This window comes from Ipomoea triloba, chromosome 10, assembly GCF_003576645.1.
Source record: "Ipomoea triloba cultivar NCNSP0323 chromosome 10, ASM357664v1".
NCBI classification, from domain to species: Eukaryota; Viridiplantae; Streptophyta; class Magnoliopsida; order Solanales; family Convolvulaceae; genus Ipomoea; species Ipomoea triloba.
In genome coordinates, this window is record NC_044925.1 from 15,366,162 (window position 1) to 15,438,250 (window position 72,089).

The 72,089-nt window shown below is 38.5% G+C and overlaps 2 protein-coding genes across 6 annotated transcripts; both read left to right on the forward strand.

The window, feature by feature from the left end:
• Positions 1-20,546: 20,546 nt before the first annotated feature.
• Positions 20,547-40,043, forward strand: LOC116032851. 5 transcript variants are annotated; one of them, XM_031275585.1, is made up of 2 exons: positions 20,547-21,413; positions 39,849-40,043. In XM_031275585.1, exons 1-2 carry the CDS (start codon positions 21,076-21,078, stop codon positions 39,955-39,957), a joined length of 447 nt encoding a protein of 148 aa, XP_031131445.1. In that variant the 5' UTR covers positions 20,547-21,075; the 3' UTR covers positions 39,958-40,043. The 5 variants fall into 5 exon arrangements, with proteins under 5 accessions (XP_031131445.1, XP_031131449.1, XP_031131447.1 ...); XM_031275589.1 differs by lacking the exon at positions 39,849-40,043 and adding an exon at positions 38,265-38,319; XM_031275587.1 differs by lacking the exon at positions 39,849-40,043 and adding an exon at positions 28,403-28,929.
• Positions 40,044-51,339: 11,296 nt separating this feature from the next.
• LOC116033193 lies at positions 51,340-54,957 on the forward strand. Its single transcript, XM_031275950.1, has 3 exons — positions 51,340-52,384; positions 52,427-54,204; positions 54,256-54,957. The coding sequence occupies exons 1-3, from the start codon at positions 51,340-51,342 to the stop codon at positions 54,955-54,957; spliced, it is 3,525 nt and encodes a 1,174-aa protein (XP_031131810.1).
• Positions 54,958-72,089: the final 17,132 nt, after the last annotated feature.

Sequence of the window (72,089 nt, forward strand, 5' to 3'; positions counted from 1 at the left end):
TCTACATATTCTCTACAATTTGAAGGAGGTCCCTTACAGAGTTCTGAACCCTAGTTAGTTTTAGTTTATTTTTCCCTTTCTCTTTATATTTTCCCTAGCATAGTTTAGATTAGTTTCACATTAGATTATTTAATTTCAAGCTTGGAATCTCGGATTGAAGTTGGATTTGTTCTTTATCAATTAAGTTCTCTTATTCCTTTATTTACCTTCTTCTCAGATTTCTTGCAATGTTTATGGTTATTTATTATTGCTTTGCTTTGTTTACTTCCATCATGCATGAGCAGTTCGCTTATGGGTTTGGATTAAGGGTCCATTGTTAATCTTGATGTTCAATTTGTGATTATTGCATAAAGGGATTGAATCTTTTACCTAGGGTTTATGTTGATTTGGGGATTGCTTTCTACTTGTTATTGATTGATGGCCACAATTAATTGCTATAGTCTGGGAGAGGGATTCATTACAACGAAAGTTGGATGGAGACCTCGAGCCTTACCAATTTCAACCTAATTTTTCCACTATGAGAATAGGGGTAATCTTGGGGGCTTACAAAGCTTAGGTGCTTAAAGGTTATGATTGATGCATCACGACAGTGGGGCAATTGTAGCTTAATTCTGTTTATTGATTACGAAAGTAGCTAAATTGAATTCTTATGTGTTTTGCCCATAAATCCCTTGGTTAATTATTCTTTCCCTAATTCTGAGATTCTTGGAACATCAAGGTTACAATCCCCCTAATCTGACCCATTCCCTTATCATATAGTTTATTCCCCAGTCTTTTATTCATTTTACTTTCCCTCTTTCAGTTATTAGTTGCTTGGATTCTATCTGATTCACATATTCTAGTGCCTAGAATTATTAATTCATACAATTTTGTGTCATAGCCCCAATCCTCAGCGGAACGACATTCACATCCTCTATTTACACTCCCAATTATACAACATCAAAGAGTAATTTTGTCTAACAAAAATATAGTAAAGATAATTTTATCAAATAAAATGAAATGTACAGCATTTAAATTAAAATATATATACATTTATTAGCACAGAAAAATGAGGTACATTATTATGTTTTTAGAAATGGAGTGTGAGAAGTGATGAAGTAGTACATAGTATCAAGTAGAAAGCAACTTTGCCTCCGGAATCAAATACAAAGGTACAATGTTTGGTCCCAACATTGGAGGGTAAAGCTAAGGTCGACTTGAAAGAGAAATTTTGCAACTTTAATTTGGCCCTAAAGCAAAACTACCATACCCCACTTTATTGGCTCTGTTAATCATTCAGTTGGTTAGTTAAATTGATAGATAGATGATACCACACTTCATCTATCTACCATCCATCCCCACTTGGCTAAAATTATTGCCATTCTGCCTTTAATAATTATTAGGTTTGAGCAATTCGTAAATTTTCAAGGAAGAAAGGAGATTTTCAGGAGAGAGCGAAACAATTAGAAATTTTGAAAGTTTCAAATCCACTATCAAAATGTTTTGCAATTTGTAACTCTTAAAACTGGTAATGGCTCATTTTGATAGTTTTGATTCAAGCCAAATGGTTTAGAAATTTAATTCTTTTTAATTTGAATGTAAACGTACACTTTTACTAGGTTACACACCACGACTAATTCATTTCGTCTATAATAGTTTGTTTGTTTGTTTTAGTGGTAGTTCATGTCGGCAATTTCGTCATTCATCGCAATAATTTTGCCCTAATCTATGATTTTTTTTTAAATTACACAAGTAATTAATAAATAAACAAGTTTTCACATTCGCCCTAACATATATTTGGGAGTTAATTCCAGCAATGGTCCTCCGATTATGTTGATTTTTCAAAATTAGTCTTCGACTTTTAATTTGGACAATTTAGGTCCCTTGACTTTCTAATTCTTTCCAATGTTGGTCATTTCGTCAAATTTTGGTTAAATTGAGGTCAAATGAAGGGGTAAAATTGTCCGTTCACATGTTTAGTGTATTATTACTCGTATTTCTCCTGTCCTATACGCTGTATATATGAATATAATCTCAGCCGAAGTCTCAATCGAAGTCATATAATCTCAATCGATGTCTCTTCGACTGATATTATATTCATATATATAGCGTATAGGACAGAAGAAATACGAGTATACAAGTGAACAGACAATTTTACCTCTTCATTTGACCTCAATTTAACCAAAATTTGACGAAAGGACAAACATTGAAAAGAATTTGAAAGTCAAAAGACCTAAATTGTCCAAATTAAAAGTTGGAGGACTAATTTTGGAAAATCAACATAGTCGGATGATAATTACTGGAATTAACTATTATATTTGGATACCAACTCACTTAGTATATTACCATTTTTTTTTAATATATACGAATGATAATTACATTTTTTTTAATACATCTATTTTTTTCTTCACAAGTATAAACATTTTTATTTATGAAATTAGACGACCTGTCACACTAATTGAACCACCATAATCCACCTTCCCTATAACCACATCTATGTAGGGATGCAATTAATGAAGAAGTTGGGTTGTTAGGTCTATGGAAGCGTGCATTTAGGGTACTTTGTTCCCTCCTTGGATGTTGGAAGAGGAAAAGTATACGTAAGTATGTGCATAAAAACACAAGAGTCAGTATTGCCTCAACTGAGGTTCGAACTCACCATCTCACGTATAAAGGGAAGAATTTGATGCCACTAGACCATTGCTGGAATTAACAGGTACTAATCAAACTTATGCCACAATAAAGTCAAACGTTGTCTTACTAATCAAACCATTATTTTCTTTTCCTTTTTTGCATCAAACATCACAAACTTGTCTGAAGATCAAGACCACCCATGTGAGACAACTCCCTAAACTTTTTCTAACTCATTATTAAAAAGCAACAAACATACCAAGCTTCTACTTGCCCCCTTCTATATTGCCTTACAGAAGAGAAATTAAAAGCATCCCCCAAATAAATAAAAAAAATTAAACGAAAGATATATATGAAACACGTACAACTTCTTTTCACCCTAAAAGATATATTGTCACCCTTTCTATTTTAAATGTCATATACATTTTCTTTTATCCAATATAAATTACAAAAAAATTCTACAATCCTGAATTGTACTTGGTACAAATGTGTAAGTATATCTGATTGTACTAAGTACGGTAAATTTTGTTTATCCTACAATAGTTCCTCATTTTCAAAATTGAACTTACCATACCATCATATTTTTAGTTTATCACTACTATATTAATTTGCATCTGTACAATTTTAACTTACTTTCAAAATATAATATTATAATATATATATATATACACACACACACACATACATACACACACATTAAAAGAGATGTGCCGTTTTCTTACCAATCATAAGAAAATATTTCTATTTTAAATTTTGAAATTACAATCATTTTTTATAGAATCAAATAATAACATAATGTGATATATGTTAATTTAATTTATAGTAATGATTGCCTAAAATTAGAAGTGTCAAACGGGCGGGCTTGGGATGGTCCGTCACTAGCTCGTTTAATTTTTAGACCGTGCCAAGCCAGCTCAATTAAAGTTCGGATTGGACTTGGCCCAATCCAAAAATAAAAATTAAAGTCCAGCTCAATCCATGGCTCTAAAAATAAAAATAGATAAAAAAGACTATTGACTCTATTACATTGTAGTATATGTTCATACATACTTTCTCAACCTATTGAAGCACAAAGAGTCAATATCGCCTCTAATGAGGCTTGATCTCATGACCTCCCATATAAGAGAGTCATTACATGCCATTTGAGCACAACGTGCTTGGCTATATTGACTAATTTAAGTTATGCATTCCTTCTAAATTAGTTTTACAAGTTCACGCACACACAATATAATATTGGTTCATTTTCAAAATATTGTAGGTTGATTTTTTTACAATACTATTGCAAATTGCAATACACACCGAGAGAAGTATTTTCACGTCTAAGCTATAAAAAGACTTTTATCTAGAAATTTGAGATTGTACTCCTTTTTTGGAAGAATTAAATAATAATTATATATGCAATATATGTTAGTTTGATTTATAATAATGATTGCACAAAATACCGAATTATTTAGTTGTAATAAGTGTACACTAAATTAAATTATTATTTTTAACTTAACTTTAGTTGAATATTTTAACCGTAATTGGAATTAAAGTACACTTATTACAACCAAAATTAATATATAAAAAATATATCATTTAAAAATTTTATTTAAATTATTTTAATTGACATCTATATTGATATTTTTATTTTAATGTTTTAAATTAACATACAATTATTTTAAATAAATATATTATATTCATTTTCAATAAAATATTAATTTATTTTTAAAATGTTGTAGGTTCATTTTTACAATACTATAATAAAAATATTATGTATTGGTTGAAGATCCCTCTCTCTTTTCCAATGCAATTAGAGAATTTTATTATTTCTAGTCACAAAATATATATTCTTGTACCTAAAAATGTTTGGCAAAAACTTGTGTGAGACCGTCTCACCATGAGACGGGTCGGGTCGGGTTGGCACAATATGCAATTGTAACACTTATATGCACAAATGTCATATTTATATGCTCAAATGTAATACTAATCAAGAATAAAAATTTTGTTACTTATAAGGTTAAATATAATACTTTTAAGGGAAAATACAATACTTTAACATTTCGATTTGAAAGTATTACTTTTTTCCTCAAAAGTATTATATTTGCCCTTATAAGTAAGGGGCACTTGTCAACATTACTTATTATGAAAAATTTATTACTTTTTCTCTTATAAGTAACAAAAATTGTATTATTGATAAGTGTTATATTTGAGCATATAAGTATGATATTTGCACATATAAGTACGACATTTGCATGATGCTTTGACCTGACCTGACCCGTCTCACGAATAAGGATCCGTGAGACGGTCTCACACAAGTGTGACCCAAAATATTTTATCGTCAAAATAAAAACATTAGGAGTGTATTTATAAGTCTAAATAAGTTATTTAAGTGATTAAATTTATATTACTTTTTAAAATACTATATTTTTACGTAGGACGTGATAATATTTTTACAAATTATATTTATCATAAAAAATCATGCGTACGTAATGCACACCAAAGCAAGTCAACCCAATTGATGTAAATATTTATTGCTCCTCCCAAAAAAATTAAAAATTGTGTGGGGTCAGGAAAAATTAAAGTATCTACAATGGGAGTTTTTGGGTGTAAAAGTGTAAGCAAAGGGTAAGCGTAAAGTTTTTTGCTCAGTTTTTTTTTTTTTTTGTTAAGTACAACAAAGAGTGAGAAGGGAGGGGAAAAAAGGGGTAAAAAAAAAAGGAAGAATGGTTTGATAATGCATAGGAGATATATACAAAGGTATTTTCAATCACTAAATGTGATCGAAAATAGAGACCAATTAAAAAAATTTTAATGGTTAAAAAATTTTCGACCATTTTTCATAAGTGGTCGAAAATACTGATCACCTAATTAGGTGGTCGCAAACAAATGCCAATTTAAAAAAAATCAAAACACTGAAATATTTCTGATCACCATTACATACTATGCAAAAGGTGGTCGAAAATACTGATCATTAAGTAATAGTGGTAAAAAATTTTGATCTTTTCCATCCAACCGAACGCTTTGTCGAAAAATTGAAAAAATGTCACTTTTTTTGACCATTTTTGTGGATGATTGAAAAATTGGCCGCTATTTACAGATTATCGCCTCTACTAAAACTCAATCTCATAACCTCCCATATGGGAGAATCACGACATGCCATTTCACTACATGCCATTTTAGTAATGTTGATCATTTATAATGTAAAAAGTAAATTATTTTAGTGCAATAATAATTAGGAAAAGTGAAGATTTAAGCATATACTCAAGTGTGTATTTTATATTATATTTTATCAATCATAGATGATTTTATCTAAAGAAAAACATCTTAGATTGCTTCTTTTTTCTTTTTTTTTTTTTGGTAGAATATTCAAGTCATTATGAGTATTCTTAAAATATTTAATATAGTCAAATCCACTGTATTTTGTTAAGTAAATCCTATATGTTCACTAATAAGGCCAGTGTTATATATATAATTGTGAATAATAATGTCAATACATAATTTTTAAATCATTAATGAAATTTATAAGAATATAGAAAAATATTATCTAAAAAAGTAAGTCTCGTTTTCAATTACTCAATATAACTTTAATTTTATATAATAAAAAGATATAAATCATTCACTTACCACTATGCTATAGAGGCTGTTATTTTAATTTTTACAATACATAAAATGACCTTTCACTTACGAAGCGAACGCACTACCGCTATGCTATAGAGGCTGTTGTTCTCATTTTCACAATACATAAAATAATTATATTCGGTATTAAGTAAACATAAACAGAGAATTACTCAATTTAGCACATGCAAAACTCCAATTCGAGCTTCTAATCAGCAAAAAAACTAGGGTTAAAGCAAAATTACAGATTATTCGTTTTGATCGGTGGATATGGCATGGTGAAAATGTACCTCTTAGTGTGAGTACAGATGATGCCATTAGATGTAGAGAAAGATCAAAGTAAAGAAGATAATGTTGGAAATGATGGAGACAATGGCCAGCTAGATGAATTGATGCGTGATATGCAATGGTATTTGAATAAATGCCTCAAGAGTTTGAAAGTTTTTTTTTTTTTTTTTTTTGAGAATTCTGGAAAACCTTTGTTTCCTGGATGTAGTAAATTTACAAAGTTATCAGCAATGCTTAAAGTGTATAACTTAAAATCAAAGAATAGGTGGAGTGATAAGAGTTTCACAGGGTTATTAGCACTTTTAAAGGACATGCTTCTTGATGATAATGAACTTCCTTGTTCAACTTACGAGGCAAAGAAAATGTTATGTCCCTTTGGTATGGAGATTGAAAGGATCCATGCATGTCCAAACGATTGTTTTTAATTGGAAACAATAAGAAGACTTGCATGTGTGTCCGAAGTGTGGAGCATCGTGTAATAAACATAATGGCTTCGATGATGCATGTGAGAAGAAAGGTTCTCCTGCGAAGATGTTGTGGTATCTACCGGTGATTTCATGATTCAAACGTTTGTTTGCAAATGCAAATGATGCGAGCAATTTGCAATGACATGCTATTGGTAGAAAAGAAGATGGAAAGCTGACACATCCTGCCGATTCTCCTCAATGGAAGAACATTAATATGAAGTTTCCTGAATTCGATTATGAAAATTGAAATCTTAGGTTTGGACTATGCACGGATGAAATCAATTCTCATGGTAACATGAGCAGCCGACATAGCACTTGGCCAGTGTTCTTTTTTAACAGTTTACAATCTTCCTCCTTGGTTATGCATGAAGTGTAAGTACATCTTGTTATGTTTGTTAAAATTTGGGCCTAAATAACCAGGAAACGACATAGAAGTGTACTTTACACCGCTTATTGAAGATTTAAAGATGCTATGGAATGAAGGTGTGACGGTATTTGATGCTTAGAGTCAAATCAACTTCGCCTTACGAGCCATACTGTTCTGCACAATCAATGACTTCGCAGCATATGGTAACTTGTCGGGGTATACTAGTGAATCGCGGAAACTAATAAATGCAAATATAACGCCATATAGGAGAGAAAATAGAGAGGGAAGAAAAAAAGATGGAAGAAAAAAAATGTAACAAGAAGAAAGTAAAAAAAAAAAACAGACAAAAAAAAAAAAAACAGAAAGAGCTTATTCACTCACGGGGTTGCTCTAAGTATTATATTCTTGCTTTTCTTCAATGTTGCAAAAATCCCGACTAGGCACCGATTAATCTCCGCCTAGGCGCTAGGCGCTGGTCGACCGCCTAGCGTATCACATTAAATGGTGGTCTAGGCGGCTGGCCGGCTAGGCGACCGCCTGGGCCACCAAAGCACCGCCTAGGCCGCTTAGGCGCTGACCGCCTAGGCACCGACTAGGCCTTCTAGTCGGTCGATTAACTATTGTTCTTTTTTTTTTAATGGGTTATTTCACTCAAAACAACATCGTTTTGAGCGAAATAATCCTAAATTGTACAAACTTTAGATATTTTTTAGGTTAATATTTAATATTTTAGTATTAACTATTAAAGTATTATATAATTTATAATTATTAGTCTTTAAAAAATTAAAAATACTTAAACAAATTTTAAAAAAATAAAAAAATAAAATATAAAAATACACTGACGCCTAGGTGCCGATTAATCCCCGGCTAGACGTCCTAGGCGCTAGGCGCTCCCCGAGCGCCTAGCGATATTTTCAACCATGCTTTTCTTAGTTGCTTTGTGTTTTTGTTTCACATTTTCTTGAAAGATTTTCTCAAAAAATAAAAGTGTTATTTGCATTATGTGATAATGGTGACATGGGATGTGATATATGGTAGATTGAATGGCTAATTTGTGATCAAAACACTAAAAGGAGAAGAGAAATCAATGAAGAAAGAAGAAATAAGTTTCGAAGATATGCTAAGTTGGGACCATACAAATCCCTACAATTTTATTTATTTTTTATTTTTTGGCTAAAGTGCCATCTAGTACCATGAACTGTATTGGATTGTTTATGCTACACCCTGATCTTTCAGAACATACATTTGGATCCATTTACCTTTAATTTTTTTTTCGTCTAGCATTTTTAACAAGTTTTCCAGTTACCATGATTACATGGCACTAGTTTAAATTGACATGGACCTTTAGTATACTGTTGACCAGCGGCTAAGTTTGACCAGGTTTGCAGGAGCACTCAACTGCAAGGTCGACCATGTTGATCATTCACTCTGATCTATTCCCATTTAATTGATTCAATTTCGACCGGCACCAACAATATAATTACACCAGCTCTGATATGTTACATATATATGTACCTAGTCTTCCAGTTTCATTTTAGAATTAAATTGTAATTACTTCTATATGCATATGGATGTTGATATCAAGATGGAGTACACAAGTGACACAGTAAAGTCCCCGGAAAAAGAAGAAGACAACAAAAATATTCAAAGCCCCTGACATTGTCAACGCAGATGAGATTGAGTGTGGGATAAGGAAACTCATGGCGGACGGTAACACAGGCCATCACTGAAGAATCATTAAGAAGAAAATGAAAGATATGAAGGAGAAGAGGCTACTAGCCTTGTTCGAAGGTGGCTCTTCATACAATTTCTTGGGGCATTTTATCAATGATGCTGCCCACCAAGCTAAATACTCTTCCCTAATCCGTGTGTATTAATTACATTCTTAATTCCACAAGATATAGTAACTTACTTATAAGGTTATGAAAAGAGTATTGCTATATTTACGTCCTAAACTCATGTCATTTCTTTAGGTCTGCACTCCACATGGTCATAATACTCATCATCTTCTTCTTCCTCTTCCTCATCATCTTCATCTTTCTCGTCGTCCTCGTCCTCTTCATCATAATAGTATTCATCATCTTCATCATCACCGTCGTAATCTTTACTACCATTTCACAGCAGGAATCTTTGATGTTGCCCTATTAACCTTTCTTGAATGCGATCTCAAATAAAGTGACATTAGGTAGTTGCTAGGTTAATAGGATGTTTAATAATGCAAAATGTGTTGCGCCCGCGGAAGTGGGATAGATCAGATTGCAACAATAATTTGAGAAAGAAAAATAAATGAGGCACAGATTTTACGTGGAAAACCCCTAAACAAATTAGAGTAAAAACCACGGGCAAGGGTAGAAGAATTTCACTATGAGAAAATAGGAGTTACAACCACTCTCTAACTAACAAGGAGAAAACAAGGATAATTCTCTCTTGCTAGGAAGGAGAAATACACTCAACAAACTCTCTAATATCTCTAGTATATGAGGGAAGAATAGAATGATTTGGGATGACAAGAATGACAAATAACCTCCCTATTTATAGTTGAGGAATAGGGGTCATTTTGTAGTTAGTCCAAAGTTTAGGGACCAAATAATAAATATTTTGGTAGGTGCCTAACTTCATGCCTAACTCCTTTTGACTTGCCTAATCTTTGTCAATTGTTGCATGCTTGCCTAATTTGTGGCTGCTGCCAACTCCATTTGCCGACAATCTCCCACTTGAAGATTAGATTGTAACAATCATATCTTCACACCATTCTTTCTACCTTGCACTTTCCATGTCGCTTAGGTCTCTATCAGGCCACAGGAAGATCGACACCAAGTAAACTTATCAACATTGATTACCTTTGTTAGGAAATCTGCTACGTTGTCCGTGGTATGGATTTTCTACAAATCTACTGTCCCTTCTTCCACCTTCTCTCGGATGAAATGGTACTGCACTCGTATGTGTTTCGTCCTTGAATGAAATGCAGGATTCCTTGCTAGATGCAAGGCACTCTGACTGTCACAAAACAAAGAGACAAACTCTTGTTTGTGCCCGAGTTCCTCCAATAGCATTTTCAACCAAATTGCTTCCTTACTGGCTTGTGTAGCTGCTACGTATTCTGCTTTTGTTGTTGACGTAGCCACAACTGCTTGCAGTTTTGAAACCCAACTTACAGCTCCACCAGCAACTTTGAACACATATCCTGTCGTAGATTTACTTTTATCCAAATCCCCTGCATAGTCAGAATCCACATACCCGTTGATAAGAAAGTCTGATCCTCCATAACAGAATGCAACATCTGAGGTCCCCTTGATGTATCTTAGGATCCTCTTCACACAGTTCCAATGCTCTCTGTCTGGATTGGCCATGTACCGACTAACTACTCCCACTGCTTGCGCAATGTCTGGTCTTGTACATATCATAGCGAACATTAGACTCCCCACCGCTGATGCATACGGTACTCGAGACATCTCCATCCTTCCTTCTTCATTGCTAGGACTCATACTTGAGGATACTTTGAGATTAATAGGAAGAGGGGTAGAAATTGGCTTACAATCTTGCATGCTGAAACGTGACAAGATTTTCTTTAAATAATTCTTTTGAGAAAGCCAAATCTTCCTATTACCTCTATCTCGGTGAATTTGCATCCCTAGAATCTTGTTTGCTGGTCCCAAGTCCTTCATTTCGAATTCCCTAGCCAGTTGTGCCTTCAATTCATCAATGTGATCTTTGTTGGGGCCTGCGACCAACATGTCATCTACATACAACAGCAATATAACAAAGTTATCTTTTCCAAACCTCTTGAAATATGCACAAGGGTCTGCATTCAGTCTATTGTATCCAAGGCACATGATGAAGGAATCAAATCTCTTATACCAACACCTTGGCGCCTGCTTTAAACCGTACAGAGATTTGTTCAACCTGCAAACCAAGTTCTGATTCTCTTTGTCTTCAAATCCTTCAGGCTGGAGCATATATATCTCTTCTTCAAGATCTCCATGAAGAAAAGCCGTTTTCACATCTAGCTGTTCTAGATGTAAGTTGAATGTAGCACACATTGCCAAAACTACACGAATTGTTGTTAGTCGTACCACAGGTGAAAATATTTCATTGAAATCAATACCTTCTTTTTGAGCATATCCCTTCACCACCAGTCTTGCACGATACCGCTCCACTTGATCGTCACCATTCCTTTTGATTTTGAAGACCCATTTGTTACCAATTGGCTTCCTTCCTCGTGGTAGTGGCACAAGTTCCCATGTNGAGAAATACACTCAACAAACTCTCTAATATCTCTAGTATATGAGGGAAGAATAGAATGATTTGGGATGACAAGAATGACAAATAACCTCCCTATTTATAGTTGAGGAATAGGGGTCATTTTGTAGTTAGTCCAAAGTTTAGGGACCAAATAATAAATATTTTGGTAGGTGCCTAACTTCATGCCTAACTCCTTTTGACTTGCCTAATCTTTGTCAATTGTTGCATGCTTGCCTAATTTGTGGCTGCTGCCAACTCCATTTGCCGACAATCTCCCACTTGAAGATTAGATTGTAACAATCATATCTTCACACCATTCTTTCTACCTTGCACTTTCCATGTCGCTTAGGTCTCTATCAGGCCACAGGAAGATCGACACCAAGTAAACTTATCAACATTGATTACCTTTGTTAGGAAATCTGCTACGTTGTCCGTGGTATGGATTTTCTACAAATCTACTGTCCCTTCTTCCACCTTCTCTCGGATGAAATGGTACTGCACTCGTATGTGTTTCGTCCTTGAATGAAATGCAGGATTCCTTGCTAGATGCAAGGCACTCTGACTGTCACAAAACAAAGAGACAAACTCTTGTTTGTGCCCGAGTTCCTCCAATAGCATTTTCAACCAAATTGCTTCCTTACTGGCTTGTGTAGCTGCTACGTATTCTGCTTTTGTTGTTGACGTAGCCACAACTGCTTGCAGTTTTGAAACCCAACTTACAGCTCCACCAGCAACTTTGAACACATATCCTGTCGTAGATTTACTTTTATCCAAATCCCCTGCATAGTCAGAATCCACATACCCGTTGATAAGAAAGTCTGATCCTCCATAACAGAATGCAACATCTGAGGTCCCCTTGATGTATCTTAGGATCCTCTTCACACAGTTCCAATGCTCTCTGTCTGGATTGGCCATGTACCGACTAACTACTCCCACTGCTTGCGCAATGTCTGGTCTTGTACATATCATAGCGAACATTAGACTCCCCACCGCTGATGCATACGGTACTCGAGACATCTCCATCCTTCCTTCTTCATTGCTAGGACTCATACTTGAGGATACTTTGAGATTAATAGGAAGAGGGGTAGAAATTGGCTTACAATCTTGCATGCTGAAACGTGACAAGATTTTCTTTAAATAATTCTTTTGAGAAAGCCAAATCTTCCTATTACCTCTATCTCGGTGAATTTGCATCCCTAGAATCTTGTTTGCTGGTCCCAAGTCCTTCATTTCGAATTCCCTAGCCAGTTGTGCCTTCAATTCATCAATGTGATCTTTGTTGGGGCCTGCGACCAACATGTCATCTACATACAACAGCAATATAACAAAGTTATCTTTTCCAAACCTCTTGAAATATGCACAAGGGTCTGCATTCAGTCTATTGTATCCAAGGCACATGATGAAGGAATCAAATCTCTTATACCAACACCTTGGCGCCTGCTTTAAACCGTACAGAGATTTGTTCAACCTGCAAACCAAGTTCTGATTCTCTTTGTCTTCAAATCCTTCAGGCTGGAGCATATATATCTCTTCTTCAAGATCTCCATGAAGAAAAGCCGTTTTCACATCTAGCTGTTCTAGATGTAAGTTGAATGTAGCACACATTGCCAAAACTACACGAATTGTTGTTAGTCGTACCACAGGTGAAAATATTTCATTGAAATCAATACCTTCTTTTTGAGCATATCCCTTCACCACCAGTCTTGCACGATACCGCTCCACTTGATCGTCACCATTCCTTTTGATTTTGAAGACCCATTTGTTACCAATTGGCTTCCTTCCTCGTGGTAGTGGCACAAGTGCCCATGTATTATTTTTATGGAGAGCTTCTATTTCTTCCTGCATTGCTGCCGTCCATTGAGAAACATCTGAGCTGTTTATCGCCTCCTGAAAGGTTGATGGCTCACCATCCTCTGTTAGAAGGCAGTATGCAACATTCCCTTCCATAACATAATCTGAGTGCCAAGTGGGACGTCTTCTCTCACGGTCTGATTGACGAGGGGTGGGAGCTCCAGAGCTTTCTGGTGCTGGTTCGGATTCCTCGTGCGCCGGTTCTGCTTCCGAAGAATCTTGTTCAAATTCCTCCTCTACCTGTATTTGAGTAGTTTCTAGCTTTTCCTTTTCCGTGCTATCATCAACTTCTCCTCTTTGTAGCCTGTCCTCTACAAAGATAACATCCCTGCTGATGACAACTTTGTGGGCAGTGGGATCCCACAAGCGATACCCCTTTACTCCATCAGCATACCCCAAGAATATACATCTCTTGGACTTTGGATCCAACTTTGTAATTTCTTGGGCATTGAACATTGCATAAACAATGCTCCCAAATATATGGAGGTCTGAATAATTAACTGGCTTACCAGTCCACATCTCCATTGGTGTCTTCAGCTCGATTGCAGTTGATGGAGCTCGATTCACCAAATAACAGGCGGTATTGACTGCTTCTGCCCAGAATGATTTTTCTAAGCCCGCAGCCCTCAACATTGCTCTTGTCCTTTCCAGCAAGGTTCTGTTCATCCGCTCTGCCACTCCATTTTGTTGAGGAGTGTATGCCACTGTGAACTGCCTTTTGATACCTTCATTTCTGCAGAAGTTATCAAACTCTTCACCTGTATATTCTCCTCCATTATCTGTTCTGAAACACTTGATCTTTTTCCCGGAATCAAGTTCCACCCGTGCTTTGAAGGCTTTGAAAGTCACAAACACATCTGACTTCTTCTTGATAGGGTACACCCAGCATCTCCTAGAGTAATCGTCGATGAATGAGACAAAATACTTTGCCCCTCCTAGGGATGGAACCGGAGCTTGCCACACATCAGAGTGAACCAATTCTAGAACAACCTTGCCTCTAGAATTTGATGTGTTGAATTTAAGACGATGTTGCTTACTTGTTATACAATGCTCACACAAAGGAAGTGATACCTTTGTTAACCCTAGAAGTAGCTTTTGCTCCACAAGAATCTTCATTCCTTGTTCTGACATGTGCCCAAGTTTCTAATGCCATAGCAGCGTAGAGTCTGGACTACATGCGGCAACCGATGCCTCTGCTTCTTGCAAAGTCTCTCCCTTCAGCATGTATAGATTTGCAGCTATCTTCTCCCCTTTCATCACCACAAGCGCTCCTTGGAAAATCTTCATGACTCCTTTCTGTGTTTCAATCTTGGTTGCACTATTATCCAATATTCCATAGGATAATAGATTTTTCTTCAAGCCCTTCACGTGCCGCACATCCTGAACAGTTTGGACTGTTCCATCGTACATCTTCAGCTTGATGGTTCCAATGCCGATAATCTCCAAGGCATGATCGTCGCAGCTGTACACAGATCCTCCTGAGATTGGTTCATAATGATGGAACCATTCTTTCCTTGAGGTCATGTGATATGTGGCCCCCGAGTCTATGAGCCATATATCCGCGAACCTTTTTCTGCCTTCCCTGGCTATTGATGCTTCACAACAGAGAGCACTTCCATCATCTGAGGTACTTGCAACATTTCCTTGAGGATTGGAATTTTGAGCTAAATTCCAACAATCTTTCTTCAGGTGACCCTTCTTTCCACAGTTGTAACACTTTAAATTCTTCTTACTTGATTCTGATCTACCACGACCACTGCTTTGGCCACGTTCTGTTGACCTTCCTCTCATCACCGTTAACGCCTCTGCCTGTTGCAGATTCACTTGTCTGTCCTCCTTGTTCTTGCGCCGACTTTCTTCTTCAAGAACCGCAGCTGCAACATCATCGAAGACTAGATAATCCGTAAGGATGTTGTTTGTTAAGTTGATGATGAGTTGATCATACGAATCAGGTAGACTCTAAAGTAGAAATTCCGCACGCTCCTGTGGCTCTATTTTACAGCTTAGAGATGTAAGCTGGGAAAATAGAGTATTTAGCGTATTTAAGTGTTTCGTCACTGAAGTAGATTCTAACATACGAAGAGTATATAATTTTCTCTTAAGGAAAATTTTGTTGTGCAGTGACTTGGCCTCGTACAACCGGTTGAGGTGCTCCCAAATCTCCTTGGCCGTCTTCTTCTCCTCGATGCTTGACAATACTCCATCTGCTATTGATAGGTATAGATCCGCCATAGCATCCTCGTTCATCTCGCTCCATTTTTTGTCATCAGTAAAATCCACCGGCCTTTCACTGATAGCCGCTAGACAGTTGTCTTTCCTCAGGATAGCCTTCACCTTCAATTTCCACAATGAGAAATTTTTCCCATTAAATTTTTCAATCTCAAATTTCGCTGCCATATTGTTCTTGAAACAAATTCTGAACAATATATCTGAAGGCTCTGATACCAATTGTTGCGCCCGCGGAAGTGGGATAGATCAGATTGCAACAATAATTTGAGAAAGAAAAAATAAATGAGGCACAGATTTTACGTGGAAAACCCCTAAACAAATTAGGGTAAAAACCACGGGCAAGGGTAGAAGAATTTCACTATGAGAAAATAGGAGTTACAACCACTCTCTAACTAACAAGGAGAAAACAAGGATAATTCTCTCTTGCTAGGAAGGAGAAATACACTCAACAAACTCTCTAATATCTCTAGTATATGAGGGAAGAATAGAATGATTTGGGATGGCTAGAATGACAAAATGACCACCCTATTTATAGTTGAGAATTTGGGGTCATTTTGTAGTTAGCCTAAAATGTAGGGACCAAACAATAAATATTTTGTTCAACAAAGTTTGGCTACCTAACATTTGTGTTCAAAGTTTTCAGCTTGCTGCCTAATCTTGAGGGCTGCTGCCAAACTCCATTTGCCGACAAAATGATGTAGGGAGAAAAACCCATTGTCTGCTTAATAAAGAAATGCCAACCAAAGCATTGATTACCTAATGTTTATGAGATATTAATAGTTCCAACTAGTTTTGTGCAATATAAACTTTCACACATTTCCCAGAATCATCATCAGCAGGTGAGCCTTCATCATCCTTGTCTGCAACAAAATCTTCATCCTGCAAAGATGAAATAAGAAACAACATAGCAGGTGGTGAACGCCGACTACTGCTACCACCTTCTCAGACACAGCAAAGCAACAACTACGGACGAGCCCGAGGAAACGGGCGGCGGCGAACAGTTGCCGATCCAGTGGCGAACACCGGTGGACAAACTGCTTTCTTCCGGCGATCTTCCTCCTGCAGCTGGTCTTCTCCTCCGGCAGGCTGATGTGCAACGATGGAAGTTGTTCTCTCCTCTCGTCCAACCATGCAGCAGATTGGACCAGCTATTTACTAATTACCAAAAAAGAAAAAAAATTTATATGTCAGCATATTATTACCGGTAACCTGTAAGAAACCTACTAAAAATGCTAGGCGAACAAAAATTAATTGTAAATGGATCAAAATGTATGTTCTAAAAGATCAGAGTGTGGCATGAACGATCCAATACTGTTTATGGTGTCAGATGGCACTTTAGCCTTTTTTTATTTTTTAATGTTTCCTAGATTTTTTCTCTTCCAACTATGCAAAAATTTCTCCAAAAATCTCTACTAAGCATACTCTAAGGCTATTCTTATCCTTGCAATACTCTTTCATTTTAAAAAGTGAGAACTATTTTCACATCATTAAATTTGTAATTCATTTACTATTTACACTACAACCTTGCAAATCCAATCACCTTTCAAAACTCTCTATCTCTCTCTCTATATATACATATATATATATATATATATACACACATATATATATATATATATATATATATATATATATATATATATATTTAGTGGTGTGTTTTTGGTTGTGTACCTAATAATGCATATTTGTGTGGTGTATTTCTTAATATTGAGTGGTGCATTTCTTAACATTGAGTGGTGTAAACCGCACGGCCGCACGGGATGGCGCGGCCACATGTGGCTTAAAATCACAAACTGCATTGCATACATATCATCAAACCTAGCTTTTCATAATCACAAACTTCGTGTAAAGTAAACTTAAAATTTGTTAAAGCTTATCCACCCGCTGCGTTTACCTTTGATCAAGTTCAACCTCTACAAGGGTTCGTTCTTGTAAAAAATTTTAAAAATTTCGTGTGAGTCTATTCAACACCCCGCCCCCTTTCTAGACTCACACTATATCAACCGGGACCAANATATATATATATATATATATATATAACTAAAACATAAATATTAATCCAATAAAGAAAACATAAAAGGTACACTATGGGGCAGCTTTTGCTGCCAAATGGTAGCAAAAGTTGCCATTAGGCCCTCCCCATTAGTGAAATTTGCGCAATTTTTAAGGTAAAATATGCCACCATGGATGAAATAGAATAAAGAGAGAGAGGATGCTAAGTTTCTCTATTAATTTGGAAATTTTGCAGGAATTGTGGGACCCATTATTGATGAAGAATGTTGCGCTTCACATGCGTGAGGCGCAACTCTTGCGCCCAGGAGGGCGCGCAAATATCTATTTTTTGAAAGATTTTACTTTTGTTTATTTCTTTTTTCATTTTTTTCTTCACTCTTATTTTTTCATTCCTAATCACACCTATCAAATCACTATTTGAGGAAGGCCTTAACAAGAGCGAGCATGTACATAATTTTTTTTTAAATACCACATCATCTAGTAAGTGGAGCATTGATTGGGATGAAAACAACCTAAGAGAGAAGATTGAGTATGTTGAAGTGATAGTGAATTTTTTTATGAAACCTAAAGGAGAAAAAAGGAGCTTTCTTGGTAACATGAATATTATTTTATTTTATTATTATTTTAATTTTTTATTTTCCGTGTTTTTTTTCTTCCTCTCTCTAAAATTAACCATGATAGATGATCTAACAAAATAGATTTCAATTTCAGAAGATTTCATCACTCTAAAATATTGATTGGTATGGTAAGGTATGGCCATAACTCGCATAGTCAAATTAGGAAAATAATATTTTTACTTTTATTTTCTACTCTTAACTTCTATTCTCACTTTCAAATTCTTGAAGTAAACATTTTTTGAGGGGACCAGCCTATTGAGGAAGTATATATAGTAAAACACTAGAACTCGTCAAATAATTACATGACTTCAGATTTGTATTGTTCAAATGCGATCAACATTAATACCAAATTAAATAATGCAATAACAAAATTTTAGTGATAAGTTATCTATTTTGATTTTTCAAAAAAGTATCTGTTCATAACTCAACTAGTTGGGAAGACCTTGTAATCTAATGGCACCCGGTTGCACTCCCATATGGAAGGGGTGAGTTCGAGCCTCAGTGGAGGGTAATAGCATTGTAATAGAGTCTGTAGTACTCAAAAAAAAAAAAAAAAAAAAAACTCAACTAGTTTATCTAGTTGTATTCAAATTTAATTTGATAATTCCTATAAAACACATGCTAGTTGTTTTAAGTATAAGTAGATTTTTTTTTTTCAAAATGTGATTTTTGCAATGCTTATTTCTGAAAGTAGAAAAATTATGCTAGTTTGATAATATCAAGTATCAACTCAACTCAATAGACAATATTAAAGAAAAAAGTATCATGTATCAAAAAAAAATTTGTCAATTATTTATTTTTAGTCCAAAAAGATACTTAAATATGAAAAGTAGTCACACTTCTTCGATTTTTTTGTGAGAAACATTCATGATATCACCTAAAAGGATGTGCTGAAGTACAACATAATACAAGAAAATCAAATACTTATAAATGTATCACGAGCATGTTATCTCTCTAAATCAACAAGGCGCGCAATTAGAAACCCTATTTTATTGTTATAGATATGTCCCCCTTGAAAGTTCATTGACACCCCCATTACTTGCTTACAATTATCCAAAACGTACATTTAGCAAAGGGTCTCAAAACATGTTAATTACTCAATGTAATTAAATCTTTTAATTAACAGCTCATAATCACACTCCAACAAAACATATCGATACTCCTTATCCCTTCAAGACAGCTTAAACCTCCGCTTATTCCACATTACACATCCTAATATTATAAGTAAAACCTATAAGTCAAGATCAAATGGAATTGCTATTAAGTCCCCCACGCACTCTCGTTCCTTCATATAATTGATCAAATTTTTTTGTTGATCAACTTGTAGATGGTTGACTAATTTAATTATGTAATAGTCTATTACTCCCTCCCATTTTATGTGTCTGGTTCAGTTAACGAAGCTTGACTGAAATTAGTTTTAATCCAATTTTTCATAATATTAAGTTTAGTATTAATATACAAAATTTATATATTTAGAAACTACACTAAAAGTACTATTAAACCCAAAAAAATTAAATTTAAAAATAAAAAAAAATGTTTTAAAAAATAAACAAAGAGCAAAGAGTTGGTTTGACTAATAAATAGTAGACTTGACAGGTAAAATGAGACAGAAGAAATAAAAAAATTCTATACAAAACTTTTACGCCATCTCACAAATCTTGAATATAGATCATTTTTCTTGGACCCACAACATGAAAATATCCCGTCCATGTTTGTCACATCAGGAAGTATGATTGATGGAGTCGAATTTGACCGTCCCCATAGTATAACTCTAATATACAATATAAGCTAAGTCTGTATTATTTGGTAGAAATAGAAATAGAAATATGTGTAGGGGCAGAATTGGCATGTTAGGGAATGTTGGACAATTGGGTTTGGCAATTGCCACTGGAATTTGATATACCTTTCTTTTGTAGATCGCAGAAGTTTTCCAGCTAAGATTTCCCTACCCTTTTTGTTCCTTATTGAACTTTAATTAAACCAGAAGTATTCCTCCACGGCTCTACCTTACATTAATCCAAATTGGGGTTTTGGAATGGAATTTGTGGTGGGGTTGTATCATGCATCAAATCAATGATTCATCATCTATGTCCATGAGAGAGGGTAAGATGGTCATTCCAGTAATGACACATTAATCGCTATTATTATTATTATATGTTTTTTCTTTTCATCTCTCATAAAGTATGTCACTACAAATGTGTCTTTTTCCTTCACCAGTATGACTCTTTAAGAATCAGAATTTCTGGATAACATAATGAGGTTTGTTTGATTGAGAGCTACACAAAATTCTACTTCAATTTGGGATTCACTGTCACAACCCTCCAAATATCTGTGTTTCTCATTTATATTCTCTCTTTTATTGTAAAAAAACCTTCCAATTTTTTCCCAGTTTAATTTGTTCACATTTACATTGACACCAAGAAGCCCAATTTCTGATCTTGATTTCATTTTCTTGGATGAAGAAAACCCATCAAGTTTTTGTTTTTGTTTTTGTTCTCTCCTGCTAGATTGTGGATCCCGGTCATTTAATGTTTTTCTCTACAACTTTGATGGCTTTAAGGATTTCTCTCTGTCTCTGATGTGTGTCAGCACAGGTGGAATTTGTCACCTACTGCAACTAATTTGAGTTCTTTTTTGTTTTCTTGAAACACCCATTATATGAAAATTGGGGTTTCTTATTTGCTTTATGAAGGAGTGGAAATCAAAAATTGAATCTTTTTGCCTTATTCTTGAAGCCCTCATCTCATCTGCAATGGAGTAATATGGTGGGTGTGTTTGATATGAGCTCTTATTGATGAAGGAAAGTGGTTTGATGAGGGTGTTGTTCTGCAAGATTCACTGTCCATTCATTTGTTTCTGCAAGCCCTCTGCTGCCCATCTTTACACTCAAGCCCCACTGAAACTGGAAAATACCCCCCATGTCCCTTCTTCAACTGTTGCTGGTGATCCCTCTGGAGAGATTGGTGAGGCTAAAGAAGAGAGTCTACAGGGGAGTAAGCAACAAGCTGCCATTAATGGTGGGCGTAGAAGCTGCATTAGAAAGGCCCCTAAGGAGATTGAGAAGAAGAAGAGTGTACAATGGGTGGATAACTTGGGGAAAGAATTGGTTGAGATCAAGGAGTTTGAAACCAGGTATATTATATATTCTTTGTTTTTTTTTTTTCTGTGTTTTACTCTTAAAGCTTTCTGTATAGTTTTGCACAGAAAATGTTCATTGTTTCTTACTGGGAGTAAAACTTGAATCACATTGCTATTTGCCTTACTAAGATCTTCAATTAATGACATAGGATGCACTAAGATGTTCATAGGTGATCATGCTTAACCACAGAGTTTTTGATTATCTGGTTGTCATATCCTACTTAAAACCAATTGGTTATAAGTAGGTGAACATTAACCATTTAACTACATCCCTCCATGGTAAGCTACAACACCACGTCTCGAATCGAGCTGGGCTGAACTCGCCCAACAAAAGGCATTTAGAGAAGAGGGTGGTCTGCTATGAATGGACACCTGTTTTTTCACCCATACTAAATCCACCCTTAGCTTCACAGGTTATGACTTCAAGCTGGATAACACGAAGCGCATCATGCACATATGTCTTTAGCAGCAAACGCGAAACGCATCACTCATCTGGTTTAACTTGGTCGGCATATGTCTTCTATCGGTCATGGGCGGCTTTCATTCTTTCTTGAGACAACTCAACTTTTCCGGTGACACTTGCAGACGCTACGATCATAGGGTTACCCGATCTACAAAATCTTCCCAACTGAACGGGCTACTACACTTCTTTGCTTTGACCTTCTGACAGCTTAGGCGAACTCCATTTCTCTTGAAAGATGCAACTCAGAACCATTCCATAAGGTAAATTCGTTTTGGGGACAGAAAGTTAAAACTAGTATGGTAGTATATAAAGGAAAACATTTATAGAACGTATGCTCATTTTGAAAATTTTACCCAATAAGGAAAAAGAGAGTGAAAGGGTTAAGGTTCAAGATTCAAGGACACGTCAGTTAAGAATATAATCAAGAGTTATCAAAGTTACAACTTAGGAAGGAAGGTTGTCACCTTGCACATAATCATTTCAAGAGGCGAACAAGAACCACGTTCGAGAGGATGGGGATGACTTTTCAATAAAGGTGACGTCAAGTTCTCTAAAGAAAAGAGTAGGACTCGGCTTCGGAAGAAAATAAGAACGAGGTTCAAAGAGGCCAAAAGAATTTCTCAGTCACGGGAATATCAAGTTCTTTAAGGAAAAGGAATGGAAAGAACTTGGCTTGAGAAAAGATAGGGGCGAGGTTGAAAGCATGAAAATTGTTTTGCAACAATAGGGCATTCATATTTCCAAAGAAGAGAAAGGCATTACGTTCCAAGAGGAGTTTAGGAACGAAGTCTGAAAATACAGAAATGAGTTTTCAACGATAGGGTATGCAATTCTCCAAAGGAAAGAAAGAAATTCAATCTTGAAAGGAGATAAGAATGAGATTTAAAATAAACTGAAGGGATGTCTCAACGAAAGGATATACAATTTCCAAGGGAATGAGAGAAATTCGGTTTCAAGGGACGATAGCAATGAGATCTAGAAAGATAGAAAGGATTCTTTAACGATATGGTATGTACTTCCTCAAAGGAAAAGAGAAGTTCAGTTTCAAGCGAAGATGAGAAAGAGATTTAGAATAGGTAGAAGGGGTGTTTCAACAAGAAGGCATTTAGAGTTTCAAGAAACATAAAAGAATTTGGTTTCCAAAAGGAGTTGGGAATAACGTTTAGAACAGATAGAAGGGATTTCTCAACAAAAGGATGATTGGAATTACAAGGGTCAAAGAAGGATTCGGTTTTAAGAAGAATAGGAAGTCTCTCAACTCTAAACGATTTCCATAGCTTGACGATTTGATCACGACACTCTGACCGGTCGACGTGTTTTAACCTTGCTCCTTACGAAACGCGAATCTAGAATTCGGATAACTCTACTTTATAAGCTACAACTCGCACATCCTTATCACTCCAAGAGAGGCCGAAGGCGATGAATCGCTGATGACTGATTGGTGCAGAACGAGAGATTCTCGGGGAAGCTTCACGAGAAGGGTAAGATTAATTAGGAACGTATCGCTTGATCTTGAAAGGAGATTTGCCTACGATTATTGGTGATCTTTAGAAACCGAGTTTAATTTCTTGTACTTTGAAACATCGAGGTCCTAAGCCATCGTAACGCGTGCACCTTCTTTAGCATTTAGAATTCTTGCTCTTTTGATCGTTCAGGATCTTTCGAGGAGTCCTTCATTTACTCGATTGGCAATCTTCGTTGTAAGATGGTTCGGTCAAGTCTTGGTGTTCTTCTTGCGATTCTTGCAGGTCAATAGCGCAAACCCTTATCAACTTGTCATTTCATTCTTCATTGGTTCTTCCGGTTGGTCATCCGGGGTAGTGGAGTGTAGCTCTCAACTTTAATCTTTGCGTTTAGCGCGATCAAGGGCGCTTTTGCTTACTTGCTCAGTAGATTAAGTCTTCTGCGGAACTTCATTAGCACTACGGTCCAACTCCACTTAGGAAAATTTGGGGATTGAGCTAGCCTTTAGATTCACTTCGGTTGGTCTTGATCTTTGGATGTTTCGGTCTTCTACTAGCTTGCTTAGCTACTCCTTATTTATTTCTTGCTACAGAGGTTCCTTCCTTAAGTCTATGCATAAGGTGCCATCTTCACGATGTGCCGACTAGGTCACACGAGATCCTTACTTCATGGTTCTCTTCTTAGTCTCTTCGCACTTCATGGGGTCAAACAACTTGCTCATAGCGTTTCTTCGGGGATGTCCGGGGGTCTTAAGGATCCAAGCTTTCCTTCCTACTTGACTTAGTCTTCTTTGCTCTGAAGGTTGCAACTTCTAACTTGTTCCTTTGTAGCTGCATCAGAGGTAGGTAGAACTACTTTAGGGTCTGCAAATCACGACCTCAAGTTCTACTTCTTCGGGCTTCGTGGCTAACAAGCTTAGCTTGCACGAGGTTCTTCATCAACGATCCAAGAGCTTCAACTTGGCGTGCTTTAACTCTTCTTGGCGCGTAAACGTTCGCTCTTGTCGTTCCCTCAAAGCCGAGGGTCTTCGAGTCTTTAGTCTTCGAGCTCCTATCGCTTTCTTCGTCTTGCAACGAACTTCAGCTGCACGAGGTTTATTCTTCAAGTCTTGAGGTGAACGAAGATCTTGCAGACGATGTTACACGCGCGAAGACGCCATTCCCGAAGAACGTAGATTGCTGTGGATGACTCCGAGCCGCGAGTAGGTCAGTCTTCTTCAACGAGTTGCCCAAACTTCTGATTGCTTACACGCATACGGGCTATCCATCGTTTCGCATCAACTAACTACTCATTCCTAATCTAAGGCAGACTCCTGGGCAATTCTAAAACGAAGCAACTTAACTAAAAACGATTAAGACTTACCCGGAAGACGCGCCCGCAAGCTGCAAACAACAAGGTTAACAAAACACATATAACTTAAACAAACAAGGCGTGTCCTCACTGCGCGTCCTAGAATTCACACATCCTAGGATTCTCAAAACATCTTAATTTCTACTGATCAAGTCCTAGAGTCTCAGATTTCAACCCTAGGATCTCTACTTAGACCTCAACACAGGCTCTGATACCAACTGTGACACCCCAACTTTTCACAAGCTGAGATAGCTAAAACTTAACACAAAAGCTGCCCATCTCAACCATAAAACATAACATAGCGGAAGCGAATTAAAACCTAAGGGGTATCATGCCACATCTAGGTAAGAAAACACGGCCTAGATGCACAGGCTAATCATAAGCTGAACCAACTGTATAAACATAATCCTCAAGCATATCCCAAAACATCCAAGAATCTAAACAAGAGTATAGAATCTCATATTGGCGCACAGGCCCAAAACATAAGTCTAAAACATAATAAACTAGTCTAAGCCGCCTCATACGGATATATCTCTATCGCGCTCACGCTTAGACTTATTGCATACCTGGAAAACATACAAGAAACCATTAGCAAAAGACTGCTAAGCAACCACCATTCACACCCGCAAGGAAGTATAGATATATATAAGTTTGTAAATAGGTTTACACACCCATATAGAATATACACACCAACAAACTGTTCTTTAATTAAAAATCGGATACTCAACAATGATAAACTGAAAGAATCGTAAACCAAGACTCCTCCAAATGAAACCAATATTCAATAACGAATGTATAAGACAACAAGTCCATAGCCAAGATACCAATCGAATCATAATTCCAATAGAATGATCACAAAGGAACCAACCAAACCGTAACATAACGAGGAACAACAAGATATCAACTGAGATACAACTTAACTGAATAATCACAAGGAACTCACGAATACATAATACCAAGAAAGAACTCCCAAGTCCAACCTCCAAACCACCATACCAACCCTCATGCCAAACACCAACCCAAAAGTTAGTTCACAGGGGTAGAAACCCAATCACAGAGGCCATAAATGCCCAATCACAAGGGTATAATCACAGGGACCCAAGTCCAATCACAGGGGTAGAAACCCAATCACAGGGGCCATAAATGCCCAAACACAGGGGTATAAACCCAATCACAGGGACCAAAGTCCAATCACAGGGGTATAAACCCAATCACAGGGACAGAAGTCCAATCACAGGGTAACAACCCAATCACAGGGACCAACGTCCAATCACAGAGGCGTACAAGCCCAAACATAGCAATAATAGTACAGTTAGTTCACCCATCAACCACCAAAGGATACTCATTGATCAACCACTCCATACTCATACTCAAACTCAGCCCAAGAACCATCACTCAGAGTGTTCATCTCAGATATGAACACAAACCAACTCCCAGATAGTACAATCAAGGATTCAACCAACCCAATAATAGGCTCATATAATGGACTAAGAGGTATGAATAAATACTCCAGAAACATGGTAAAATATCCCATAGAATACTCCAACAAAATCCAGAACAAAAGAGGAAACAAACAGACAACTGATCACAGAACACTCACTGGAAACAGAATTCCAGGAGAACTAGCGGAACTCCCAAACGGAGCACTGCCCTCCGCCACACACCTCCGCAAGAAGGACACGGATCCCCTCAACGGATCACTCCCCTCCGCCAACCACTACCCGGATCCCCTCAACGGATCACTCCCCTCCGCCAACCACTACCGCTTTGCTCTTGCGGAAGACTCTAGCGGGTTACATTATGCCGCTAGGGTGCACCGCAAGAACAAAACCCATACACCATTCCCAGACTCTGCTCAGAATGCGAATGTTTATTCCAGAATACGAAAATGAGATCAGATTACACAAATTGCATCTACCAGAGGCCAAATGAACATGGAATCCAAACCAACAAATGCTCATAAACATCAATATGCAAAGGATCAAGAACACAAGTTCATAAATCCATCAACCACGATTTCATAGACAACAACATGGCTCATATTCAAGAAATTTCAGGATTCCAACACACCAAATCATATCATATAGATTGAGAGTGTAAAAATAGATTTTGATGGACATAGTGGTTACCTCTTGAAGCACTCTTCACCCAAGAACTCTTACACCTTTCCACTAAGCTTCACCTTCACCTTGATCATCTTTTTCCCAAAAGATCCCCAAAAGAAAAACATAAGAACTTGCATAAAGATTATGAAAACTACATGATGCAATGAACATTCCTAGATATATACACTTACCCAAGCTCCAACAACCCTAAAAGAGCAATCTTGACTTGAATACTTGAAGATGAAATGAAGGTCAATCTTTGAAGGGGAAAGGGATGAAAATGGCGTGAGTGTAGTGGTAGGGAAGAGAGAGAGTGAAAACCTCTAGAAGTGTTAAGTCTTGAATATATATCATAATACATATATACATATATGTATATATTAGGGTGGAAGATCTCAATAAGGAATGGGCTCCATTATATATATATGTATAGCAATATTATGTACAAGATTAATTTATTGGGCCAAGGAATTCATCTCTTAAATAAATAAATACTTAGAATAAGAGAAAGCCCATAATATTAAGGATTAAATGTCTTAGAGACAATATATGTATATATATATATATATATATATATATATATAGAATTGGGCCATTGTAAGAATACTCTTACACATAAGAATTGTAAGGATCCAAATTAGAATAAATCCCTTACAAGAATAAATTCAAGAATTGGGCTCTTGATTAAAATAACGAATTTGGGTTCCAAGAAATATATATATACATGTATCTATATACGAAATTGGAAGAACTAGCCCAATTAAAATAATTAAATTGCCCAAAAGAATTAATTATCGGTCGTATGGCTTGAACGAATTTACGGGGTGTTACAAGCTCTCATCAACATGTTCTCTTAACACGACCAACTGACCCTTCTACTAGTGGAGGTTTAAGTTCCGTCTTTGTCCAAGGACAAACCGAAAATCTTGAGCCAGTGATTAATGCCATAAATGGAACAGAACCACAATCAACGAGTCGATCTAATTGTCCGACTGAAACACGTATTGTGGAGCCTACGAGAGGAAATTCCCAAAACGGTAACCCGAGAAGTCATCAGAACCCTCGGTAAAGACTGCGCGTACCGAACCATTATGGTTGTGTCGCAAATGGTCAACCACTTGGGAATAACCAATCTAAAGGAAAATTCCAAGGCAATAAGAGGCAACACTATTCACAGAGGCAACGCAAAGGTAGACCTCAGGAAAGACCGAGCTCTTACCCGAATAGTGTCAAGAATTTCAAAAAGTTTCCTAGCAAGCATAATAGCGGAGATGGTAGACTATATCTCAGTGATGAGAACTGGTTCATGGACTACGAACCAATGACAAGAGCAAAATTTCTGCTCTATCATAGACATAAGCAGACCTCATACACAAGGATAAACTCGAATAAACAAACGCTTCCTCTTCAAAAGGTTTATTCACCAAAGTCACCTCAAGCCTACTATGCTATCCCTTATGATTATCGCGTGTTTAACGAATATCGTGGACCAAAGATGAACCTTATAAGTTCTAGGTACGCATGGATGCCCAAGCTCACCGCTAACCGTCAAGGACCCAAGAAGGTATGGGTACCTAAAAACAACTAATCTTTGAATGCAGGGAAACAGGACCATCTGGTATGTAGATAGTGGATGCTCAAGACATATGACAGGAGATAGATCAGAATTGAGCAACTTTAAAGAAAAGAATGGTCCTAAAGTAGTCTTCGGTGGGAACTCAAGTGCACGAACCATGGGCACCGGAGATGTTATGAAGAATGGCTTAATCATTCAAGAAGTCTCTTATGTTGAAGGATTAAAGTTCAATCTTTTGAGTACCAGCCAGTTCTGTGACAAAGGATACAAAGTTGTATTTTCACGAGACCAATGCCAAGTTATCTCAGAGCTAAATCATGAAGTAGTACTAACGGCAAAACGAAGAAAAAATATGTATGTTGTCACATGGGAAACAGTAAGACCGAACACTTGCCTGATCGCCAAAAGCAAGAAAGATCTAAGTTGGGAATGGCATCACAAACTCAATCGTCTTAATTTCAAAGCCATCAACAAGCTTGCAAGAAAAGAGTTGGTTGAAGGTTTACCAAATGTAATCTATGATAAGGATAAGTTCTGTGAAGCTTGTCAAAAGGGAAAGCAAATCAAGTCTTCTTTTAAGGCAAAATCTCTAAACACTAACTCTAGGCCATTAAGTCTACTACATATGGACTTATTTGGACCAGTTGATCCAGTTAGTCTTAGTGGAAGGAAGTACACTCTTGTGGTAGTAGATGACTACACAGGATATACATGGACATCGTTTCTAAGAAAGAAAAATGAAACTGAAAAGGTTCTTCCAGATCTGCTCCGAAGACTTCAAACTGAAAAGGACTTAAGTATTATCAAAATTCGGTCTGATCAAGGAACTGAGTTTGTAAACAAAGTCATTCAGGATTTCTGTGGACAGCATGGTATACTACATCAGCTTTCAGCAGCAAGAACTTCTCAACAAAATAGTGTAGCTGAAAGACGCAACAGAACTCTCAAGGAAGCAGCAAGATCCATGATCGCTTTCTCAGGCTTGCCTAAACGTTTTTGGGCCAAAGCAATAAATACTGCTTGTTATACTCAAAATAGATCTCTGATTCACAAAGATCATGGAGCCACACCTTATGAACTCTGGAAAGGCAGAAACCCTGTTGTAAAATACTTTCATATCTTTGGAAGTAAATGTTTTGTTCACAACAATGGAAAGACATATCTAAAGGCGTTTGATGAACGTGCTGATGAAAGGATATTCATGGGATACTCCGAAAAGAGTAAAGCTTTTCGAGTACTAAACAAGTGAACCATGATAATAGAAGAATCAATACACGTAATCTTCGATGAATCATCTAAAGAAGACATGATGATCTCTGAAAAACCACAAACCAATGAAGAAACAAAGGATAAAGAAGTCGAAGAACTATCGGAAGGATCAGAATCAGAAGATGATGATTATCCTCTCTTTCCTAATCATCTACCAAACACTTCATCTCAAACCGAAGTTCTACCGAATGATTGCATTGAACCAAACCAATCGGAAGGACAACAGAATGAAAGCAATCACGATGAACCCACAATTGATGAAGGAGCACCACCTACCACTTTTCAACCTGATCTAAAATGGTTAAGGAATCATCCTCAAGATCAAATCATTGGTGATATTCATGATAGTGTACGAACTCGAGCATCCATTCGGGAATGCATGATGGCATGTTTCATATCTCAAATTGAACCGAAGACTGTAGAGTAAGCATTAAACGACTCAGATTGGGTCATAGCCATGCAAGATGAACTACATCAATTCGAGAGAAACAATGTATGGGAATTGGTTCCACGACCAACTCATCAGAACATCATTGGAACCAAATGGGTCTTTAGAAACAAGATGAATGAGCAAGGAGTCATTGTTAGAAACAAGGCTCGGTTAGTTGCAAAAGGTTATTGTCAGGAAGAAGGAATTGGTTTTGATGAAACCTTCGCTCCTGTTGCTAGACTCGAAGCTATAAGAATCTTTCTAGCATACGCTGCATGGAAAGACTTTAAAGTCTATCAAACGGACGTCAAAAGTGCCTTCTTAAATGGACTTTTGGAAGAAGAAGTATATGTTGAGCAGCCACCAGGTTTCATTTCAGAAATCGGAATGGATAAAGTCTATAAACTCAAAAAGGCTTTATATGGTTTAAAATAAGCTCCAAGGGCTTGGTATGACACGTTGTCATGCTTTCTTATAAGCTGCGGATTCACGAAAGGAATAGTTGACAAAACACTTTTTAGAATAAAAAATGGAGACCACATCCTATTGGTGCAAATTTATGTAGATGACATCATATTTGGAAGTACTGATTCGGACCTATGTGAGAAATTCTCAAAACTCATGCAAGGTAAATTTGAGATGAGCATGATGGGAGAATTAAACTACTTTTTAGGTCTTCAAGTCAAACAAGAACGAGATGGGATTTTTATAAATCAAGCAAAATACACCAAGGATCTCATCAAGAAGTTTGGAATTGATGGGAAGTTCTCGGTCAAAATCCCCATGAACACTTCGTTACGAATGGATATCGACAACGAAGGAAAGGAATTGGATCAGACGAAGTATAGAGGAATCATTGGTTCTCTAATATATCTTACGGCTAGTCGACCAGACATATCATTTGCTGTGGGGGTATGTGCTCGGTTTCAGGTCAATCCGAAGGAAAGTCATTTGAGTGCTGCCAAGAAGATATTAAGATATCTAAAAGGGACTCAAAGTGTGGGACTTTGGTACCCGAAGAGTGACACCTTCGATCTAGTTGGATATTCTGACGCAGACTTTGCTGGTTGTAAAATTGATCAAAAAGTACATCAGGGACATGCCAATTCTTAGGGGGAAGGCTTGTATCATGGTTTAGCAAAAAGCAAAAATTCCATTGCCACAAGTACTGCTGAAGCCGAATATATAGCAGCCGGTAGCTGTTGTGCACAAATACTATGGATGATGCAACAACTCAAGGATTATGGTGTATCTGCCAAGGAAGTAAGCATTATGTGTGATAACACAAGTGCTATGGCCATAACTCAGAATCCAGTACTGCACTCCAGAACCAAGCATATTGATATTAAATATCATTTCATCCGAGACCATGTGGAGAAAAAGGACATTAAACTTTAGTATGTGAATACCGAAGATCAGCTTGCGGATATCCTCACAAAACCTCTTGCCGAGGCAAGATTCTTCACGTTACGGCATGAGCTCGGTATGATAGAGATGAGCTAATAAAAAGACAGCCGAATCAATCCAAACTGAAAAGACGCATCAGTTATGACGCATTGAAATTAATGCAGGCATCAGAATCAGCGTTCACGGATTCACATTAAATGGATATACACAAATGCTTTGGACGGTTGCAACATTGAATGGTCTTGCCAGTCAGATCTCAGCCAATCACGGAGCCTCAATCTATCTATAAATAGATCACAACAAAGGAAGGGAGAGGTATACTAACACCTCATCCTTGTGTTGTTTTCTATTGTGCAGGAATGAATAAGGCAAAGGGAAGAAAGCATTGTCTGAAGAGAAACCTGCTAAGAAAAGGTTCTCCTTTAGGCTTTTGCTAAAGGAAAGAACCAGCAAGCTCAACAAGTTGCGGGAAGAGAAAGGTGAACCTCTTCAAGGGGACACTTCTGCACATCCTTTGGAACTCTCTGACTCAGAATCAGATGACTATGCCCCTAATCCACCAACCATGTCTGTTCCCGGCTTTCTGTAACACCCCGGACCTACCTTCCCGTACATCCGAGGCATTACCGCCACACCTAGAGAGAGAGAGTTCTATCATTCCGCGATAAACCTCACTCTAGGTGCACAGGCTAAAGGAACTATTCTCATCACAACAATCACTCAACAGATACTTAACACTTTCGTACATGCCAACTGGTGAAGCTTCATTAAGCAAAGTATATAATCTTGCAAAAATACATACATAAGATTGCCCCTCGGGCCAAAATACTAACAAGGTTCAACCTAGACGCAACTGGTCATGCCTAGCCATCACTAAGGCTACAAAATATATGTACACCAAAAAAATTCCCAAAGACTCCTAAAGATCCGACGTCTAGTCAAGCATGCGGTACACGGGGCCGGTGAACTCTCCCCAGACTAGGTGCCACTCCCCCTCATACCAGGTAATGTGGTCCAAAAATCGAGAGGTGGTCATCACCATCGACCACTCGTCCCAGCAATCCCCAGGGCTAGGGTCCCAGGGGTAAGGGTAGTGCACGATGAACTCCAGGGGATCGCTACCATCTAACGGCTCTATGGGGTAAAAGCCGTACGCAGCCTGGACCTCGTCCATGACTGGGCAAGAGACAAAAGGTACCGACGGAGCCATAGGAGTATCTGGGTTCGTGGGAGCCTCGGGAGCATAACCAGGTGCATACGGGTCTTCTCCCTCCATCATCTGTATGTAGTCATCATAATCCATACCCTGACAAACGTACTCCGGTGAACTTTCGGAGTTCACCGGGCTGCAGGAGCTAACGCTAGACTGCATCTGATAGGAACACAGTGAAGTGTAGTTAGCACGACGACTAAGTAAGGATATCCATGGGTTATTCAAAACTAAATAAAGGTTTAGTAAAAAAATTGTTACATAGAAAACCCTATACCTTACTCATCTGCGAGATTCTACCTGCAACAGTTATAAATAGCAATTTGCATACATTATGAGCAAAGTTCAACAACGTCTCATAACATTTTCCCTCTTGACAAGGTCATTTGATATTCATTTACACATTCAACAATATATTGGTAAACAATTAAGCATACTAGTAATTAGTGTAACACATAAATCACATATCTTGCTTGTGATCACTTAGTAGAAGTTGTTCCCTCATAATGAGATTCTCATCACTTTTCACTTCTCAAGAAGAGAGATCACCCACAACCTTTGGGTACTTAAAACTCGTTACATCCCTCTTCCCCGTAGTACGGAGTAACTACATTCACATTTCAAAATTCCTCTTAGTCCTAGATAGAAAGTGTGAGGCCTTTGGAGTCTTTTCTCCACTTTTGACCACTTGGATCGTTGAACTCGGTTTCAGTGGTCATCGCCCGGTCTAATACTGATCCCCTGGACTTATAGGAGCGTTGGAATGATTCCTAGCTAGCCTCACTAGGTTCATAAGAACGACACCTACCCGAACATAGAGTGACTATACTTAAGTGTGCACACCCCCGTAGGAGTACCTTTTCCTTACGGGTGATATAGTACTCGGCGAATAGACTTCGCCCACAGTATGATTGATCATACACATAATTACCATGCGGAATAGGCACTTTAAGCTCATCTTTATTCCGTGGTTAACAAGATCCTTCACCACTTTACTAGAACTAAGGTTTGAAAACATTTCTCTATTCCTTTCCCTTTCTTACTTTGAAAATAGTTTGAACATACTTGGGTCAATCCCAATACTCGGAAACTAATTCTCCTTTAACCCAATTCAAAAATTCTCCTTTTCTTTTTCAAAACATTTGGATGATCCACCAACATCCTTTCACAAAAGTAATTCAAGTGTAACTACTCTACACTTTCAACTCCACATTTATCACATAAGTCTCACATTTGACACATACATCTCAACGCATATAACATATACATTTCCCAACTTCAACATATGCATAACACATAACATATATTTATTCTTCTCACTAACCACATATATAATTGCGGTTTATACATACCATATACTATACACAAAGGTGACATTTTACCACGTTTGTATACATAATACAACCTTTTATTAATACATACATACCCATATATGTACATATATATACGATTTTCATGTACATATACATAATACACTTATATAAATTATATATATATATATATATATATATATATTATACTACACGTATATAATACATATATATATATATCTAATAGTTATAAATATATATATATATTACACATACTTAGATACTTATTATATGTACATATATATATATAACTTAATTACACACACACTACACGTGTATATGTACATATATACTCATACAGTTTCATATATATATATATAAGCATAAACACATATATACATATACTACACTACATTTGCCCATAAAATGTGTACATAATATTTATAATTAAGTATATACTTTGCACTACACATACTTACATACTACATGTATTTACATAATTCTTATAAATCTAGGTACATAATAGTTATAATATATATATATACATCACACGTACATATGCATTCTATATATATATATATATATATGAACACAAAGCATATTAATATGTATATATATCTTGTACCATACGTACATATACTCGAGTGTGTACACAATTTATATATACATATACATTCATCATATACCCAAAAACTTCACCTAGAGTCCATTATATTTCAACCAACTATCAATTATCTAGTTTTAAACAACCTCAAGCAATTAAAGGGATTCCTTACCTCAACCGGGTTTCAAAATTTGTAGGAGACCTTTGTGGATGATTTTCCCCCAATTCACCTTAAAACCCTAGAATTCCATCAACCACATAACACATGATTTTAAGAAATTTAAACTTAGATTCATGTTCTAGGATGAAAAATAAAGCTATCTACCGAATAAAATTGGAGTTTTACCGAATATCTTGAGATCTATGAAGAAATGTTAGCTATGGAGTCTTGAAGGTTGATGAAGATGATGGAGAATCCTCTCACTCTTTCTCTCCCCTTTTTTTTAGGAAAAAGGAAAAAAAATTGCCTTATAACTACTCCACTCTTAGTTGACTAGTCCAAGCTTATGTGATAAGATCTAACTTAAATTGGAATAAAATAATCTAAAATATCTTAACTTAGACTGCTTGGGATTAAATCAGATGAATCCTCGGTAGAAACTAATTCAATTCAAATAATTCTCGAGCCCAAAAATTTATTCCAGTCTAGAACTCAAAATTAGGCCAGGTTCGGTACACCGCGAAATTTCGCGATGTACAATCACAAATAATTTTTAGCTGCTATGGGCTAATCTAATTAAATAGGAAATTCCAGAATAATAGTATGCTGTCTAAAAATCCATTTCCTAGGACAATCGGGTCCGAACAAAATTCCTAAAATTTTTACGGTTCGTGACCAGGACGTACGATCGCAGCTTATTACTAACTGTCCTTACTTATAATAATTCTTTTGAGACATCGGGAGGTCATCTCATGAATGTTATAGCCTAAAGAAATATTTTTAGAACCTTAATTTTACCGAAATAGGTGAGGGGTTACAGTCTACCCTCCTTAAGAAAAGTTTCGTCCCCGAAACTTACTTTCTCAGTGGACCGCTACCTACTTTCATGCACACATATGGCAATTAGCACATAGAACATTGCACATCAAGTTTCTTAGACACATAATAGGTAGATTGACTCTTACTTAATTGAATTAAACAACTCTGGATATCGTTCCATCATCGCGTCTTCCAATTCCCAAGTAGCTTCTTCTGGGCTATGGTTTGACCATTGAACTTTGACCATCCTGATCGATTTTCTCCTCGTCTCTCGGGTTTTAGAATCCAAGATTTGAATTGGCCTTTCTTCATACGTCAATGAGTCATCCATTGTCAGTCCCTCCGGCTCCAGTATATGAGATACATCGGGTACATATCGTTTCAATTGAGAGACATGAAACACATTATGTACTCGGTCCAGCTCGATGGGTAGAGCCAATCGGTATGCTAGATTTCCCACTCTTTCTAGAATTTCATAGGGTCCTATAAATCGAGGGCTCAGTTTCCCTTCTTTCCAAATCTTTTGACCCCTTTTGTGGGTGAGACTTTCAATAATACTTTCTCTCCCACTTGGTACTCTATGGATTGTCGCCTTAGATCGGCATAAGACTTTTGGCGATCTTGTGCGATTTTCATTCTCCCCTGAATCACTTTGATTGCCTCAATGGTTTCTTGTAAGTACTGAGGTCCAAGAATAACAGCATCACTCTTATCGCTCCAACATAGTGGACTCCGACACTTCTGTCCATATAATGCTTCGTAAGGAGCCATTCTTATAGTGGCATGATAGCTGTTGTTGTATGAGAATTCAATTAGATCCAACTGCTCATCCCACGAGCCCTGGAAATCGAGTGCACAACCTCTGAGCATATCTTCCAAGGTTTGGATTGTTCGCTCCGTTTGACCATCAGTGGCAGGATGAAAGGCAGTGCTCATCTTGAGTTGCGTACCCATGGCTACCTGTAATGTTTCCCAAAATCTCGATAGGAACCGTGAATCTCGGTCTGAAATAATATCGCGTGCTATCCCATGATATTTAACCACGTACTTGATGTAGGCTCTTGCCATTTTCTCCATTGACCAAGTTTTGTTCATCGGAATAAATCTTGCCGTCTTGGTTAACCGATCAACAACAACCCATACTTGGTCATTTCCGGCTCTTGTCCTTGGCAATCCTCCCACAAAGTCCATGGAGATTGAATCCCACTTCCATTGAGGAACCTCCAATGGTTGTAGCAACCCTTTCGGCTTACTTCTCTCTGCCTTAACCTTTTGGCAATTCAAACATTTAGCAACAAATTCCGCAATATCCTTCTTCATGCCCATCCACCAGAAATTTTGCCTCAAATCCTTGTACAGTTTGTCCCCTCCTGGATGAACAGAATAAGGTGTGTTGTGACCTTCTCTCATTACTTGGTTCATTAATTCCTTACAACTTGCAGGTATAATCCATCTGCCCTTGAATCTCATGCTCCCATCCGAGTGCAACTCAAATGGGCCCTGTTTTCCATCCACCATTTTCTCCTTGATATTCCTTACCCAGTCATCCTCCCCTTGGGCTTGTTTGATCTCTTCAAATAGGGCTGGAGTGGCCGATAGGTAATATAGCTTCATATCTAGGTCTGCCTGACCACACATTGTTATTTCCAGATCGAGTTTCTGAAAATCCTTGCATAACTGTTCAGGTAATACCCAGAGAGCATGATTTGGCTTTCAGCTCAAAGCATCTGCTACCTTGTTTGCCTTACCCTCTTGGTATTGGATTTCCAGATCATAGTCCTTGATTAACTCCAACCATCTCCTTTGTCTTAAGTTAAGATCCCTTTGAGTGAAGATGTACTTCAAACTCTGATGATCCGTAAAGATCTTGCAAGTGATTCCATAAGGATAATGTCGCCAGATTTTCAGGGCAAATACCACAGCTGCTAGTTCCAGATCGTGGGTTGGGTAGTTAGCCTCGTGTGGTTTTAGTTGACGAGATGCGTAAGCTATTACCCTTCCATGTTGCATCAAGACACATCCCAGTCCTTTGTGAGACGCATCTGTGTATATGTAACATCCCGTAAATTCGTTTAAGCCGTAAGACCCATAATTAATTCCTTGGGCAATTTATTTATTTTAATTGGGCTAGTTCTTCCAATTTCGTATATAGATACATGTATATATATTTCTTGGAACCCAAATTCATCATTTTAATCAAGAGCCCAATTCTTGATCTAATTCTTGTAAGGGATTTATTTTAATTGGATCCTTACAATTTCTATAAGAGCATTTTATGATGACCCAATTTATTTATTCTTGAAGGATCAAATTCCCTACTCACTAGTATTATATTAAATCATGCAAGACCCATTCTTTTAAAAGGCCCATTATCTACTCTAGTTACCCTAGTGTGATATATATCTTATGTATGTAATGATTTCTCCTATCATATAAAAGGGACTTGTATTAACCCTACCATTCTCTTTTCCATTTCCTGCAAACTTTCCCCTTCCTAACATCAACTTTCCTAAAAACCCTACAATATACACTATCCCTTCATCTTCAAGATTCAAGTCAAGATTGCTCTTTTAGGGTGGTTGGAGCTTGGGTAAGTGTATATATCTAGGAATATTCATTGCATCATATAGTTTTCATAGTCTTTATGCAAGTTCTTATGTTTTTCTTTTGGGAAAAAGATGATCAAGGTGAAGGTGAAGCTTAGTGGAAAGGTAGAGTTCTTGGGTGAAGAGTGCTTCAAGAGGTAACCATCATGTCCACTAAAACCTATTTTTACACTCCTGATCTATGAATATTGTTTGGTGTATTGGAATCCTGAAATTTCCTTGCTGTAAGCCTATTTGTTGTTGTCTGTGAAGTTGTTTGATGGATTATGAACTTGTGTTCTTGATCCTTTGCTTATTGATGTTTATGGATATTTCTTGGTATGGATTCCATGTTTATTTGGCTTCTGAGATATATAATCTGGACAATCTGATCTTAGTTTTGTATTCTGGAATGAGTATTGCGTATTCTATCTGAGTTTGTGATCTGAGGTTGGGTTTGCCCTTGCGGAGAACCCTAGCGGCATAATGTAACCCGCTAGAGTCTTCCGCAAGAGCAAAACGGTGGAGAGTAGCGGAGGGGAGTGCTCCGTTGAGGGAGTCCGCTTTCTTCGTGCGGAGGTGTGTGGCCGAGGAAGGAGTTCCGCTGAGGTGATCCGCTTCCTCCTTGCGGAGGGGTGCGGCGGAGGACAGTGTTCCGTTGGTTCTGCTGGGAGTTTGTTCCAGTGAGCTATTCTGTGATCTGTTTGTTTGGTTGTTTCCCCTTTTTGTTCTGAACATTGTTGGAGTATTTTGTTGGTTATTCTACCATGTCTTTGGAGTATTTATTCATCTCTCTTGGTCCATCTTTTGAATCTCTTGCTGTGTTGAATCCTTGATTATATTATCTGGGAGTTGGCTTGTGTTCATATATGAGATTAACACTCTGAGTGGTTGTTCTTGGGCTGAGGTTGAGGTTGGATGTGGATGGTGGATCATTGAGTATCTCTTGGTTGTTGGTGGGTGAGCTAATTGTGGCATTATTGATTATGTTTGGGCTTGTACGCCTCTGTGATTGGACTTCTGTCCCTGTGATTGGGTTTATACCCCTGTGATTGGACTTTGGTCCCTGTGATTGGGTTTATACCCCTGTGTTTGGGCATTTATGGCCCCTGTGATTGGGTTTCTACCCCTGTGATTGGACTTGGGTCCCTGTGATTATACCCTTGTGATTGGGCATTTATGGCCTCTGTGATTGGGTTTCTACCCCTGTGAACTAACTTTTGGGTTGGTGTTTGGCATGAGGGTTGGTATGGTGGTTTGGAGGTTGGACTTGGGAGTTCTTTCTTGGTATTATGTATTCGTGAGTTCCTTGTGATTATTCAGTTAAGTTGTATCTCAGCTGATATCTTGTTGTTCCTCGTCATGTTACGGTTTGGTTGGTTCCTTTGTGATCATTCTATTGGAATTATGATTCGATTGGTATCTTGTTTATGGACTTTTTGTCTTATGCATTCGTTATTGGATATTGGTTTCATTTGGAGGAGTCTTGGTTTACGATTCTTTCAATTTATCATTGTTGAGTATCCGATTTTAATTAAAAGAACAGTTCGTTGGTGTTTATATTCTATATGGGTGTGTAAACCTATTTACAAGCTTATGTATATCTATACTTCCTTGCGGGTGTGAATGGTGGTTGCTTAGCAGTCTTTTGCTAATGGTTTCTTGTATGTTTTCCAGGTATGCAATAAGTCTAAGCGAGAGCGCGTTAGAGCTTATCCTTATGAGGCAGATTAGACATAGTTATGTTGTTTTAGACTTTATGTTTTGGGCCTGTGCGCCAATATGAGATTCTATATACTCTTGTTTAGATTCTTGGATGTTTTGGGATATGCTTGAGGATTATGTTTATACAGTTGGTTCAGTTTATGATTAGCCTGTGCATCTAGGCCGTGTTTTCTTACCTAGATGTGGCATGATACCCCTTAGGTTTTAATTCGCTTCCGCTATGTTATGTTTGATAGTTGAGATAGGCAGCTTTTGCGTTAAAGTTTAGCTATCTCGGCTTGTGAAAAGTTGGGGTGTCACAGTATAGTTCATAGCCTTCCGTCCCCACGGGTAAGGTTAGCACTGGGGCAGTCGTTAACCTCTTCTTGAGTTCTTGGAACGCATGCTCGCATTCTTCACTCCAACTGTATTTGGTAGTCTTCTTGAGCAGATTGGTCAAAGGTCTTGCTATCTTTGGGAAATCCTGGACAAATCTCCTATAATAACCTGCCAATCCCAAGAAACTTCGGACTTCTGTAACCGATTTCGGTGGTTCCCATTCCATTACGGCTCTTATTTTAGTTGGATCCACTGCTATTCCTTCCCTGGTGATTATGTGACCCAGGAATGCTACTTCCTCCTTCCAAAATTCGCATTTCGAAAGTTTTGCGAAAAGTTTCTTTTCCCTCAACATTTGCAACGTCGTCCTGAGATGCTCTTCATGCTCTTCCGGTGTTTTAGAATAAACCAAAATGTCATCTATGAATACCACAATAAACCTATCCAGGTATGGAAGGAAAATCCTGTTCATCAAGTCCATGAAAGTTCCTGGTGCGTTGGTCACTCCGAACGGCATAACTGTGAATTCGTAGTACCCATACCTAGTCCGGAATGCGGTTTTTGAAATATCCTGTTCCGCGACTCGCACCTGGTGATACCCTGACCGTAAGTCAATTTTTGAAAACACGCCCGCTCCCCTCAGTTGATCAAACAGATCGTCGATCCTGGACAATGGGTATCTGTTCTTCACCGTGACTCGATTGAGCTCTCTATAGTCAATGCACAGTCTTAGGCTTCCATCCTTTTTCCTCACAAACAATACCGGTGGGCCCCAAGGTGACACACTTGGTCTAATAACTCCCTTCTCTAATAACTCTGCCAGTTGAGCCTTCAACTCCTCCATCTCCTTTGGTGCCATTCGATAAGGCGCCTTCGAGACTGGTGCAGTTCCCGGTACGAGGTCGATGGTAAATTCCACTTCCCTGTCTGGCGGCATTTCCGTGAGGTCATCTGGGAACACATCGAGAAATTCACGCACCACCGGGATTTGATTTAGTTCAGGTTCTTCCATTCCCGCTTCTTGCATCAAACAGAGGTACACTTCACACCCCTTGCGAGCGTACTTCATCAGCCTCTGCATCGTCATCAACCTTGGTTCAGGTTCCTTTTTCATTCCTCGATAGGATATCCTCCTCCCCTTCGGTCCTCGCAGGACAACCTTTCGCTCACTACATACTATCTGGGCTTTATGTTTATCCAACCAGTCCATTCCTAGTATCACATCAAGACCCTCTAGATCGAAACGAATGAGGTTTCCGGGACAGTTGGTTCCCGCTATTTCTATTGTGATATTATCATATCCCTCCTTACAGGCTACTACTATTCCCGAGGCAGTTCTTACATTCAAATCTAACTCAATAGTAGGCCTTAACTTTAATCTATCCGCAAAAGTAGATGATATAAACAAATTGGTAGCTCCAATATCGAACAATACTAAGCCAGGTACTGAGTTAATAGGAAATGTACCGGTAACAACGTCGCTAGCCTGAGCTTGCTTGCTATTAACGACGTAGATCTTGCCTTGGTTTGCTGTGCTGCTTTCTCCCACGGGTGCTTTCCCTTTGTTGGTGGGATTTAGGGCTGCGTTAGCCGGCCTCCCCCGGTTTCCCTGCTGAGAGTTGCCTCCTCCATTTCTTGTCTCCGCGGGCCTCTGGTTGGTGTTCCCACCGAATCCTCCTCTTTGATTGTTTTTCTGCGAGGGGTCCCGATAATTGTCCATCCTAGTTTGGCACTCGTAGTACTTGTGCCCCAAGAACCCGCACTTAAAGCATCTTATCTTCTCCCCTTGGCAATTTTCACCGAGGTGATCTCGTCCACACCTCCGGCAAGTCGAACTTCTCCTCTGATTCATTCTTCCCTTCCTTTCCCCTTGCATCGGATTAAATCTTCCCTGGTTGGCTTTCTTGTTCTCCTGCTTGAACTTCCCCTGTTTGTCATCGACCTTCCTCTTATTCTTGCTGTAGACCTCCTGTTGATCCAGGTACACTTGGTAGTGGTAAGATGCTCTGTCATATGCCTCCTTGAGCGTAGTGCACATAAATGGTGCAATCGCCCCTCTCACAGCCCAATCCAGTCCACGCACAAATCTCCTCGCCTTGCTGGCTTCGTCAGGCACGATGTTCTGAGCAAACCTCACCAGCTCCACGTACTGATCATAATAGGCCTGCACCATTGCTCCCTTTTGTTTCAATCGCAGGAATTCCTCACACTTGATTCCCTTGATCCTTTCTGTATAGAATTGTCCTCTCAATTCTTCCTTGAACTCCTCCCAGCCACAGCCTGGGTCTTGCAGCAAGTCGGGTCCAGCAGTTGACCACCAGTTGTCTGCCGCCTTTGTCAGATAATACACGGTAGAGGATACTCGCTGATTTGCAGGGCAGTTGACTGCATCGAGCAGCTTGTCAAATGTCCTAATCCATTCTTCCAAGATCACCGGGTCTTCTTCACCCGCATAGTATGGTGGCTGCCTGCTTGCTATGGCCTCTGCAAAATCAACTCGTGGCTGCCTGTTATTTTGATTCTGGACTTGTTGAGCCATCATAAATCCCGCCATCTGTTCCATTGCAAGAGCCATACGGTCCATTGCTGATACCTCGTCGCCCTGACCGACAGATATATTTTGTCTAGGCGGCATCTTCACCAAACGACAGTTTCAAGTTAGTTCTTGAAGCATAAAAGCTCTTAAGGAGTTAGCTAGCTACGCAGTTAGTATAGCAGCTACCCAAGTACTATCCAGCAATTCCTAACATTCACTTCGCCATACTCATCAACCAGATATCCCAACTATGGCATAACAGTTAGGAATGTACTATACTATCATGCTTACTCACAACAATTATAAGCAATGATTAACGCACGTAAAGATGCACAAACATTAATCAAAGCATTCTAGAATCGAGAGATTTCACGAAATACAGATGATGAGGTACCCCCTTTTGATGCTGCCTGGTCTCCAGCTCCGCTCCAGAACTCACACTTAGGCTTAGTCTTAGAAAACTTAGGCTGACTCAAACTTGGACTTTGAAAATCGAATTATCCGAATTTCAATCCTAGACTTACAACGAGGCCACACAACCTAGGCTTCGACCTAATTCCCGAAGGTTCAACCTAGGCTCTGATACCACTTTGTAACACCCCGGACCTACTTTCCCGTACATCCGAGGCATTACCGCCACACCTAGAGAGAGAGAGTTCTATCATTCCGCGATAAACCTCACTCTAGGTGCACAGGCTAAAGGAACTATTCTCATCACAACAATCACTCAACAGATACTTAACACTTTCGTACATGCCAACTGGTGAAGCTTCATTAAGCAAAGTATATAATCTTGCAAAAATACATACACAAGATTGCCCCTCGGGCCAAAATACTAACAAGGTTCAACCTAGACGCAACTGGTCATGCCTAGCCAGGCTACAAAATATATGTACACCAAAAAAATTCCCAAAGACTCCTAAAGATCCGACGTCTAGTCAAGCATGCGGTACACGGGGCCGGTGAACTCTCCCCAGACTAGGTGCCACTCCCCCTCATACCAGGTAATGTGGTCCAAAAATGAGAGGTGGTCATCACCATCGACCACTCGTCCCAGCAATCCCCAGGGCTAGGGTCCTAGGGGTAAGGATAGTGCACGATGAACTCCAGGGGATCGCTACCATCTAACGGCTCTATGGGGTAAAAGCCGTACGCAGCCTGGACCTCGTCCATGACTGGGCAAGAGACAAAAGGTACCGACGGAGCCATAGGAGTATCTGGGTTCGTGGGAGCCTCGGGAGCATAACCAGGTGCATACGGGTCTTCTCCCTCCATCATCTGTATGTAGTCATCATAATCCATACCCTGACAAACGTACTCCGGTGAACTTTCGGAGTTCACCGGGCTGCAGGAGCTAACGCTAGACTGCATCTGATAGGAACACAGTGAAGTGTAGTTAGCACGACGACTAAGTAAGGATATCCATGGGTTATTCAAAACTAAATAAAGGTTTAGTAAAAAAATTGTTACATAGAAAACCCTATACCTTACTCATCTGCGAGATTCTACCTGCAACAGTTATAAATAGCAATTTGCATACATTATGAGCAAAGTTCAACAACGTCTCATAACATTTTCCCTCTTGGCAAGGTCATTTGATATTCATTTACACATTCAACAATATATTGCTAAACAATTAAGCATACTAGTAATTAGTGTAACACATAAATCACATATCTTGCTTGTGATCACTTAGTAGAAGTCGTTCCCTCATAATGAGATTCTCATCACTTTTCACTTCTCAAGAAGAGAGATCACCCACAACCTTTGGGTACTTAAAACTCGTTACATCCCTCTTCCCCGTAGTACGGAGTAACTACATTCACATTTCAAAATTCCTCTTAGTCCTAGATAGAAAGTGTGAGGCCTTTGGAGTCCTTTCTCCACTTTTGACCACTTGGATCGTTGAACTCGGTTTCAGTGGTCATCGCCCGGTCTAATACTGATCCCCTGGACTTATAGGAGCGTTGGAATGATTCCTAGCTAGCCTCACTAGGTTCATAAGAACGACACCTACCCGAACATAGAGTGACTATACTTAAGTGTGCACACCCCCGTAGGAGTACCTTTTCCTTCCGGGTGATATATTACTCGGCGAATATACTTCGCCCACAGTATGATTGATCATACACATAATTACCATGCGGAATAGGCACTTTAAGCTCATCTTTATTCCGTGGTTAACAAGATCCTTCACCACTTTACTAGAACTAAGGTTTGAAAACATTTCTCTATTCCTTTCCCTTTCTTACTTTGAAAATAGTTTGGACATACTTGGGTCAATCCCAATACTCGGAAATTAATTCTCCTTTAGCCCAATTCAAAAATTCTCCTTTTCTTTTTCAAAACATTTGGATGATCCACAAACATCCTTTCACAAAAGTAATTCAAGTGTAACTACTCTACACTTTCATCTCCACATTTATCACATAAGTCTCACATTTGACACATACATCTCAACGCATATAACATATACATTTCCCAACTTCAACATATGCATAACACATAACATATATTTATTCTTCTCACTAACCACATATATAATTGCGGTTTATACATACTATATACTATACACAAAGGTGTCATTTTATCACGTTTGTATACATAATACAACCTTTTATTAATACATACATACCCATATATGTACATATACATAATACACTTATATAAATTATATATATATATATATATATATATATATATATATATATATATATATNTATAATCTTGCAAAAATACATACACAAGATTGCCCCTCGGGCCAAAATACTAACAAGGTTCAACCTAGACGCAACTGGTCATGCCTAGCCAGGCTACAAAATATATGTACACCAAAAAAATTCCCAAAGACTCCTAAAGATCCGACGTCTAGTCAAGCATGCGGTACACGGGGCCGGTGAACTCTCCCCAGACTAGGTGCCACTCCCCCTCATACCAGGTAATGTGGTCCAAAAATGAGAGGTGGTCATCACCATCGACCACTCGTCCCAGCAATCCCCAGGGCTAGGGTCCTAGGGGTAAGGATAGTGCACGATGAACTCCAGGGGATCGCTACCATCTAACGGCTCTATGGGGTAAAAGCCGTACGCAGCCTGGACCTCGTCCATGACTGGGCAAGAGACAAAAGGTACCGACGGAGCCATAGGAGTATCTGGGTTCGTGGGAGCCTCGGGAGCATAACCAGGTGCATACGGGTCTTCTCCCTCCATCATCTGTATGTAGTCATCATAATCCATACCCTGACAAACGTACTCCGGTGAACTTTCGGAGTTCACCGGGCTGCAGGAGCTAACGCTAGACTGCATCTGATAGGAACACAGTGAAGTGTAGTTAGCACGACGACTAAGTAAGGATATCCATGGGTTATTCAAAACTAAATAAAGGTTTAGTAAAAAAATTGTTACATAGAAAACCCTATACCTTACTCATCTGCGAGATTCTACCTGCAACAGTTATAAATAGCAATTTGCATACATTATGAGCAAAGTTCAACAACGTCTCATAACATTTTCCCTCTTGGCAAGGTCATTTGATATTCATTTACACATTCAACAATATATTGCTAAACAATTAAGCATACTAGTAATTAGTGTAACACATAAATCACATATCTTGCTTGTGATCACTTAGTAGAAGTCGTTCCCTCATAATGAGATTCTCATCACTTTTCACTTCTCAAGAAGAGAGATCACCCACAACCTTTGGGTACTTAAAACTCGTTACATCCCTCTTCCCCGTAGTACGGAGTAACTACATTCACATTTCAAAATTCCTCTTAGTCCTAGATAGAAAGTGTGAGGCCTTTGGAGTCCTTTCTCCACTTTTGACCACTTGGATCGTTGAACTCGGTTTCAGTGGTCATCGCCCGGTCTAATACTGATCCCCTGGACTTATAGGAGCGTTGGAATGATTCCTAGCTAGCCTCACTAGGTTCATAAGAACGACACCTACCCGAACATAGAGTGACTATACTTAAGTGTGCACACCCCCGTAGGAGTACCTTTTCCTTCCGGGTGATATATTACTCGGCGAATATACTTCGCCCACAGTATGATTGATCATACACATAATTACCATGCGGAATAGGCACTTTAAGCTCATCTTTATTCCGTGGTTAACAAGATCCTTCACCACTTTACTAGAACTAAGGTTTGAAAACATTTCTCTATTCCTTTCCCTTTCTTACTTTGAAAATAGTTTGGACATACTTGGGTCAATCCCAATACTCGGAAATTAATTCTCCTTTAGCCCAATTCAAAAATTCTCCTTTTCTTTTTCAAAACATTTGGATGATCCACAAACATCCTTTCACAAAAGTAATTCAAGTGTAACTACTCTACACTTTCATCTCCACATTTATCACATAAGTCTCACATTTGACACATACATCTCAACGCATATAACATATACATTTCCCAACTTCAACATATGCATAACACATAACATATATTTATTCTTCTCACTAACCACATATATAATTGCGGTTTATACATACTATATACTATACACAAAGGTGTCATTTTATCACGTTTGTATACATAATACAACCTTTTATTAATACATACATACCCATATATGTACATATACATAATACACTTATATAAATTATATATATATATATATATATATATATATTATACTACACGTATATAATACATATATATATATATCTAATAGTTATATATATATATATATATTACACATACTTAGATACTTATTATATGTACATATATATATATAACTTAATTACACACACAGTACACGTGTATATGTACATATATACTCATACAGTTTCATATATATATATATATATATATATAAGCATAAACACATATATACATATACTACACTACATTTGCCCATAAAATGTGTACATAATATTTATAATTAAGTATATACTTTGCACTACACATACTTACATACTACATGTATTTACATAATTCTTATAAATCTAGGTACATAATAGTTATAATATATATATATACATCACACGTACATATGCATTCTATATATATATATATATATATGAACACAAAGCATATTAATATGTATATATATCTTGTACCATACGTACATATACTCGAGTGTGTACACAATTTATATATACATATACATTCATCATATACCCAAAAACTTCACCTAGAGTCCATTATATTTCAACCAACTATCAATTATCTAGTTTTAAACAACCTCAAGCAATTAAAGGGATTCCTTACCTCAACCGGGTTTCAAAATTTGTAGGAGACCTTTGTGGATGATTTTCCCCCAATTCACCTTAAAACCCTAGAATTCCATCAACCACATAACACATGATTTTAAGAAATTTAAACTTAGATTCATGTTCTAGGATGAAAAATAAAGCTATCTACCGAATAAAATTGGAGTTTTACCGAATATCTTGAGATCTATGAAGAAATGTTAGCTATAGAGTCTTGAAGGTTGATGAAGATGATGAAGAATCCTCTCACTCTTTCTCTCCCCTTTTTTTTCGGCAACCACAAGGAAAAAGGAAAAAAAATTGCCTTATAACTACTCCACTCTTAGTTGACTAGTCCAAGCTTATGTGATAAGATCTAACTTAAATTGGAATAAAATAATCTAAAATATCTTAACTTAGACTGCTTGGGATTAAATCAGATGAATCCTTGGTAGAAACTAATTCAATTCAAATAATTCTCGAGCCCAAAAATTTATTCCAGTCTAGAACTCAAAATTNATATATATATATATATATATATATATATATATATATATATTACACATACTTAGATACTTATTATATGTACATATATATATATAACTTAATTACACACACAGTACACGTGTATATGTACATATATACTCATACAGTTTCATATATATATATATATATATATATAAGCATAAACACATATATACATATACTACACTACATTTGCCCATAAAATGTGTACATAATATTTATAATTAAGTATATACTTTGCACTACACATACTTACATACTACATGTATTTACATAATTCTTATAAATCTAGGTACATAATAGTTATAATATATATATATACATCACACGTACATATGCATTCTATATATATATATATATATATGAACACAAAGCATATTAATATGTATATATATCTTGTACCATACGTACATATACTCGAGTGTGTACACAATTTATATATACATATACATTCATCATATACCCAAAAACTTCACCTAGAGTCCATTATATTTCAACCAACTATCAATTATCTAGTTTTAAACAACCTCAAGCAATTAAAGGGATTCCTTACCTCAACCGGGTTTCAAAATTTGTAGGAGACCTTTGTGGATGATTTTCCCCCAATTCACCTTAAAACCCTAGAATTCCATCAACCACATAACACATGATTTTAAGAAATTTAAACTTAGATTCATGTTCTAGGATGAAAAATAAAGCTATCTACCGAATAAAATTGGAGTTTTACCGAATATCTTGAGATCTATGAAGAAATGTTAGCTATAGAGTCTTGAAGGTTGATGAAGATGATGAAGAATCCTCTCACTCTTTCTCTCCCCTTTTTTTTCGGCAACCACAAGGAAAAAGGAAAAAAAATTGCCTTATAACTACTCCACTCTTAGTTGACTAGTCCAAGCTTATGTGATAAGATCTAACTTAAATTGGAATAAAATAATCTAAAATATCTTAACTTAGACTGCTTGGGATTAAATCAGATGAATCCTTGGTAGAAACTAATTCAATTCAAATAATTCTCGAGCCCAAAAATTTATTCCAGTCTAGAACTCAAAATTGGGCCAGGTTCGGTACACCGCGAAATTTCGCGATGTACGATCACAAATAATTTTTAGCTGCTATGGGCTAATCTAATTAAATAGGAAATTCCAGAATAATAGTATGCTGTCTAAAAATCCATTTCCTAGGACAATCGGGTCCGAACAAAATTCCTAAAATTTTTACGGTTCGTGACCGGGACGTACGATCGCAGCTTATTACTAACTGTCCTTACTTATAATAATTCTTTTGAGACATCGGGAGGTCATCTCATGAATGTTATAGCCTAAAGAAATATTTTTAGAACCTTAATTTTACCGAAATAGGTGAGGGGTTACACTTTCACTCAGGAGGACTTGCTCCACCAGCCGAGGAACCCTACTGGCCAGATCAGGACTTGGTGCCGAGGCAAACACCTCCTCCCTCTCTTGACAACACAGGAGATGATGCCTGGAACGACATACAAGGATGGTATCAGTAGAATTTCGCTCCAAACCAGCCGGCAAATGAGGACTTTGACGAAGACTATCTCCAATATCTTGAGAAGATGCTCGTGCCAGACGCCATCTCTGATCAGTCCTCGGTGCTTGAATATCAGCCTGGCTATGGACCAATGGCCCCATCTTGGAAACCCAATGTTGCCCCTAGCGCTCCACCTGCTCCGAGCCCTCCTACAACGGAGAGTAGTCAAGGCCAGAGCCTTATGTCTACTGCTAATAGTAGACAAGCAAGGAACAAGGGCAAGGGCAAAGCAAGGAAGTAGTTGTAATTCCTTGTAAATGAAAAAGGGTTGGGTTGGTTGTTCTAGCATGTTATCTTGGCTGTCTTTTGTTATCCCTGAATGAATCTATCTTTCTTTTAAGTGGTTTGTCTCGTTTTTCCGAATCCTTCCATCTTACCGAAGTGTGACATACTCTAAAAGGTCTGAAATACTGCCGAGGAATACTTACATGTGTCATAATACCGAAGACTGTTATAGCACAAAGCATTTGGTACTAACCGAACTCATAGTGACCGAAGGTTTAAGCTACCGAGTTCTTAACTCTTAAGTCCCTATGCACCACACTGTTACTAAATCTCAAGGGAACCGGAGGATTAAGAGTAAATCTTGTTGAACAAGTTTCTCGGAGATACCCACTTATGACCGTTTAAAACTGAGAACGTGGGATCGTGACAGTACACGTGTCAACGCTCAATTTGCTGATGGTGTTGAAGCATGCGCTCCACCTTCTCTGAACCGTCAGACATGAAAGGACGGTCTATCAAGATGTGATGGTAATAAGTAACTTTCTCTCTCCTCATTAATTGTCTATTATCATCTTATGGGCAAAACACCCCTTTTCAGCACAAACCTCGACCATGGTCTCATACCATTTATGCCCTCTCATCAAATGGCATTTAAGGTTTTTTTTTGTCTTATGCCCATAAATTCACCCCTTTTTCACCTGGTGACCCGACTCACCCGATCCACCAATACCTTTCATATATAACCGTTTCTATCTTTCACCCTTTAACCTTTTACCCTCTAAAAATTCTTCTACCCCGCTAAAACCCTAACTCTCTCCCAAAAACATCAACTCTCAGTTACCATGTCATCATCAAGTTCAAGTTCGTCGTCCGGGAGTTCAAGCTCCTCCTCCGATGAGGTTTCTGGAACTCATGCCCCACCTCCAAAACCTTCATCCTCGCCAGAAAAGACCCAGTCTGCCCAACATAAACCCTTTGTGCCTCCAAGGATTATCACTCGTCCGTGTGAGGATGTTGAGGTTTTCAGATTCTTCTTCGCCACTGCTAAAGGCCAAAAGACGAAAACATGTATGGTCAAGGCCAGATAGATGCTAGATGTCAAGGGTTTCCTTGAAAAGGTGCTTGACAAGAAGTTTGGAGATCACGTAGTTCAATGTCTAAAGGACGGTAATCTCTACAAGTTCGTTACTTTTAAACACAATGCTTGGGATCCTATTGATGTTACCCAGTTTTACATTAATGCTGAGGTGCATACTGTAAATGGCATACATGAAATTCACTCAGTAGTTCATGGTATTGAGGTTGTTGTTACTCATGAAGATATACAGAAAGTTTTTGATTTTCCCATTTGTGGAGACGGTTTCCACCTAGATTGTTCTGGAAAGGAATATAGTAAGAAAAGAATGTGGAAAAAGATGAAAGGCTATTCACAACCAAAATCTGTCCCATCCATTTTAAAGAAGAAAATGTTGAAATTGGATTATGAATTTACAGTGGATATTCTGAATAAGGTTGTTGAAAGCAAGCAATCCGGCACCGACGAGATTTCTGATAAGAAGATGCGGATGCTTTGTGCACTTTTGGAGAACTACTCTGTTGATTGGTGGAAGGTCATATTTGCTCTCTTAGTTGAAAATGTTCAAACGGGTGTTGATCCTACATCCGGATGGATAGTCAAAGTTCTTGGATATGGGTTCATGATCACTGCCATTCTGAAGGATAAGAAGGTGAAGTTCCGCACTGGGACAACCTCTCATCGAACTCATTATCACATGACCTCAAATCCTCCAAATTATCTCAAAAGGAAGGCAGAAGAATTGGAAGCTGCCTTAAAGAAAGAACAGAAGAAACAAAACTCTAAGTCGTCAAAAAGCTCAGTTGGACAGGGGGAAACTGAAGTAGCCAAAGGGCATGGCTCGGAAGGCTCCACACACCAGCCAAAGCCACAACCCGAGCCATCAAAACCAAAAGTCTCCAAACATACTGAATCCTCAAAACACACCGAGTCAGTATTTGAGGAAAAGACAGATAAACCTTTCAAAAAGCGCAAGGCAGGAGATTTGGAAGCTGCCCAGAGAAAGAAGTCAAAGAAACACAAATCCAAACTATCTAAGGGCTCGACTGAGAAGGAATGTACCGAAATCTCTTAAAGTCACAAGTCTGATAGATCAAAAGGGGAGAAAGCCGAATCCTCACATGAGGAAGAGGCTAAGGCATCAAAGGAAGTGACGAAGAAGCGGAAGGCGAAACAACTTAAACGTCCGAAAAAGAAGCAGAGGAAAGATCGGACTGAAGAAGTTGAAGCGGCACATGAGCCACAGTCAGCTGCTGTCTTACCAGCAGAAGAGGAACCGAGGGATGCTCAAATTGAAGATTGTCACCGAGTTCTTCCCACACCTCTTGATCTCTCCAAAGAAGACAGTGATGAGGAAGATCAAATGCCTCTCACTAGGCTAATAAAACCAAAACCTCATCAATCCGAATTGATCTCTGCACAACCTGCTTCTGAGTTGGTTCCACCTCACGAACCTTTAACTGCTGAAATGGAAAGTCCCGTTGCTCCCATGTCCAGCGCACAACATCTGGCAATCACTTTGCCATGTAGTACAAATGAGTCAGATTCCGAATTCACAATGATAGAGGATGACTCTGAGGGGGAAGATGTTGATGTCTCTTATCAATCCTATCGACCGATGTTAGAGACAGTTCGAAGACAAATAACAGAACACTTGTCCCCTCTCATAGCTCATATCATGCTTAATCTTGATTATGTTCACAGACACATCTACCTGCAATGGCCACAAGTATCTACTGTTCGGATTGAGGAGATCACATCTGCAACAACTGAATCTGAAATACCCGAATCATTTCAGCAGCTCACTCTCCATCCCGATCATATTTCTCAACAAATCAATGCCGATGAAGCCTTGGCTCAACAGTTGGCATATGAGGAATCTGATGATGACATGCCTCCTGCCGAAGCATTCACTGCCTTACCATCTCATGAAGAGATATTAAGACAAGAACTCGCTCGCATTTATAATTGGCAGAGATGGCGAATGTCAAGTCTTCGAGTTATTGCAAGTACAATCAATAAAATGGCCGAAGAAGAAGAATGGGCACTAGATTGGATCGGCACACGATTTGTTTTTGACGCCACAAGGCCTGATGAAATTGAAAGAGTTTTTGCTGAAAAACTACAAGGAAGAACAACTCGGTTTGGCAAATCTGTCGATGTAAACGTTGGCTACCGAACACCTCGGGAACGCCTAATGATCGAAGACATGCAGATTGCTAGGATTCACAATATCTCTCGTGCACAAACGGAGATACGGGAGCTCAGACCCAATATTGGACCAAGTCATCTTCCTGATGAAGAAGTAAATGATGATGAGGATTCGGATACTAAACCAAGTGAAGGATGTCGTGATCAAGACGATAGGAAAGATGATGATGATGACAATGACGATCCATCTGGGAACATATTTCCTCCTTCTCGTGCATCCCGAACCGTTATGAATCCAAATACAGGTGAACAGACTACTCACAATCATAATCAGTCTCAAACAGATGAGCCAAAGTCTGCACCCACCGAATCCTTAGAACCACAGATTATGCTAAATCCTAGTTCAGCCCGAGATGAAAACATGGAAGCATCTCGAGGTGCGAATCATGATGGGCTGCAAATCGTTGATGAAGAAATGATCCTGTCAGATCTTAATTTGGTTGATGTTGAGGTGGAAGTCTTTCCTGACTACACTTCGGATGGAAACCTGGAAGCATCCAAAAGTGCAAATCCCGAAAACTTACCCTCTCCAATCGACGAATCAAATGGATTGAAACTTGCTGAAGGACATGAACTTGTTTTAACTCAAGGTGAAAACATGGAAGCACCTTCCAAGGACAGTCATGGTCCATCTGCTGACGCATCCAAGAGCTCGGACTCTTCTGAGGTAATTGTTAATACCTCTTCTGCTTTCACTTCTCTGTTGAATGCCATATAGGGTTTAGCAAGGACTCAGGATGCTCAATTCAAGTCTCTTGATGAGTTCATCAATAAAATCAAGAAGGATATTCGAAGGCAGAAAAAGAAGTCCTCAAAATTCAACATCGATGAAAGGCTTACTGCTCTTGAGAAAAAGATTAACAATGCATTTTCTAAGAATCTCATTTCCCTTGGATCATTGAAGGACTCGGTAACAGAAATCACGACCATACAGCGTGATCTGGTTACGAAGCATGCCTTCATCAAGGAGCGTCTTGATCTATCTTGCTCCAAACTTGAATCTGTCAGTGGAAATCAGCACGCAACATCATCTCTTGTTTGTGAGTTCGAGTGGACTCTTAAAGAATTGCAAGTCTGCATCAATCGTCTGAGTAACAAGGTGGATATTCTCATCGAAGTTAATGATGCCAACAAGGGGGAAGAAATGAAAGGAACGCCTCACGGCACTTGTAAAGGAAAAGAAATTGTCCGAAGAAATGATGATCAGGACAATGATGATGTTTCACGAGAAATGAAGGCCATCCTGAATCTTAGGAAAACTCCATATCCTTCACCATCTCCGAAGAGAACGCAAAATAAACCTTCAGGTGGTGAACCGAGTTCTAAAAGACAGAAGAAACAAGGCAAAGAAATGAAGCAAATGACTCGAAGAGTAAATGGAGAGCCTATTGAGTATGTTCCATACAAAGAGGGATCTTAGTCTTATAGGAAAAACGAATCCTTAATAACTGGTGTTCATACCGAAGTCTTGAAGAATCCAACCGAGGAGTTGAAAGACCGAAGAATAGAAGATCTGAAGATATGAAGACTTGAAGAACCGAAGACTAAGATCGCAGGTCAAAAAATGGAAGGGCCAAGCTTTTATAACCGAGCAATCAAAAGTGTGATTGTCTCGAGGAGATTAAGAGAAATGATGAGGTCAATCATTCCCTCACACAACCAAGGCAAAGACATTCTCTGATAAGTTGTCTTATCTACTGCCTTGAGAATGGGTATAAACTGAATGTCAAATTGGGTCTTATGCAACGATCCCAATGAGCATTTAATGCTTGCCAACTTTTTGAGGAACAAAAGACAAACTGTCCTTACACAAAAGTGGACAAACGGCTAGAAAGTACTGACATTCTGAAAAAAATGAAAACATTACCCATTGGATATTACACACTGGACAATAGGTTTTGAATTTCATTTTCCCTCCAACGGATATGAAATTCCACCTATAAATACCCTTGTCCCATCTCACTTTGACAGGGTTGAAAAATGCGAAATACTGTCTAGCAAGAGAAAAACTTTCTGTGTGATAAGCTTACAAGTGATATTCAGATTTCATTGGAAATTCTTGTGTGATTAAGAAGATCATCAAGGCAACTAATCACAAGAATTTCAAGTTGAAGAATCATCACAACCTTTCAACCATCTCTACAAGTGAAGTAGAAAGAGGCGGAGTAAACTTACAACAAGGCTGCCGGGCTTAGTGATCAAAGGATCTTGTTGTAACGGAGTTTGTACTATTACGGGAAATATAGTGCAAACCTTCACGAGTTGTGAAGAAGAGTGGAGTAGGCTTCGTTAACAGCCGAACCACTATAAAAATCTCTCTCTCTCTCTTTTATTTATTCTTACGTATTGCATTGCATATATCACTCAAACTAATATCTTTTACAAGAAAATCCTAAGTGCAAAGTGAAGTTAAAACTTGATATAATCTTTCCGCTGCATTAACTCTTCTAAAGAAAAAGTTTTCAAAATCTCCTGTGAGTCTATTCAACCCCCCCTTCTAGACTCACATTGTTACCACCGGGACCAACAGGTTCAACACAAGACCATCAGGTCTTTTAATGATCTTAATCCCAAGGATTAAATCGGCCAAACCCATATCCTTCATGTCAAATCTTGCATTTAACATGTTTTTGGTAGACTTGATCATTCGATCATTACTACCAACGATGAGTATATCATCCACATATAAACAAAGAATGACGTAGCCATCTACCGTTTCCTTAACGTAGATACATTTGTCACTTTCGTTTATTTTAAACCCATTAGTTAACATCGAGTGGTCAAACTTCTCGTGTCATTGCTTAGGCGGTTGTTTCAAACCATAGAGCGATTTAACTAATTTACACACTTTCTTTTCTTGGCCTGGAACCACAAACCCTTCGGGTTGGTCCATATAGATTTCCTCATCTAACTCGCCATTTAAGAAAGCTGTTTTCATGTCCATTTGATGAACTTCCAAGTTCCGCAACGCGGCTATGGCAAGTATCATCCTAATGGAATTTCTTCTCATCACAGGAGAATACGTATCGAAGTAATCAAGGCCTTCTCGCTGCCTGTAACCCTTGATTACAAGTCGAGCCTTATACTTCTCGATGGAACCATTTGGTTTCATTTTCCTTTTAAAGATCCACTTGGATCCTAAAGGTTTACAACCTGGAGGAAGATCAACAAGTTCCCAAGTGTGATTCTGTAGGATAGAATCCACTTCACTTTTGATAGCTTCCTTCCACATAGGACCTTCCGTAGAAGTCACAGCTTCTCGATACGTCCTAGGTTTGTTCTCTATCAAACAAGATAGAAAATCTGGTTCGTTTTCTGTCAAACGAGTTAGAGTATTCGAATCATACTCTAACAAGTAAGGTAGAAAATCTGGACCATATGATTTTTCAACTCTCGCCCGTTTACTACGTCTCGGCTCGAGCTCGGGTATTTCCTCAGAATGCTCGCCATCATTGTCCATAGTAACATCCACCTCTCGAAGTGATGTACTCAGCCCGTCGACTTCTCGAAGTGTATCGATCTCTCGAAGAGTATCAATCTCTCGAAGTGTATTGACCTCTCGAAGTGACGTACTTGGTCTCTCACTAGACTTACAAGGAAATACATTTTCAAAGAAACATGCATTCCTTGATTCAATTATAGTGTTCTTATGTACGTCCAGATTATGGGACTCGAGTACTAAGAACCGATAAGCACTACTATTGTGTGCATATCCAATAAAGATACAATCCACCGTCTTTGGACCTATCTTTATTCTCTTTGGTGTTGGAACCAACACTTTGGCAAGACACCCCCCACTTTGAGGTACTGGTAAGAAGGTTTCCTACCTTTCCATAGCTCATAAGGGGTCTTATCGAGCTTCTTGTGAGGTACCTTATTCAAAAGGTAATTACTTGTCAAAATCGCCTCACCCCACATGCCTTGAGGTAGGCCCGAACTTATAAGCATCGCATTCATCATCTCTTTCAATGTGCGATTCTTACGTTCGGCAACACCATTCGATTGAGGTGCATAAGGTACAGTACGCTCGTGTACTATTCCAACACTTGCACAGAAGTCACCGATTAGTACTTCGTACTCACCACCTCTATCGCTTCTAACCTTTTTAATCTTTCGATTAAGTTGGTTTTCCATTTCATTCTTATAAAGAACGAATTTTTCCTTGGCTTCGTCTTTGCTCTTTAGCAAATACACATAGCAAAACCGTGTGCAGTCATCGATAAACGTGATAAAATATTTATTACCACCTCTTGTTTAAATCGATCTAAAATCGCACAAATCGCTATGTACCAATTCTAGTGGCTCAGTCTCCCTTTCAATCGATTTGAAGGGAGCTTTCGTTAATTTTGCCTCAACACAAATTTCGCATTTATTTGTATTAACTTGAAAATAAGGGATATGGTTCATGCTAATTAATCTACGGATAGAATTATAATTAACATGACCTAGTCTACCATGCCACAAATTGGAAGACTCAAGCAAGTAAACCGAATTAACTTTACTTTTATTGATAATAGGCATTACATTGAGCTTAAAAAGCCTGTCAGTTACATAACCTTTACCAACAAACATGCCTAACTTCGACAAAACTACTTTGTCCGATTCGAAGACCATCTTGAATCCATGCTTGTTCAACAACGAACCAGAAACAAGATTCTTCCTAAGGTCCGGAACATACAGCACATTGTTCAATGTCAGTTCCTTCACGGAAGTCATCTTCAGAATCACCTTGCCCACGCCCTCCACAGCGGACTGAGCAAAATTTCCCATGCAGACCTTCTCGCCCTCAACGGCCTCAAAGGTGCTGAACATCTCCCGGTTGCAGCATAAGTGCTTCGTTGCACCGGTGTCAATGAACCACTTGCGTGGGTTGGAGCCCACCAGGTTCACTTTCGTGACCATAGCCGAAAGGCTAATCTCGCCCACCTTTTGGCTCATGTCACCAACCACGTTGGCTTCAGAACGCTTGTTCTTCTTCTTTGGAGCCTTGCACTCCGTAGCCTTGTGGCCAATCTTGCCACAGTTGTAGCATTTCCCTTGGAACTTGCCTTTGGAAACGCCACCTTTCTGACCCAGCTTCTGCTTGCCCTTCTTGGCCTTCATGGAGCTCTGACCGTGCTCCACCACATTGGCCTTGGCACGTCCCACGAGAGGTCTGTGACACCCCAACTTTTCACAAGCTGAGATAGCTAAAACTTAACACAAAAGCTGCCCATCTCAACCATAAAACATAACATAGCGGAAGCGAATTAAAACCTAAGGGGTATCATGCCACATCTAGGTAAGAAACACGGCCTAGATGCACAGGCTAACCAAAAGAACTGAACGGTATAGACAATAAATCCTCAAACACTGTCAAAACATCCCAAGCTAAACAAGAGTATATAAAGTCTCATAGCGGCACACAGGCCCAAAGCATAAGTCTAAAACATCAACTACTAGTCTAAGCTATCTCATGTAGGTAAGCTCTAGCGCGCTCTCGCTTAGACTTTATTGCATACCTGTAAAACATACAAAGAACCATTAGCAAAAGACTGCTAAGCAACCACCAGTCACACCCGCAAGGAAGTATAGATATATATAAGTTTGTAAAAAGGTTTACACACCCATATAGAATATACACACCAACGAACTGTTCACGCTTAAAACCAGATACTCAACAACAACACATTGAAAGAATATATAAACCAAGACTTCTCATCAATTCCAACGTCCAACCGAATCACAAACTCAACCGAATACTCATAAGAAACAACCAAACTAGAATATATCCAAGAATAACCAATAATCAACAAGATACAATACAACTCAAGAGTCAACAAAGAACCAAACAGACCTCAACCCAAGGATAAGCACCAAAACCTCGACTTCCAATCCAAGTACCAATTCTCCACACCAAACACCAAGCCCGAAAGTTAGAAGTTAGGTACACAGGGGTAAAAACCCAATCACAGGGACCGAAGTCCAATCACAGGGACCAAAGTCCAATCACAGGGGCAAGAGCCCAATCACAGGGACCGAATTCCAATCACAGGGACCAAAGTCCAATCACAGGGGTAAAAACCCAATCAGACAGAATACACGATGACTTATTCCAGAATACGAAACATGCTTAGAATACACAGATCACATATCTCAGAAGCCAAATAAATAATGGAATCCATAACAAAGATTACTCATACTCATCAAGACACAAAGGATCAAGAACACAAGTTCATTAAGCCAACAAAATAACTTCACAGACAACCAAAATAGGCTAACAGCAAAGAAATTCTCAGGATTCCAATACACCAAATAATATCATAGATTGAGAGTGTAAAATAGGTTTTGTGAGACATAATGGTTACCTCTTGAAGCACACTTCAACCAAGAACCCTCAAAACTCCCTACAAAGCTTCACCTCCACCTTGATCATCTTTTCCCAAAAGAACCCCAAAAGAAAACATAAGAACTTGCCTAAAGATTATGAAAACTATATGATGCAATGAATATTCCTAGATATAGATGCTTACCCAAGCTTCAACAACCCTAAAAGAGCAATCTTGACTTGAATACTTGAAGATGAAATGAAGATCAATTTTTGAAGGAGAAGAAGATGAAAATGGCGTGAAGAATGAGTAGGGGAAGAGAGAGAGTGGAATCTCTAGAAAATGCTAAGTCTTGAATATATATATACCATAATACATATATACATATATGTATATATTAGGGTGGAAGATTTAATAAGGAATGGGCTCAAATCTTTATATATAACAATTCTATGTACAAGAATAATTATTGGGCCAAATGATTCATTTCTTAAATAGAGGAATACATAGAATAAGGAGAAAGCCCATCATATTAGGAATTAAATGTCTTAGAGACAATATATATATATACTAGCATAAGGGATTGGGCCATTATATAAATACTCTTACTTATAAGAATTATAAGGGTCCAAATTAGAATAAATCCCTTACAAGAATTAAATCAAGAATTGGGCTTTTGAATAAATAATTAATTCTGGTTTCAAGTAATATATATATATATATATATAAATTGGAAAGACTAAGCCCAATTAAATCAAATAAATCATCCGGCGGAAACGATTACCGGTCTCAAGGCTTGAACGAATTTACGGGGTGTTACACTCTACCCCCCTTAAAAGGAGCTTTGCCCCCGAAGCTCATAGCTCACGGGAACTTGAAACGGAACGGTCCAAGGAAACAAGGAATTGATCGAAGGTTAAAGAAAGGATTACTCAACCAACCTATCCTCAAGAACATACCACACTACTACTCTTAAACTTCTAACTTACCTAACCCATGCACAACATGCAAGAACTAAACTAGCTACTTACTTAGGTCAAAAGGATTCCTAACAAGGATCTATCATGAGCACGAGAACTATCAACTAATCTGGGTGACCTCCTCGTGCCGAACTGCTTGGAACCAATTTCTCATCACATCCCCCATATCCAAGGTCGCTCCTTTGGCCACGTGGTTGGATCATACTGCCTTCATGAACTTCACTACTTCCCGGTGCGCTTCTCTTGACTGGGTGACAAAATTCTCACCGGCTTTTCTTCATAAGATAGGGCATCTTCAAAGGTTACGACTTCAAGCCGGATAACACGAAGTGCATCAGGCACACATATCTTCAGCAGCAAACACGGAACGCATCACGCATCTGGTCTAACTTGGTCGGCATATGTCTTCAATCGGTCATGGGCGGCTTTCATTTTTTCTTGAGTCAACTAAACTTTTCCGGTGACACTTGCAGACGCTACGAGCATAGGGTTACCCGATTTAGAAAATCTTCCCAACTGAACGGGCTGCTACACTTCTTTGCTTTAACCTTTTGATAGCTTAGGCGAACTCACTTTTCTTGCAAGATCCAACTCAGAACCATTCCATAAGGTAAATTCGTTTTGGGGAAAGAAGGTTAAAACTAGTACAGTAGTACATATGGAGAAAACATTTATAGAACGTATGCTTATTAAGAAAAACGTTGACCGAACAAGGAAAGAGAATGAAAGGTTTAGGGTTCAAGATTCAAGGACAACGTCGACAAAGAATAGAATCAAAGGTTATCAAGGTTACAACTTAGAAAATAAGGTTGTCACCTTGCACTGACTCATTTCAAGAAGAAAACAAGAGCAACGTTTGAGAGGATGGGGATGACTTCTCAATGTCAAGTTCTTTAAAGAGAAGAGGAGAACTCGGCTTCGAAAGAAAATAAGGACGAGGTTCGAAGAGGCCAAAAGGATTTCTCAATCCAAGGGAATATCAAGTTCTTTCAACAAAAGAAAAGTGAAGGAAAGAATTCGGCTTTAAAAAGATAGGGACAAGGTTTCAAAGCACGAAAAGAGTGTTGCAACAATAGGGTATTCAGATTTCCAAAGAAGAGAAAGGCATCACGTTCCAAGAGGGGTTAAGAAATGAGGTCTGGAAAGACAAAAATGATTTTCCAACTGTAGGGTATTCAATTTCCCAAGGAAAGAAAGGAGTTCATTTTCGAAAGGAGATAAGAATGAGATGTAGAATAGATCGAAGGAGTGTCTCACGGACAGAGTATGCAATTCTCCAAACAAAGAAAGGAAATTTCAATTTCAAGGGAAGATATCGATGAGGTCTAGAATTGATAGGAGGGATGTTTCAACAAAAGGCATTTGGGGTCTCAAGAAACAAAGAAGAATTTAGTTTCCAACAAGAGATGTGAATAATGATTAGAACAAACAGAAGGGATTTCTCAACAAAAGGATAATTGGGATTTCAAGGATGAACGAGGAATTCGGCTTTAAGAAGAATAGGAAGTCTCTCCACTCTAAGCGATTTCCATGGCTTGACGATTTGATCACAACACTCTGACCGATTAACGAGTCTTGACGTGTTTCCCATGCACGCGAGTTAAAAGGAACTACGACCCGCACATCCTTATCACTCCAGGAGAGGTCGAGGACGATAAATCGCTGATGACTGATTGGTACAGAATGAGGGATTTCTGAGGAAGCTTTACAAAAAGGGTAGGGTCAATTAGAGAGGTATCGCTTGGTCTTGAAAGGAGATTCGTCTATGATTAACGGCGATCTGAGAGACCGAGTTTACTTCCTTGTATTTTGAAACATCGAGGTCCTAAAGCCAACGTAACGCGTGCACCTTCTTTAATATTAAGAATTCTTGCTCTTTTGATCGTTCAGGATCTTTCGAGGAGTCCTTCACTTACTCGATTAGCAATCTTCGTGGTAAGATGGTTCGGTCAAGTCTTGGTGTTCTTCTTACGATTCTTGCAGGTCGATAGCGCGAACACATATCAACTTGTTTTTCCACTCTTCATTGGTTCTTCTTGTTGGTCATCTGAGGTAGGAGGTGCAGCTCTCAACTTTAATCTTTGCGTTTAGCGCGATCAAGGGCGCTTTTGCTTACTTGCTCAGTAGATTAAGTCTTCTACGGAACTCCATTAGCACTACGGTCCAACTCCACTTGGGAAAATTCGGGGATTGAGCTAGCCTTTAGATTCACTTCGGTTGGTCTTGATCTTTGGACATTTCGGTCTTCTACTAGCTTGCGTAGCTACTCCTTATCTCTTTCTTGCCACCGAGGTACCTTCCTTAAGCTCTTGCACAAGGAGCCATCTTCACGATGTGCCGACTAGGTCACACGAGGTCCTTACTTCATGGTTCTCTTCTTAGTTCCTTCGCACTTCATGAGATCGGACAATCTTGATAATGACGTTTCTTCTTATCTTCGGGGATCTTAAGCGTCCAAGTTTTCCTTTCTACTTAACTTAGTCTTCTTTGCTTTGAAGGTTGCAACTTCTAACTTGGTCCTTCATTGTCGCTTCAGGGATGGATAGGACTATCTTAAGGTCTGCGAATCGCGATCTCAAATTATAATTCTTCGGGCTTCGTGGCTAACAAGCTTAGCTTGCACGGGATTCTTGACCCTCGATCCAGAAGCTTTTACTTGGCATGTTTTAGCTCTTTATTGGCGCATCATGTTTGCTCTGGCCGTTCCCTCACAACCGAGGGTCTTCGGATCTTCAGTCTTCGAGCTCCTTTCGTTTTCTTCGTCTTGCAACGAACTTAAGCTGCACGAACTTGTTCTTCAGATCTTGAGATGAACGAAGATCTTGCAGACGATGTTACACGCGCGAAGACGCCATTCCCGAGGAACGCAGATTGCTGCCGATGACTCCGAGTCGCTAGTAGATTAGTCTTCATCAACGAGCCGCCCGGTCTTCTGATTGCTTAGACGCACACGGTGCTATCCATCGTTTCGTATCAACTAACTACTCATTCCTAATCTAAAGCAGGCTCCTAGGAAATTCTAAAACGAAGCAACTTAACTAAAAGCGATTAAGAACTTACCCGGAAGACGCGCACGCAAGCTGCAAACAACAACGTTAACAAAGCACAAATAATATAAACAAATAAGGCGTGTCCTCACCGCGATTCCTAGAATTCACACATCCTAGGATTCTCGAACACCTTAATTCCTACTGATCAAGTCCTAGAGTCTCAGATTTCAAACCCTAGGATCTCTACCTTAGACCTCAACACAGGCTCTGATACCAACTGTGACACCCCAACTTTTCACAAGCTGAGATAGCTAAAACTTAACACAAAAGCTGCCCATCTCAACCATAAAACATAACATAGCGGAAGCGAATTAAAACCTAAGGGGTATCATGCCACATCTAGATAAAAAACACGACCTAGATGCACAGGCTAACCAAAAGAACTGAACTGTATAGACAATAAATCCTCAAACACTGTCAAAACATCCCAAGCTAAACAAGAGTATATAAAGTCTCATAGCGGCACACAGGCCCAAAGCATTAGTCTAAAACATCAACTACTAGTCTAAGCTATCTCATGTAGGTAAGCTCTAGCGCGCTCTGGCTTAGACTTTATTGCATACCTGTAAAACATACAAAGAACCATTAGCAAAAGACTGCTAAGCAACCACCATTCACACCCGCAAGGAAGTATAGATATATATAAGTTTGTAAAAAGGTTTACACACCCATATAGAATATACACACCAACGAACTGTTCACGCTTAAAACCAGATACTCAACAACAACACGCTGAAAGAATATATAAACCAAGACTTCTCATCAATTCCAACGTCCAACCGAATCACAAACTCAACCGAATACTCATAAGAAACAACCAAACTAGAATATATCCAAGAATAACCAATAATCAACAAGATACAATACAACTCAAGAGTCAACAAAGAACCAAACAGACCTCAACCCAAGGATAAGCACCAAAACCTCGACTTCCAATCCAAGTACCAATTCTCCGCACCAAACACCAAGCGCGAAAGTTAGAAGTTAGGTACACAGGGGTAAAAACCCAATCACAGGGACCGAAGTCCAATCACAGGGACCAAAGTCCAAACACAGGGGCAAGAGCCCAATCACAGGGACCGAAGTCCTATCATAGGGACCAAAGTCCAATCACAGGGGTAAAAACCCAATCACAGGGACCGAAGTCCAAAGTTAGTTCCACAGTTAGTTCATCCTCAAACAGCCCAAGAGATACTCGAAGATCCCCCACTCCATATCCAACCTCAAAGTCATCTCAAGAACAAAACACTCATAGTGTTCATCTCAGATTATGAACACAACCAACACTCAGGAAAAATAACCAAGGATTCAACCAACCAATACATCAAGATAATGAATCAAGAGACATGAATAAATGCTCAAGAACTAAGGAAAAATACTCAGCATAATATCCCAACAAGTTCCAGAAACAAGGGTGAAACAACAAGACAACAGAACAACAAAATAGCTACTGGAAACAGAAGTCCAGAGAACCAACGGAACACCCTGGCGGAACCACCTACTCCGCCACACACCTCCGCCTCAACTGGCGGCACTCCCCGGCAGATCACCCTGGTCCGCCGCCCTCTTCCGCCAGAAGGGGCGAGGCTGCCCAGCGGATCGCCATCCTCCGTCACTCCATTCCCCTTTGTTCTTGCGGACCACTTAGGCGGGACACATTATACCACCTAACCTTACCGCAAGAGCAACTCCAAACCATTCCCAAACCAGATCAGACAGAATACACGATGACTTATTCTAGAATACGAAACATGCTCAGAATACACAGATCACATATCTCAGAAGCCAAATAAATAATGGAATCCATAACAAAGATTACTCATACTCATCAAGACACAAAGGATCAAGAACACAAGTTCATTAAGCCAACAAAATAACTTCACAGACAACCAAAATAGGCTAACAGCAAAGAAATTCTCAGGATTCCAATACACCAAATAATATCATAGATTGAGAGTGTAAAATAGGTTTTGTGAGACATGATGGTTACCTCTTGAAGCACACTTCAACCAAGAACCCTCAAAACTCCCTACAAAGCTTCACCTCCACCTTGATCATCTTTTCCCAAAAGAACCCCAAAAGAAAACATAAGAACTTGCCTAAAGATTATGAAAACTATATGATGCAATGAATATTCCTAGATATAGATGCTTACCCAAGCTTCAACAACCCTAAAAGAGCAATCTTGACTTGAATACTTGAAGATGAAATGAAGATCAATTTTTGAAGGAGAAGAAGATGAAAATGGCGTGAAGAATGAGTAGGGGAAGAGAGAGAGTGGAATCTCTAGAAAATGCTAAGTCTTGAATATATATATACCATAATACATATATACATATATGTATATATTAGGGTGGAAGATTTAATAAGGAATGGGCTCAAATCTTTATATACAACAATTCTATGTACAAGAATAATTATTGGGCCAAATGATTCATCTCTTAAATAGAGGAATACATAGAATAAGGAGAAAGCCCATCATATTAGGAATTAAATGTCTTAGAGACAATATATATATATACTAGCATAAGGGATTGGGCCATTATATAAATACTCTTACTTATAAGAATTGTAAGGGTCCAAATTAGAATAAATCCCTTACAAGAATTAAATCAAGAATTGGGCTTTCGAATAAATAATTAATTCTGGTTTCAAGTAATATGTATATATATATATAAATTGGAAAGACTAAGCCCAATTAAATCAAATAAATCATCCGGCGGAAACGATTACCGGTCTCAAGGCTTGAACGAATTTACGGGGTGTTACAAGGTCCCTTACCATCACTGTTCCTGTTCCCCTCCTCGACTTGGAGTTGGTGGATCAGGTCCTCTAGGCTCATCTCCTTCCGCTTATGCTTCAGGTAGTTCTTGAAGTCCTTCCATCCTGGAGGCAGTAAGTGGATCATGGATGCCACTTGGAAGGATTCACTAATCACCATGCCCTCGTCACGGATCTCATCGAAGAGTAGCTGCAACTCTTCGGCCTGACTGAGCACAGTCTTTGAATCCACCATTTTAAAGTCGAAAAACCGGCCAACCACAAATTTCTTTTGTCCGGCATCCTCACTTTGATACTTGTGATTCAAAGCTTCCCACAGCGCCTTGGCTGTGTCAATTTTACGATAAACATCGTAAAGGGAATCAACTAACCCGTTCAGAATGTAGTTGCGGCAAAGGAAGTCAGAATCCTTCCAAAGCCCAACAGCCATTACTGAATGGGGATCTTGTTCCTTCGCCACTGGAACCGTCTCGGTCAAGAACCTTGACAAGTTGAGAGTCGCGAGGTAGAACAGCATCTTTTGCTGCCACCTCTTAAAGTATGATCCCGAAAACTTGTCCGGCTTTTCAGCCGAATCACTTGGTACCGTAGGTACCCTCATCATGGGGATATACCCCTCCGAACCGACACCCCCTTGTGAACCTACGTTCACTGGTGCCTGGGAATGTGCAACAGTGTTGCCGTTCCCACCATTGTTGTCACCAACAACATTCGGATTAACACCCTCAGTGTTTTCCATTTCTTTCCAGAATTTTGAGAATCAGAAAGGGGAAGAAGCAGATAAGGTTTTAAGACTGTTACAAGGGTGATCTCGAAAATACAAGGAAAAATGGAAATTACAACAGAAATTATCCACTAAGGATAATAACAATACAGGAGAAAACAACCTACAAAAGGTTGAAAACGGTTGAGGATGAAATCCGGACGAACTCGGGTGGTTGGAAGCACTAGTCGTGTTGCCACTCTCCTTAAAACCTTATTTACCGCCTCCTAGGGTGCTGGAGCGTTGCGGTCTAGGTTTCCCAGGATAAATCGTACTACGATCCAATCGTTCGAGCACACGAACTTGGATCCGGCGAACTAGGAATGTGGGTTCAATGCAGGTGGCTTAGAAGGAAAGTGAGCAGAGTTTTGAGGAGAAAGCAGTGTATTGCTGTGTGTTCTTCGTGTCTTTTTCAAACCTGCTGCTCACAACAAATATATAGTGGAGGAAATGGATCATAGCATTAATCATGGCATTAATAATCCATTTGTAACCTCTTCCCACTAGCAGAAATTTAATTCTGCCATTAACCAACATTTACACCCACTACCAAGTCCATTGTTCACAAAATAACTCTGAAAATAATGATTGGAATTAATCAAATTAACTCCGTAATATCAAGAGTCATTTTTGAACGGACACAGTAGGTTAAACGTCGCGTTCGAGAGGTTACCGGAGTCGCCGTGCGAGACATGGTCCAGACTGTGAACCATCGAGACATGCCCATGCCGCGAGACGTCGAGAAGTGCATGCTTCGAGACATCGGATAGGTCAGTTCATCTTGATGTCTCGAACTAGTGTGGACTGAGATGGAAAACTTGTTCGGAATTTTCGCATAACTTAGCCCGCAAGGCCAGCCAATTTCCCGAACAACATTAGTGCCCGCAGGTGCCGGCGCACACGAGTTCAAGCCTTTTCAAACTCATTTTGGGATTTGATTTGCATCCCTCCCTACGCGCGAGAAAGAGCCTCTATGCTATACAAGTCAATTAGCCTTAAAAAGGCTCTTGTATTTATAGTGGGTGAAATCCCCTTCCCAAACCAATGTGGGACAAGGCTTTCCTTAAGCTTTTCCCACACAAATTCCATCTCAATGGGTCTACTTTGAGAACCAATTTCTCATTCACCCATTATCCATTTTGAGCGTATAATATATCGATCTCTTCGTCTCATTACGGAGAATCCGAATCCACTTTGACTCGACCCAAATCGGATGTGGACCCTACATATATTTATACCACAAAATGACCACTTAAAATGTCATTTTATTGCTATTTTTCCAACACAATATTTGTCAAACTGTTTATCTGGATTTATTAGCCTTTTTGTGTGCATGCTGGCCAACTTCATCCTATACCATATTTGAATCATTATAAGCATTCGTACTGCATTGCATGTATTGAACTCCTAACAAACACTTCAATTTTGCAAAACCCATTTACTATTCATCATCTCTATAAAATTTATTATCTGGGTTTACTATATTTCGCATGTGTATGCAAGCCAAAATTATTCTACAACATATTTAAGTTATTTCAAGCAATTCTATCATTTTGCATGTTAGATATTTCGTACTTATCATATTGCTTTTAATACTTCAACTTAGGCAGTTTATTTTCGCAGCGCATTTTTGGCTAGTTATTCTTATTGTTTTAAGTATCTCATATTTGTTATTTTTTTTATACTAGCTAACCCATGTAAGTTGTGAAAAAGTTTAAGAAGTCTATTCACCCCTCATCTAGACTTCTTACCACCCAATCGGGACCAACAGTGTGAATTTGGATTGCTTTGTGATATGGGTCCCCTAAAACATAGTTAATATTACTTTAGAGTTTGGCACTAGTCTTTTTTAACTTATTGTGGTCCCCCATTCATATTAGAAAAGCAAAAATGTATAGTGGTTTTTGTATATTTGAAGGCATATTGGTAAACTTGTTGAAATATGAGTTTTGTATATTTGCAGGCATAGATGTGGGTAATTGTACATTAAATAGTTTAGCAGTGGATTTTTTTTTAACTTGTGTGAATTTAGATTGCTTTGTGATATGGGTCCTCTAAAATTTAGTTAATAATTGAGACAAATTTGGATTTAATGTAGTCCTGCATTTTACTTTAGTGTTTAGCAATGGTCTTTTTTGACTTGTTGTGGTCCCCCTTCATATTGGCAGTGGTCTTTTTTGGGTGTAGATACTTAGGATTATTGGTTATAAATTGAAATGTTTTTCTTAAGGATGCATTCCAATATACGCATAAGAATTCATCATGGTTGCAGTTTTGTCTAACACCCTACTATGAACTATGTAAATGATGAGGTTGAAGAGGTTACAATGGACCCAAATTATTTATCGTATCTTCATTTGCTGAAATATATTAAAAAGAATAGGTATTGTAAAATTCATTCTATATCGTATAAATTACCTCATGAGCGTATGGAGAACCTACAACTGCTCAATAACGACAAAAGTACACTTGATCTTATGCATTTTGTGTGTGCGGGGTCAAGTTGATATATTTGTTGAGCATGGTATAGACGATGCAGAGGTAGTTCTAGAGTTAGCATTACCAGCACTTGTAAATGAGGTAGTTCTAGATGATGTTGTATCAAAAGCTGAATATGATCCCAGGGTTGTTACACAACTAGAGAGTGAGCAGGTTGCAACTAAAAATCAGGGTGATGAAGAGCAGTTATTGGGTGATGATTTAGAAGGGGAAGAAGGTGATGAAAAGCGGTTCTTGGGTGATGAATTAGAAGGGGAAGAAGCTCGCAGAAAATAGTGATGAAGATGATGACCTTGTGGATGTTAAATGTCATACGACTTCATCTAATGATGATGATGGAAATAGAAAGGCAAGAAGGTTAGAGGTTGAAGCTGAAAATGTAGGTGAAAATGTGAATGAAGAAGTGGAGAGTCAATATTATGACTCTGAAGACCCCCAAGTTATCAATCTAAACACGAGGAGGAAGGATCATCATTTCAACAATTGAAGAAGGCAACAAGTAGATTTAAAAACCCTTCATATAATCTCAATGTTGAATTAATTGAGCTTGAATTATGAACTCTATATGATTATGGGAAACAATTCAAGAATGTAATAATAAACTATGCGGTCTACTCAAAGAAAAACATTCACTTTGTGAAAAATGAACCAAAGCGAGTTTCAGTTGCATGTATAAAGCCATGCCCATTTCAAGCTACTGGATCATGGGATGAAACTCTAAAGTGCTTTCAGCTTAAAACACTAACAGAACACAAATGTAATCCAAAATACAACTTAGGAATTGTGAGCCAAAAGTGTATTGAAGATAGGTATGATGATAAGGTAAGAGATAACCTTACTATTGGACTAGTACAATTGAAAAAGCACATCAAATCATAATTGAAACTGAATTTGGGCATCTGAATGGTGAGAAGAGCAGTGAGGGCCACATTAAAGAAAATAAATGCTGTCAGGATCAATTCCGCAGAATCCGAGATTATGTTGTTGAATGTATCAACTCAAATCCTGGAACAACTACAGTTGTAAAACTAATTGAACTACACCTAATAGTCCTTGTGTGTTTCAACGATTTTATGTTTTATTTGGGGCTGAAAAGTCAGGGTTTTTTTAGAGAGGTGTACGAAAGTTATTGGACTAGATGGATGCTTTCTAAAAGGACCTTTGAAAGGTGAAATCTTAAGTGCAGTTGGTAGAGACTCTAACAACCAAATATACCCAATAGTGTGGGCAGTTGTAGAGATAGAGAACACTGATTCTTGGCGATGGCTTCTATGGTTATTGAAAGCAGATTTGAGTATCACCAATACGTATCAATGGACAATAATCAGTGATCAACTGAAGGTAAAACAAAAAATAATATAATACCATTTATCTTGAAAGCAGATTTGGGCATCTCCAATTCTTATGCATTTTATTTGAATAATTAACTAATATATTCTATTCCAAATCTTTTGTAGGGTTTAACACATGTGATTCAAGAGTTGTTTCTTGAATCCAAGCACCGTAATTGTGCTAGACATGTGAATGCTAATTGGAGTAAGATTCATAGAGGGAAAGTCTTGAAGAAACACTTTTGGATGTGTGCCAAGGCTACAATCGAAGCTCAATTTCAAGAACAACTTAAGTGTTTAGAAAAGCTAGACCGTACTACAAAAGCTGACTTAGAATGGTAACTTGTTTCTTATTTGTAATGCATATATACATATATTATTTTAGGACATCTGTGTGTTAAGGTACCCTCCATGGTTGTGGTGCAAGGCTTTCTTTAGGACATTTGTTAAGTGCAACGTTGTAGATAACAATTTTGTGAGGCTTTTAATGGCAATTTGGTAAAAGCAAGAGTGAAACCCATTATCTCTATGTTTGAAGACATAAGAACAGGGGTGATGAAGAGGATTGCAAAAAAATAAAAATAAAAGGAAAGATGTTGAAAGGTGGATAGGAAATTATGGACCCTTGGTAATGAAGAAACTAACTGCGAACATAGGTGAAAGTATGTGATAGAAGGTAATTATATTTCTGCCATTACTGTAATTATTGCCACCTTATTGTTGATATATTTGTGTAATTACTGCCAGTTGATTGTGCAATTATTACCATTGAACCATACTGCCACCTTATTGTACTTACTGCTAGCTATTTAACTATTACAAGATAAACTAAGGAATCAG

Bases quoted from the DNA above. Each gene is read 5' to 3' on its own strand.
- LOC116033193 (XM_031275950.1), top strand. From the start codon at position 51,340: ATGCTAGATGTCAAGGGTTTCCTTGAAAAGGTGCTTGACAAGAAGTTT. The intron at 52,385-52,426 runs GTACCGAAATCT...ATAGATCAAAAG, and splicing joins GGGCTCGACTGAGAAGGAAT to GGGAGAAAGCCGAATCCTCA. The intron at 54,205-54,255 runs GTAATTGTTAAT...AATGCCATATAG, and splicing joins AGAGCTCGGACTCTTCTGAG to GGTTTAGCAAGGACTCAGGA.
- LOC116032851 (XM_031275585.1), top strand. From the start codon at position 21,076: ATGAAGGAAAGTGGTTTGATGAGGGTGTTGTTCTGCAAGATTCACTGT. The intron at 21,414-39,848 runs GTATATTATATA...TATGTTTTCCAG, and splicing joins ATCAAGGAGTTTGAAACCAG to GTATGCAATAAGTCTAAGCG.